General features: G+C 39.1%; 3 protein-coding genes and 1 pseudogene across 3 annotated transcripts; 2 read left to right on the top strand and 2 right to left on the bottom strand.

The window, feature by feature from the left end:
- Positions 1 to 17,712: 17,712 nt before the first annotated feature.
- Positions 17,713 to 19,406, bottom strand: LOC135466211 (tubulin alpha-1A chain-like; annotated as a pseudogene).
- Positions 19,407 to 21,290: 1,884 nt separating this feature from the next.
- Positions 21,291 to 34,053, top strand: LOC135467114 (galactocerebrosidase-like). Its single transcript, XM_064744875.1, is given in 20 exon segments — positions 21,291 to 21,422; positions 23,321 to 23,389; positions 23,881 to 23,944; positions 24,782 to 24,870; positions 25,186 to 25,350; positions 25,729 to 25,767; positions 26,146 to 26,276; positions 26,490 to 26,607; positions 26,947 to 26,984; positions 28,021 to 28,145; positions 28,918 to 29,084; positions 30,500 to 30,589; positions 31,079 to 31,109; positions 31,112 to 31,219; positions 31,412 to 31,553; positions 31,555 to 31,596; positions 32,245 to 32,341; positions 32,343 to 32,415; positions 33,089 to 33,162; positions 33,810 to 34,053. Coding segments are annotated over 20 exon segments (2,013 nt in total). The 3' UTR covers positions 34,029 to 34,053.
- A 1,659-nt stretch (positions 34,054 to 35,712) lies between these two features.
- Positions 35,713 to 51,487, top strand: LOC135467113 (galactocerebrosidase-like). The gene is made up of 18 exons (XM_064744874.1): positions 35,713 to 35,874; positions 38,075 to 38,143; positions 38,331 to 38,394; positions 38,815 to 38,903; positions 39,604 to 39,768; positions 40,722 to 40,760; positions 40,954 to 41,084; positions 41,520 to 41,622; positions 42,250 to 42,287; positions 42,833 to 42,957; positions 43,630 to 43,796; positions 45,279 to 45,368; positions 46,125 to 46,214; positions 46,764 to 46,905; positions 48,871 to 49,054; positions 49,373 to 49,542; positions 50,963 to 51,036; positions 51,254 to 51,487. Exons 1-18 carry the CDS (start codon positions 35,713 to 35,715, stop codon positions 51,485 to 51,487), a joined length of 2,136 nt encoding a protein of 711 aa, XP_064600944.1.
- Positions 51,488 to 53,083: 1,596 nt separating this feature from the next.
- Positions 53,084 to 71,035, bottom strand: LOC135467643 (ATP-dependent RNA helicase DHX58-like). Its single transcript, XM_064745433.1, has 13 exons — positions 70,684 to 71,035; positions 67,003 to 67,140; positions 66,221 to 66,565; positions 65,658 to 65,786; positions 65,275 to 65,511; positions 63,124 to 63,269; positions 61,369 to 61,746; positions 60,082 to 60,244; positions 59,139 to 59,383; positions 58,001 to 58,136; positions 56,903 to 57,139; positions 56,303 to 56,470; positions 53,084 to 55,278 (listed from the first exon to the last, which is right to left on the bottom strand). The coding sequence occupies exons 1-13, from the start codon at positions 70,826 to 70,828 to the stop codon at positions 54,605 to 54,607; spliced, it is 3,141 nt and encodes a 1,046-aa protein (XP_064601503.1). The 5' UTR covers positions 70,829 to 71,035; the 3' UTR covers positions 53,084 to 54,604.
- Positions 71,036 to 72,089: the final 1,054 nt, after the last annotated feature.

Here is a 72,089-nt window from a genome sequence, read left to right as displayed (position 1 = left end):
CATGAACCCCTCGTTTTCGCCTTTACTGGTGTACAAGTTAATTTTATAGTTCGCTTAAAATGTAGGCTTTTTGAACGACAACTGTAAACTGTTGTTTCCGAAAATGCTTCATATTGCATTAGGTTGTTTGGGGTTTACCGTTAACTTGCATAGATGTATCTCTTTGAAGAAGAGTAAATACATGATGGCTTTCGTGGCACAAACCTGGCACAAATCAGATTTTAATCGAATTCTGAAAAAGCTCGTTTGACATTTTTAAGATAAACTCCGAAGAGTTTACAAAGGTCACGACAATAAACTGATACCATCGTATTAGACAGCGATTCCAAATGTGAAAGTCGATGACAAAGGCGAATGTTTCTAGATAGGGTGATTTCGTAAGAGTAATTCCATTCATATATAAAAACGAATAAAGCGCAGACCTTTTGTGCAATTGCAGGGATAACTGTAACATACAAAAATAATAATGATGAAATTTCAAGTGAGCAAATTTAATTTGGTTGGAAACCACAAAACGGTTCACAGTAGTCGCTAGGTTGGTGTGGTAGGCGGTGGTTTCATTAATTGGAAAATATTTTATTTCAGGACATAAACTCAAAGTTTTGGGTAATGGAGGGGATGGGGGGATGGGGAGGGGACACAAATAAGCATAAAGTTTTAGAAGTTGTAATCTTATTCATACCGTGAAAGCAGGCTTTAACAAAAAGATCCTACATCCATGTGTGAATGTTGGATATATATGTAATTAATTAGACATGGTATGTCGTGAGGTTCGATGATGTGTCGACAGTAACTTTCCAAATGTCGATGAGCTTATAAGATACTTGCGCGCCAAACCTAAAAATCTGCCTAATGGTAGAATTCTACACATGATTAGCGGATCGTTATTGGGAGAACACTGTGATATAACATCAGACATGTTCTTAAATAAACCTTGCCCTGTACCAGAAAAATTAATCATTTCTAATTCAGTCTTTAATTAATGTAATACAGTCTCACAAAGGGTCAGGGCGTTGTACCTCCGAAACCAGATAGTTTTGCAAGCCATCACATCGATAGCACTAAATATGTAGTTCTGTACTTCTGTTACTTAACTTTACGTTTTTATCAGTACTCCACAAGACAACCACTGGCAATTTCTAAAACAAACCAGTTGATTCATCATCAGTATAGTGTTTTTTGGTATCTAATTCTCTAAACTTGGTGAAATAGCATACTGACATGGGTATCTGGGTATGTGCACCAACGTAAAGCTATTACATTTAACTAAGAGCTTGTTCTTTTAAACATAAAAGACGGAACAATCCAGGAATTAGCCTCAGCATATAATAGCCTTGTAAACAAATCATTTGTGGGTGAATATAGCGGTCACTGAACTTACGGTTTAGGCTAGATAACGGCTTGTGGAGGGGAATCTATGGAGGGGAACCTATATGGAATCTCAAATGGTGTTATTTGTATCATTTTTCTGAACATGATTACCTATTGGCTTGAATGTTTTTATGGGCCACCGAGCCTGCACAAATGATGTGATGAAAGGCTAAGGTATATATTTATAAGCAAAGAACTGTCCACGTTACTACACACAGAGTTGAGTTTGTGACAAATACGGAGTAATTAATGCATGTTCTTCAAAAATAAGAGAGATTAAAATCATGGAGACATTGTTGTTTCTTGAGATTGTGGATTTCAAGCGATAACCACTAAATCGATTGAAAATGATACATTTCTATATTATGTACACTAATTTATTTATTTATTTGTACATTTTTTTAATTATATGACTGGTGTTTTACGCCGCCACTCTGATAGGACTGGTATAAAAGCATTACTGGAAGAACTTCATGTCCACGGCTGGCTCGTGTTTTGGCCACTGACAGTCTGATTGTGCTCATGGCCTAGGCCTATACAACACCATAAAAGCAGTCGTCCATATATTAATATCGATGGGTAGTGTTCGATAGCACAATAAGGGAATTCTTCAATCAACGTGCCATGTGTTTTTCGACACTATTCCTGTTTTCTATAATCCATGTCCATTTTGACCCCAGCACTTTGTGTATTAACGATCGTCTTATCGTGTTAAGATAACCATGCACCATGACCCCTGAGGTGATTTTTCTTGATGTCGACTTGTGATGCTGTCTGTCTACCAGTGATAGTTAGTGAACTTTTCACCTTAGAAGCCATAAAAAGAGAGAAAACCTCGTTATAAGGGGCGAGCTCATTTGCACACACCCGTCCGCGGTGTCGGGAACTGTCTACTAACGACGGAAATTACAATGTTGTGATTTGTCTGTTACAGTTGTGTATCGTTCTAAATTTTTTACAGAGATCGCTAAATGACACTTGTGATCAGAGTTTAGATATCACAAACACCTACCAATGAATACATGACAAAGTATACGGTTTTAACACAACATATTCTTTATACATCTGTGATCATATTGACTTATAGAATTGGCTTGATCGTGTGCCAGAATGCAGACTCTTGTGGAAACTTGTTTTTCCGATGACATCTGTACCTACAAAAGACATACTCCCTACTGTATCACTAAAATAACTTCATCATTATATGCTAACTTGGAAGACCGTACACCCAAATACTTAACGCTTTCGTTTTTTTATTTATTGATTTATTGATTTATTGATTTATTTATTTATTGATTTATCTATTTTCTTTAGGACTGGTGACGTATTGAGGAAATTTACACATCTCAGATTTATTCCTGGTACTGGGTGGAGCCTTTAGGGAAATCTCTGCAGACCGGTTCAGTCGCTAAGAGCCTCGGGTTTTCGAGGGGCATCCCATCAAAAAGCAAAGAGTTAAAATGTCATTCCATTACAATCGATTACCATACATTACTCTTGATAACACTATAAGCGGCGTTAACGAATTCTTTCCACCTGACATTGAAAACATCACATTTTGAAACTGTATACACACCGGCCGTCGAGTACAGCTCCTCACTGAGGGGAATGTAAAGGCTGTGTTGAGGAACACCTTACCGAGAGTGTTCGATCTTTTCTTAATTTGATAAATATGAGAAATTGTCCGCCTAATTTAAGACGAAAGCGTTAACGGTTAGTTGCTATGGAAAGACCTGAAATCTGACTAGTTGCAATTCTCAACCAGTTATTCAATTTTATGACAACGCTTCAGAAAACGGCCCAGAAAAATGCTCATTTTCATTTTGCAGGCAAACACGGTATTCGCTATTATAGTAAAGAAAAAGAAACATTTCTAAACCAAAAGAGATATCTGGGATTGCAAGCCAAAAAAAATGAAATATTCCTATGAATATAAATTTGACCAATAACCTGCTGTTATATTCCGGTAAAAGTGATTAAATATTCTGCATAGTCCATTTTTTCCTTTCTTCAATCAAACCTAGAAACCGGCGTTTCCATGTACCTGGTAGTATAGTACTTCTGTTTCCTTATTGTCTCTATTGTTGGAATCATATTATTGTTATTAATGCCGTGACTTATTCTAGACTTTCTGACAATACATGTCGAATGTCCCCTTAAAGGAAACACGACACGTTTACTACCCACATATATATATATATATATATATATATATATATATATATATATATATATATATATACATTTATGTACTTTTCTTTCAGGCTGGTAAGCTTGACAAAAGGCTTGTAGGTGGGATCTTAGCCCGTACCAGTCATCTTGACATCAGCCTTCGTCTGAAACATTTATTAGTTAACAACAAAGCTTGTTATTTATTCACCACACTTGTTCTGATGGAATTTCGCGGCCAGGGAGATACAGCACGTGACCAAGGTAACATCAGTCTGGTATCTTGTCGGGAAGTGTACAGCCAGAACTTGGTCACCAAATGATAGCGGCGACGGCCACTATGAGAGCCCAGTAGCGTCGAAATTTGAGGCACGATATATACATGTATCAACAGTTATCAGATATCACATGATCACTGATCGTTAATACTGTCATTATTCTACCTTGATTGGTCTCGGGACCTTGATGATCCCGCTTGGTCGCAGGCTCGAATCCAGATGGTTTTGCGACATCCTCACACCCAACACTCTACTTTGGCCCTTACTTGGGGAGAGACGGGAGGTCGGATCGGCCCGGTTCGATCAATCGGCTTGGTCACGTTTTGCCTCTGCGTGGTCCCAAAATTTCTCAATACCAAGAGAATAAATGTGATTTCTCAAATTTCGTTTTGCGGGATTGCGTTTGAGGCGGTGGCTCATGGGTCAGTCGAGTAGTTCCTTTCTGGTGTGCTACCTTGTTCATTGGGTGAGAGGCGGAGGAGCTCGTGGTAGGGAATTGGGTGTGCAATTAAAGGCCATCTGCTGGAGTATACCTCAAGTGGAGTCCTTAGTGTGTTTCCTGATGGGTAACCCCAAGTGCAGGCATCGACCGTCTTGGCACTACGTGGTGGGTGGGGAGCACCTGGGGTGAAATTTTTACTTGTTTAGCATGACTTCTTTAAAACCTTCTCCAAATATTTCTAATGTATCTTCCTCTCAGCCGACTTCGTCGAAAGCTGGAAAAAGAGGAAGTTGAGAGTTTTGTCGGACTTTCATGATAATAGACAGGACAGTGGACGGGCTTTCGTAGTTCTCTAAATGAAGTGTGAACTCAAAACTGCACCCCTTTCTTTTAAAAAGGGGTCTTCAGGGCGCAGCCGGGACATTAAAAAACGTAAAAAAGACTTAGACCCGGAGACATTTCCATTGACTTTTTTCGGCAACAACAATCAAAGAATTTACTTACATTACACAAAGTATCTGATAAATAAAATATTCACATCCCTTCACAATTCACTGAACAGCTGTCAGGGAATAAGTCGTGATAGGGATGGCGATATAACAGACCTATCCGAAAAAGAAATCTACAAAGAACTAAATTCACAGGGTGTTACAAGAGTTAAACGCTTTACTACGAACAAATCTGGTAACATCCTTAAACTAAATACGTATCTTTTGACCTTCAACACTACCTCACTTCCGTCGTATATCTACATTGGCCAATACTGGGTAAATGAGGATTTATATATCCCTAACCGGACACGTTGTTTCAATTGCCAAAATTGTGATCGCGGAAAGAGGCATTGTAAAAATAAACTGGTTTGTTTCCGATACGGCAGTGAAGGTCATGACGGTTTTGACTGCAGCAAAACAGTTAAGTGTTGTAATTGGTGGTGACCACATGGCCTCCTCTCGGGACTGTCCGCATTTCCTTAGGGAAAAACAAATTATGAGCTTAAAAATAAAAACAATACGTCTGATCAGGACGCCCGGAAATTGGTCTCACTTTCTAATACTTCTCTACAGACTTCGTTTGCCAATGTGTTTCATTGGTTGCTTCTATTTCTGTGTAACTTTCGGCTCAACCTTCGCTTAATTTTTACTTAACCCAGACTACTTCAATACAACAAATAAAACCAGTAAATAATACCGAACAAACTGATAAAACCTGAAACCAATCCCTCTAAAAAATAATAATGACAAAAACAAACCTCAAAGTAATAAGACTAAAAAACCCAGTGGCCACCAGGGATACTGAACTAACTTTTAATAAGTCTCGATCGTTGGAGGACGTTGGTCCCTCAACATCAGATTTGGATGTGATGGATACATCACCCGCACCACGGAGATCTTCCAGTCGATCTCCAAGTAAGGGTCGTCCTCGGTTCAAACATAAAGATAAATCTTCTATACACCCTCTCCATAATGTCTATATATGACAAGATTATACGTACAATGGAGTTGTCGAGGTCTTAAGGTAAATTTTATTGAAATAGCACAGCTAGTGCAATCATAAAATCCTGTTGAACTTTGTTTTCAGGAAATTCACCTGAAGAAGGCTGACAAAGATAAAATAACTTTCAAAAACTAGTCACTTTATAGTACATTTTGTAATGAAGAATAGCGGCTCCTCTATCTTCATAAATAACAGTACTATCCACAGTCCTGTTGCTCGGGATACATAGCTCCAGGCGGCGGCCGTTCGTGTTTCATTGTCTGAAACAATCACTCTGTATTCGCTGTATATTCCTCCGAACACTTCTTTGTCAGCTTTCCAATTGCATAATTTAAAAGAACAATTACCTACACCGTTTATACTAATGGGTGATTTTAAATCTGATAACCCTTTATAGGGCAGTAATAACATAAATGATAAAGGCAAGACTGTAGAAGATTTTTAACCAAGGAGGAACTGTGTTATTTCAATGATTTTTCTAATACCCATTTACATCCGGGGGTAATGGCGTTTATTCTGCTATCGATTTCACTATCACCGATCCATCACTTCTTCCGAATTTTCTTGCAAAGGGCATGAGGATTTTTGTGGCAGTAACCATTTTCCTATTGTCCTAGAGCATCTCGCTTCTACATCTTCAGAACGTGTGGCTAGGTGGAAGTTTGATAAAGCAGATTGGATCGCCATTGAGATGTTCTGTAAGGCTGATATCACCTCTGGCGCTTGCAATGCAGCGCATGATCCTATATTAAAATTTAATGAACTTGTTTTACGAGCTGCCGATAGAACTATACCTAAGATCTAGAAAAATCCAAAAGTAAATACTTGAATGATAATGACTGTCGTAAAGTCATAAAGGACCGTGAAGAGGCTGAACGCAGTGTTAGTCATTGTCCCTTTGATAATTCTTTCAAACTCTATAGCAGAGTTTGTACCATATAAGCACAAATTAATACTCGGTAAATGAACTGGATTAAGTTGTCATATGGTGATATATGGTCCATACTGAAGACTAACCGTGCAAAAATACATGGATATTTTTCTCTTACATTTTAAGTTAATATATGGAATGTTTATAACAACATTCCCGAACGACAGCTTTGTCAACGATCGGCATATAGTTTGATGAATGTACGTATACTCTCACCATCTTACACTGCTACAAAAGCAAACGTTGATATAGGAAAGATAGATAATCCTGTGTATTGCAGCAAGGAATGGGGGATTGGGGTATTTAATGGGGAGCAAACTAGGCTAATCATTGCGCCATGTGTTTTTATGTCAGATTCCTTCTTTCAATAGTCCATGTCCGCTTTCACCCCGACACAACATTAGCGATTATATATCATGTTATATCGTTTTGGTGAAGCGCCATGATCCGCCCAGTTGCTTTCCAGATCCGCGATATCAGTTTGCTATGCCGTCTTTTCATCACTGATAATTTGCGATCTCTCCGCCTTGGAAGGCAAAGCATAAAAACGAAAGAAGGGAAACCTCGTTAAGTGGCGAGCTCATTCGCACAGCAGAGAGGTCCACGGTGTCGGGAACTGTCTGATACCTACGGAAATTACAGTGGTTTGATTTGTCTGTAAGCTGTGAATCGTTCTAAAGGTTTTACAGATATCTCTGAATGACTAGCCCAACCAGCTTACACATCATAGACATTGTCATTAAATAAACAACAAAGGGTACGATTTTATCAGGAATCCAATTTTTGATGTATAATGGCGACTTCAGAAACTCACTTGATGTGGTGCCAGATTGGAAATATTTGTGGAAACCTGTTTTTTGATGAGATTTTGGCCGATTTTGATCGTCAGACAAACTCCTTAGCTTAGCACCAAAAATTAAGTCATTAAGATGTAGCCCCGCAGACATTCGACCAGAGTATAAGAAGGCTTTTATATATAAATTTATATATTAATTCCTTTATTAATGTGGTACAGGCTCTCCAATATACTAGGTGAAGCCTGGGGGAAACCATGAACTCCTGCCAAAGTACCGAGCTGTTATATATCTCATTGTTCAAAGGGTAATGGACCTCCATTTTGTCAATAAACTACTTGGCCAGCGTTAGGCGCATATACAGAGAAGTACAGTGCATACTTAATATGGCGTTCTGCAGTACATACCTTCACCTATCTACACATGACACTGCGCGTTAGTTTTTCGGGATAAAACCTGACTGTTGACTTTGCAACAGAACAAATATACTTCTAACCGCAGAAAGTATCGACTGCGGGAAAAAAACACAGCTTAGTGTATCGATTTTCTCATTTGCCACATCATTTTAAAGATATTCTTTCAGTTTATTTTCGGAAAATTCACAACTGGTAAAATGATTTAGCGCTGACTTACTGAAACACGGCAAAGGTACCAGTTACGGTGCATCGTAAATATTTTTTTTATATTACAGTTCTCCTTGTGTAGGGTTCAGAGCAAAAAAACTGTTACAAACTGGGTCATCACAACATTGTTTTCGATAAATGAAAATGAACAGAGTTCAATTCTGGTTTGAGAAAAAAGAAAGAAAGAAAACTGACCAAGCATCTAACCAACCTTCTGGAGTAAGACCACAGTCGAATCAGTCTAAGCTGGTGCATACACTGAGGTACTCCAAGAAGTCTTGCTCGCTGGCAGACATAACGGAGATTGTATCAAAAGGGAAAGTGTTACAATACCATTCCATGACAATGCTTAAAATCAACTAAGATACATGTACATTACTACAGACGGTAGAGCATGCAGCCCAGCTCTACTCAGCCAGCCGTAGAAGAAAGGTTCCACGGGCGAAATGTAAAGTCCTTACTCTGCCACATCTGATGGAGGCGTTTTCATGTTGGCTTAATTTGATAAATATTATATATTGTCGGCTTAATTCAAGACGAAACATTAACGTTAGTTCCTATGGAAACACGAGAAAATCCCAAATGTCAACTTCCGACTGGTTACAATTCTCACCGCGAAAATTATTCAGTTTTCTAACGCTTTCAGAAAATAGCCAATAAAATGTCAATATTTATTTCCAGCAACAGGGGTATTATACTATCTAATGGCAAAGAAACAATTCCAAACCCCAAAAACCTGATGTGATATTTGATAAATTTCTGCATTTTTGTTTCCGACTAACGTTTGAAAAAGCAGGCCAAGCAAAAAGACTTCCATATGAATATCATTTTGTGCTGATGTTACATTGCAGTTAAAAATTATCACTTTTAGTACCGTAAATCGCATTATCTCATCAATGTTATCACCAAAACGATGATAGAAATCAAGCTTTTCATTTTAGTACGCTCACAGTAATAAGGGCTCGTGGTTTATTGCTTTCTTTTCGCTTGTATTAGAGCACCTCCCCCCCCCCCCCTCCACAAATTGTTTATTTGCGAAGCATTATCAACGTTTATCGGTTTATTTACTTATATATTTCTTCTTTTCTATATTATGTGACCTTTGTTTAATGCACACCACATTGTGGTCTTCGAACGAACGTTAGACAGAAGCTAAAAACAACACTAGTGCTTTGCTTGTCCCAGTCTCTTAACCGTTCAGGTGAGACCGGCTCCCCTATATCCTTACATCTGACGTGCATAATTGCCTAGGAATTGTGAGAAGAATCACTTTATTGAACGCCTTCCAATCTTAACTGAAATATCGGTATTAAGTGCCTAAATAGCACAATATTGCTGAAATATTGCCAATGTGGCGTTGTCATCATTATTCATCAATTAAATAGTAGTTTCTATAAGTCTGGGGGTTTCTAAACCGCCTTGTGAACGTCCTTGCCCAACACCAGACACTCCAGTATCCTCTGCACTTCAACTTGACCGTCCGCAAATAAATAAATATTATTACATTGAGTTTAATTAAACAAATAATAATCATAACCATAAGCAAGTATCTATTTTGAAATAAATGAGGAAATCTGAGGATGACATCTTTATCTTGAGCAATAAGATAATTTTATAGTGGAATTACGATATATAGAATTTTTCATTCTTCGACTGCTACCATTTTTCCACTACCACTTCACTGTTTATGAAGTTTTCCATTCACTTCTGTACTCCAGAAAACAAGAGTAACCACTTCACGGTCTTCTTGACACATCGCTGACACAAATCAGATTATTATCAAATTCTGCAAAAACTTGCTCTGCATTTCTGCGATAAATTCTGGGGAGCAGGCAGGAATTGACGAAAATAAACTGACACCATCGTATTTGAAGTCCATCTGCACATGAAAAAATCAATGACATATGTAAATACTTCTTTATGAAATGGTTCTGGTGGCAGAAATACTCTTTACATATAAAGAAATGATCTTTTGAGTGATTACAACGAGATTTCTAGGTCAAACATACGACAGTGAAATTCCAGTTAAGCAATTTAGATCGGCTGGAAACGAGAAAATCTCCACAATGTAGTCGCCAAGGTGATGAGGTGGACGATTGGTTCATCACTTAGAAAAACTCCTTTAACGATATCGTGAGACTAAAATCTGTTCGAAACCATAAACATAATTTTTTTCAAAACAAATGTAAGTAAAGCAAACATACCCCATACCCATTCACTTAAAACAGGCTAAAAAATAACTTTTCACTCGAGTGTGAATGTTACATACGTATGTAATACGTAAGACCAATAGTCTCATAGTTTGGTGGTTTACGTTCAGACAAACGCTATATTGGTGAATTTGATTGAATTTATTGGTGGTGGCAGGCTAGTCGTCTTTAACTGACAAAGACTGAGCATAAATCTCTACGGCCACTTACTACCGTTAATCATCACTAGGGCATAACTGACATTGACAGGGGAGCAATCTACAGAAATTGTCTGCCCATGGTTGGGATTCGACATACAGAGATCGTTCCAGGGTTATAATACCAGACATGTGCTTCAAAAAAAATGTCGGTATATAACAATTAATGCCTACTAATCTAGTCATTGGTAATTAATGTCATGTAGTTAGGTACTTGGTCCCTGCACATCTGGGTCCAGATATTCAGGACTGTTTTGCAGATAGTTATCTCAATGGCAGTAATTACTTCTATAATGTGTTGTCCTGAAAATTTGAGATCAATTTCCAAAACTATACGCGACTCAAGAACGAACGGTGATCTAAAATAAGTCATACAATTGGCTGATTTTCATTGCAGTTTATTGCATATTCAAGTTTGCAAACTTGATGGAATAACTGACTGAAAATGGCATCTGTGTGGATGGGAGCAAGCCCTAACACGGAACTGTTAGCTTTACTAAAGCGGTTGTGATTTTGAGCGAAATAGAGTCGCGCCTACGCAAACTTTAGCTGCTGGAATTGGAGCGAAAGAAATCCCAGGAACTGGCCTTCGCTAAACCTCCCAGCAAATAGATCGTTTATATGTAAATGTGATCAGTGTGATGACGTTTAGCGCTTGTCAAAGGTTTGTGAGGGGCGATATTGTGTTAACACAAAGTTTGTCATTACTATCACATTAATTTATAAAATGAACTTTCATACTATGGAGAAACGACGGTTAAAGCCGTTACTGGCCAACACAGCTTAACATTTTTGAAGGCTCACATATTATCACAAAACTAGAAAAGAAAACATCTATGTATTCTAGCTGTATGTATATTACGTAAAACGACTGTTCCGCATTGTTTCAGTATCCGCGAGGCCTGGTCACTTGGAATTGTTTTGATGTGATTGTATGTTAAATGCGACGACAAAACAGCATTGTGAGTAATTCTAGACCAGTGACGTCTAGTAAATTGCAATTAACATCACTGCAATTTTTACCTAATTTCGCTTAAGCCATACTGTTAGGGGGCTTGTAAATTGACATTATTTATGCATTTACATGAACAGTTAGAACAAAACACTGAATGAGGTAGTACACAAGAAGTCGTATTTCACCGGTTACGTGTGACCATTTGCCAGATATCACACCATCGTCGCTGTTCTGGTTTACTCTCTATACTATAAGTCTTCAATTATATTACTTTGTACATCTGGTACACAGCTAGTGCAATGTATTTTTACTCAAACGCCATTGTTCATTTGGGGTACCCAAATGCCTCATTGTTTTCTTGCGAATGTTTATTAAACTTGATAACAACACAGCATCCTGAGTAACGTTTAATAAATTGCAATTAGCATCACTGGACTTTTTTTCCCCAATTCTTTCTATCCTATGGTTTTAGGGGGCAGGTAAGTTGTCGTTTTTTTAGCACTTACACGTACATTTTAAAAAATCCTGACTAAGGTAAACTGTCAAGTGGCTGGATTTTATTGGTTACGTGTGAACATTTGCCATCTATCACACTGTCGTGGCTGTCCAGATTTTTACTCTCTGTGCTCTAGTCTTTTGTACCCTTTACAAAACCATCCAGAAGGCACGGCGCGCTTTGTACATCTGTCTTCCGCACTTACGTTTACTCTCCGTTAGGGTTGGTAAGCTTAACAAATGAGCTGGATGTGATCGTCTAAATAGTGCCAATTATCTGGAGACAATCAGAGGTCTGAAACATTTATTAGTTAACAAACAAAGCTTGTTATTTATTCACCACACTTGTTCTGATAGAATTTCAGGGCCAGGGAGATACAGCACGTGACCAAGGTAACATCAGTCTGGTATCTTGCCTTGGAGTGTATGGCCAGAACATGGTCGCCAAATTATAACGGGAAGAGCGGGACTTGAGGGAGTATATTAACAGTTAGATAACGGCTCACCGGGGGAATATCAAATCACCGCTGTTCAGGGTTGCTGCCTTTTGATCCCGCTCTATTCAGTTAGCAACAGAAATTGTCAAGTACTACTTCGGCTTATATTTATGGTGTTTTACCCCGTACTCAAGAATATTTCACTTACAGGACGCGGCCAATACACTCAAAAAATTAATGTGTTCATTTTAACAGAAAGTCTGCTGTCTGAGTGACTGTAGAACGTATTCTCTTATAACCGTGGATTGTTCTGCAAAATATAAGACACATATTCTATTAATTCAGTATAAAGATTCTTTAGAATAACAGGATATTATGTTGATATGACAGAATACTGTGTTATAATAACAGATACATTCTAGCATCACTCAGATTTTCTGCTAAAATTAACGCATTTAATTTCTGGAGTTATTATAGTGGGACGCAATAGGGCAGAACCCGAGGGAAACGAATGACCATGGGCTGGGAGGGAGGCAGCATGAGCTGGACTTTATCTCAGAGCGACCACATTAGTGAGAGTCTCTTGGGTCACCTCGACTTACAGGGGATGATCTCACCACAGCTAATCTGACCCAGACCAGTGAGATCGCAGACTCGAATTCAGCTGTTGCTGATATACGGCTATGGGTGAGTGAGTGCTTGGGGTTTAACGTCGTACATATACGGCTATGGATTTTACCCGAGAGATATATGCCGCCTTGTGGCGTCGGTGGACCAGATATTCCAATTTCTTCCATCCTTTAATTTAACCGCTTACGAATAAATAAACATTATTTTATTCAATCTAATTAAACAAATAATAATCATGCCCATGAACATATATCAATATTTTGAAATAGGTGAGGAAATTTGAGAACGACAGCTTTATCCTTTTCTTGAGATATAAGTTAATTTTATAGTTGAATTGTCATATACGCCTAAAATTTCAGTCTACGATTGCTATCATTTCCGAAAATGCCATATGTAAAATTGTTGTTTACGAAGTTTTCCATTAACTTTTGTACTCCAGCAAACAGGAGTGACGACTGCATGGCCTCGTGGACAATCCGCAAACACCAAATCAGATTATTATCAAATTCCGCAAAAAACTGGCTCGACATTTTGCGATAAATTCTGAGAAGTAGGCAAGAGTTCACGAAAATAGGCTGATACCATGGTATTGGGAGTGGATTCCACATATGAAAAAAACCCATGACATACATGTGAATGCATTTTATGGGATCGTTTGGTGGCAGAAATACCATTTATATATTTAAAAAATGATGCTTTGAGGAATTACACCGAGATTGTAGGTCAAACACACAACAGTGAAATTTCAGTTAAGCAATTTAAACTGATCGGAAAGGAGAAAGTCAGCAGAATGGGGTAGCCAGGGTCATGGGGTGGACGATCATCATCTGAAAACAGCTTCAAATGACACAGTTTGGTTAAAATACATGTACATTCGAGGCCATAAGGAAAATGTTTTCCGAACCAAAGCAAGGGAGTCATTACAATGCAAACGTGCCCATTCCGTAAAAGCAGCTTTGAAAAAACATCATAGCTATACCTCGGTCAGGTCGTTGTACTTCAGAGACCAGATATTCGGAACATTTTCTGAAGTCAATCAACCCAATCGCATTATTTCTATACTGCTCTTGCATGCCACATAGCACTGGGGTCGGTGAAAAATAACAAGCCAGCTGGTTCATTTTCAATGCATTATATTTGTTATTTAATTTCGCAAACCTGCTGGAATAATCGTCAGAAATTGGCCAGTGTGTGGGTGGTGTATGCGCTAACACGGAACTATTCGCTTAGCTAAGCGGCTGTGATTTGGAGCGTAATAGAATCGCGTCTACGCAACCTTCAGAATCATTATCTGCTGGGTTTGGAAAGAAAAAATCCCAGGATTTGACCTACGCGAAAAATCCGAAAATAAAAAAAAATCATTTGTCAACGAAATAATAGTTTACTGTGTGTAAAGAGCCTTCTACAGCCCCCCCCCCCCCATTAATTTTTTACATAGGCCTACCTATTCACCATTTTAAACAAATACAAATATTTATTTACATACTGAGATGGATTAAAATCATGTCACCATGAGAAAACTTCATGTTATTTTTTTCTTTAGTAGCTTGACTTAAAGTGATAGCGATCAGATGGGTAGGAGTGAGGGTATATTGGTCCACACATTACACTCTTTTAGTTTTTTTCTATAACTCGAGAACACACTCCGTTCTACAGAGCCCTAAAAGTGACGTGGTTAGACAAAAAAAAAAACGGAAACTTTCAAAGTTTCTGTCGTGCTCACAAGATAAATACACAAGAAAAAAAATCATGAGAAATACACAATTATGCCGTGCGTACGAGACCTTTATTAAGTCGTCCGGATGACAAACGACAATTATCTCATCCTCCCGAGGTCTTTATGAAGACCTGCGCATGAGGTCTTCAATAAATTTTACCTGTGGACAAAAAAAAGATAAAGCCAAAGGGAATCCACATTACTACATCTGAAGCCTGACAAACCTGCAGGTTTTTATCGTTTCTTCTTGATGTTGTAGATAATTCTTCTGCGATGGTGCGTGTACATATTTACTGCATTGTAACCAAACGAATGATCATGGCGAAAGACATTGACATATTATTGAAACGAGATCTCAATTCAAATTGAAAACAGCAGTAAGGGAAACAACTTTAGCATGGACATTTTTAAGGTCTGTCAATACATCATGAGTTACTTCCCTTGGGCCTAATGCACTTGGAACCAACAAGAAGGTCAAAATGACATACTACATAATGTGGTTCCCGAAGATAGTATAATCGCCTAAAAGTTATACGAGTGCATTGATTTTCCCTACCACTTATGTAGTAAATTTGTCAACTTCAACCTCAAAAATGTATATGCCCTAACTTCAGCGTGTTACAATGCCATACTACCATATGCAGCTTGCACTTTTCTCTACATCATATCAAAAAAGCAGTAACACTGAGGAAAAGTTTTCAGTTCTATCGAAAACAGACAAAATTCTGATATGCTTTAAAAGTGTGAAAACTAACAGTGCAGAAATTTATAGTGTATCAAGAACACTAAAATGTCTGTGAGGCGCTATGATCCAATCAGTGCTCCTTCACTCTTCAGCTCGGAGGCAAATCTTGGACCTAACTGCCATCTTGCAAGTCACGAAAACGGTATACCCGCCTCTGGTTCATCGGTGATTTTTCACCGAATTTTCCAAATTGAACACAGTACACGTGCTCGGCTCGAGAAATGTTGTTTTTTTTTTTACTTCGTGACCATCTTTAGCGTCAAACTCGCACGGGACAAGCGTTAATCAGTCGTGAACGAACTGAACCCTGGTCACACCAAATATGGTGAGCCTGAGGACATTTAAGCAGGTATGTATGCTTCATAGCCCAAACAGTTTTATGGTTATGAATAACGCCACATTTGACATGTTGTTTTAAAGACATCTGTATCAGCATGAACAGTATAATTCACACTTTGTTGAATCAGGGATAATTACTTTTCCTCTTAAATAATATGTATACTGTTGTGTATGGGATGTTATATTTCATTCTGCTGTTTTATCTACATATCAAAATCTTGACCTCGATATGGAAGAAAAATCTTACCTTCCTTTTCAGTTTTCAAACAAGTTTTACGACACAACTTCTTAAAATATTTATTCTAGAGGTAAGGAAGTTTGTTCATCAATCAATATTTACAGAATAGAAATTGTTTAGTTTATAAATTTTTTTGTGGCATTTTATTTATTTTATTTTATGTTTGGGGTTATTTTTATCATGAGTTGCAATGCAGCTTATAATTATTGACAGACAAACATTGCAATTCCAAAAAGAACACAAATAATAATAATAATAGTATTATTTTGTTAGGCCTTGTGATGTATTGTTTTTTCAACTAATATGATACAGATTGCAGCCAAACATATAGGATTGGTAATAGACGTACACAATTGAATGAAAATGTATCTCTTAAATTAAAAGACAGCACCTGACTAAGACATATATCACTTGAAAGCAGAATGCCCAAGCTTTCTAGAAAGTATCATACTTTATTTTTCCAAAGTCATATCACCGAAGAATAGGTAAAACAAAATGACATTACTGACATAATGAGTGGTTTGAATTACTGGGAATTTTGTCCAATCAAACTCATTGCAATTTGATTGCGCGGTCTAGTCTGTGCCTCTACACAATTACTTCATGAAGTGATAGCTAATAACACAGAACTACTCCTTAAGATATAATTTTACAATGATTTAGTTACATGTATATTCTCAATTTTACGAAGGTATTCTCACACGGTGTTGTGGTTCAGGTTTGTGCCATTTACCGACCAACCAGTACATTTTCGAGCTTTGTAATGGTCAACAACGCATCAAAAATTATATCGAACAGTATCATACTTATAGCTCATGCGCTGCTCTCTAGTCCGTTTTGTACAACTGCCACCACTGGCAAATTTTGTACACAAATCTTGAACAACTCCAAGGTCACTGGGGTCACAGTGATAAGGCAGGAAGTGATGTCAGAAAACACAACATTTGTGTTTAATAATACTTTATCTAAAGTATGCACAGCATGATCCTTACCAATACCTGCAACAAGTTTACTGCTGAATGCTGATTAAACAGTTACGACGCGAGAAAACCAGTGGTGAGGCTCGAAAGGTCCATCTTGCATAGTGTGGCAGTCATGTAGAAAGAGCGTAATGAGCGACGCATGTTCATACTCTATACAGCGCATGCGCCGTTCTCTAACACTCACTTTACATCACTGCCACCATAGCAATAGCATTCTCAGATGCGCTACACCAGACCGAACATGCGGCCTTAAAAATAAGACCTTGTTCTTGATCAATGATGTGAATTGGCATGTTCCTGGCTAAAGGTCAGATCAATTCCGCCTGAACTGACATCATCGAGCAACACTACATGTAGCTCACGTGGGATAAATAATTTCAATGTTATCAATTTTTGATCATTTTTTGACCAAGTGTCGATATTAAAAGTAATTATTATTAATAATAAGTAAGGAATAAGCGAAATGTGTGAATACATTCCATCGATGAACGGATTAATTAACATATCTGTTTACCAGTCTAATTACTCAAAAGACTAGCATGTAAGTATAAGGCAGTAATTGTAACTAGGGTTTTAACCAAAAAAAATAAAACCAGTTTTGTTCGGACTATAAATTTATTGAACTATAACTTCAAAGGATTGAAAGTTGACGAATGATGCAACTTTAATATTCCTCAGCCTCGCCTTCTCCCTCATCCTCCACGGAGTCGACTCCAACCTCCTCGTAGTCCTTCTCCAGAGCGGCCAAATCCTCCCGAGCCTCGGAGAACTCTCCCTCCTCCATACCCTCTCCTACGTACCAGTGGACGAAGGCACGTTTGGCGTACATCAGATCAAATTTGTGGTCAAGACGAGCCCAGGCTTCGGCAATGGCGGTTGTGTTGCTCAACATGCAGACAGCGCGCTGGACCTTGGCCAAGTCGCCACCAGGGACAACAGTTGGTGGCTGGTAGTTGATGCCGACCTTGAAACCAGTGGGACACCAGTCGACGAACTGGATGGTTCTCTTCGTCTTGATGGTTGCAATGGCAGCGTTGACGTCTTTGGGCACGACATCACCTCTGTACAACATACAGCAGGCCATGTATTTACCGTGACGTGGATCACATTTCACCATCTGGTTGGCTGGCTCGAAGGTGGCGTTGGTGATTTCAGCCACAGATAATTGCTCGTGATAAGCCTTCTCTGCGGAGATGACTGGTGCATAGGTAGCCAGGGGGAAATGGATACGTGGATAGGGCACCAGGTTGGTCTGGAACTCAGTCAAGTCGACATTGAGGGCGCCGTCAAATCGGAGAGAAGCCGTGATGGAGCTGACGATCTGACCAATCAGACGGTTCAGGTTGGTGTAGGTTGGACGCTCGATGTCGAGGTTACGGCGACAGATGTCGTAGATGGCCTCGTTGTCGACCATGAAAGCACAATCAGAGTGCTCTAGGGTGGTATGAGTGGTGAGGATGGAGTTGTAGGGCTCAACCACAGCCGTGGATACCTGGGGTGCTGGGTAGACGGCGAACTCCAGCTTGGACTTTTTGCCATAGTCAACGCTCAGACGTTCCATCAAAAGGGAGGTAAATCCGGACCCAGTGCCTCCTCCGAAACTGTGGAAGATTAGAAAGCCCTGAAGACCGGTACATTGGTCAGCCAGTTTTCGGGTGCGGTCTAGAACCAAGTCGATGAGCTCTTTGCCAACAGTGTAGTGACCACGGGCATAGTTGTTGGCGGCGTCCTCCTTACCGGTGATGAGTTGTTCGGGGTGGAACAACTGGCGGTATGTACCGGTACGAACCTCATCTGTAACATAAAGAATTTATTACCGATAACTGGATAAAATGCCCATTTGGAAATAGTTATTACTGTTGACTGGTTCATTAGTTTAAACTCTTCTTAATTTTTACCACGATTAACTACGATGACTGAAATAGGGACAAGGCGAAAAAAGACATCAGTGAACAAACTCGGTGTTAGTTATGCTGTTTTAATTTTCCAGATTTGTGGTGACATGATCGGCCATACGAAGCTTGGCAAAAGCTTTACTCAGATGCGCTAATTGAAATGTGTGCTAGATACACGTGTGCGGGATTTAATTCACATGCTACGGTCAAAAAAAAAGAAATTCGGATGACTTGAACGCACATACCAACGACAGTTGGCTCTAAGTCAACGAAGACAGCCCGAGGGACGTGTTTCCCAGCTCCAGTCTCACTGAAGAAGGTGTTGAAGGAATCGTCCCCACCACCGATGGTTTTGTCTGAGGGCATCTGACCGTCCGGCTGGATTCCGTGCTCCAGACAGTACAGTTCCCAGCAGGCATTTCCGATCTGGACTCCGGCTTGGCCGACATGGATGCTGATACATTCACGCTGGGCAGAGAGAGAAAAAAGGACCTGATATGAATGCTGTCTTAAGATTTTTGCAATCCAACCAGTTAAATTATACTTATGTGAGATTTTAAAAACAAACCCTCCAGATAACTTATGTGTGGATTTTTTAATCAGCATTGAGAACTTTCGCAAATACATGTATCAATATGCAAGTTAAAAGCTGTGCCCAAGGTACACGCCTGTTACATAGATTGCAGCAGGATGCCTAAAGCTTTTAGAGTCTTTCACAAGGAGTGTAAAATATAAATTTAGCAGATGTGCTTGGACAACATTGTACACAATATAGCATATAAGAACTCACCATGGTTGTAGGTAAAAGTCTGACTGCGCGACTGGGATATTATCCGAGTGGAGACTGGAAGTCAAGTGTGAAGGTAACAGACTAGACCCGGTTTTATATACAGGTTTTAGTTAACCACACGAAATGGATTAGCCCATGGTTACTAGACGACAGTAGTCAAGCAACAGTGGGCCTGTGCGAACCCGTCAGTGATCAATGCTGGCCAATAAGCACCAAATCGGATTATTATCGTAATCTGCCAGATTAGTAATATTTTCACCCTAATCATACTATTTCTTGTTGTCCCTTATAACGTTTTGGTTTGATAACTGCCTAAGTTTATACCGCTGAAAGTTGTTTTCATTTTGTAATAGCAAAATCCATTTTACTTGCCAGACTGGTTTGATTGAAGTTTTACGTTGCACTCCAGAATATCTCACTTACGCGACGGCAGTTACCATAGCGGGAGGAAATCGGAGAATTCCCGTATAAAGTGACGACTATATACCTTCCCACTTACGCTGAAATGTCACATTCGTCACATTTTCTATGAAATTTATTCCCTGTAAAATATAAATGTATAATTTATTTTTTCACAGAAATCTAACACAGAATCTCAGGAAGACATAGCATGTTGTTAATAATGTATCACATTTCGCCACCAGGATGCAGGTGCCAATAAAATGTCGTTAAATAATAATCACCCAATTAATAAATCATTCAGTCATCAAGTCAGTGGTGAATACGAAAATACAAAGGAATTAATCGTTTACAATTTATGCTATTAAAGCTTCGAACAATGGTGTGATGAAAATATAACACAAACAATGCAGATAGATAAATGCTTCCTCTCCTTACAGGTCAGGTTTTTATGATGCGAGTTTCATAACTTAGGTACCGGGAAAGCAATCTTCTGTTCATCTGCAGAGAATATTTTGTTATCCGAAACAGGTAACAAACCCCCAAAAAATAAATAAATAAAAATCGGCGTTTACCAACAATCGAATCATAAACCAAATAAGCCAAAAAATAGTGGAAAAGACCTTTTTGAAAATAATTCTCGAATGCTTCTTGCACCATTTTGAAATAATGCATATACATGTGGACTCACATAGTTTATTTTAATTTTTTTTTAATATCCGTTGCAAACACTGGTTTTCTCAAATAACCTCACCACCGTCATTGAAACAGCCACGAGTATACGGTTTGAAAGACTACTGTTCAAAAAAAGCTACTGTTCAAAAAGAAATAAAACAGTTTTATACGTTTCGGACGTTAAATTCTGGTGACAACAGGGTCTATATCCTGGTTGTATCAGCTAAATTCGAAAACAGCAAACCTTGGACAAATAGCCAGTGATTGGGATTGAACGTTTTCCCTGTATAGTTTATTCAAGTTTATTTTCTTCTTTGTTCACCGAGGCTGGCCTACAACACTATATACCGGCGATAAAACAAGTGGAGCAAACTGATAAAAACGAATGGTTCTGACTGATAATAGCGCGTCTATAACCAGTAGCCGACACAGACATTTGAGAAGGTCTGCACAGCTGATGTTACAGGAGGCGAATGTTCCGACATGGTACTATTTTGGACGGTTGTGTTTCTCGGTCTACTCACAGACCAATCCCTCTCACAGGTTTACGTCGTGGATGACTCCGGAGGGTGCGGTCGGAAATTTGATGGGATCGGGGCTATCAGCGGTGGAGGGGTGAGTTAGATGACATGATTGGGACATCGTGAAGCCAGCTTATAGAGTAATCCGGTATAGAAGGCAGATCTACGTCACCTCAAAAGTATATCTTGAACATACGAAATATAGTTTACATATAGCGAAACGAGAACTTTCTAGTTACTTGGTTTATCAGATATCCAAACAGGTATCCCAATATTCTTGAGTAGGGTGTAAAATAACAATAAAATAAATGAATAAATTAAGTCGACGAACATATTAACCAACCTACAGACATAGTGACTTGTTGCAATAAAAATTTAAAATATGTAGGAATGTAACGGAGTGGACAATTCATCAATGTATATAGCTGACCATCCTATATAGACATGATGACCTCTTCGCTCCATCACTAAACAGTTATTAGCTAAACTTATTGGCTACCAAAGAGATGGCTATAAGCTGAGACTGTTACAATGTTAATTACAGTTACAGTCTCCTCCATGTACACGGTGAGCTTTCCGCTATTGTTCTGAGTGAGCGACGCACTGAGATATAGGTGGTACATGTATACAAGGTCAGCTTTCTGCTGTTGGCTACTAAAGAGACTATGGCTATCAGCTGAGACTGTTACAATGTTAACTACATCTACAGTTTCCTACATGTACACGGTGAGCTTTCCGCTATTGTTCTGAGTGAGCGACGCACTGAGATATAGGTGGTACATGTATACAAGGTCAGCTTTCTGTTGTTGGCTACTAAAGAGACTATGGCTATAAGCTGAGACTGTTACAATGTTAACTACATCTACAGTCTCCTACATGTACACGGTGAGCTTTCCGCTATTGCCCTGAGTGAGCGACGCACTGAGATATAGGTGGTACATGTATACAAGGTCAGCTTTCTGTTGTTGTTCTGAATGAACGACGCACTGAGATATAGGTTCTGCATCTACACTATCAGCTTTCCGCCATTGTGCTGAGTGAGCTACGCACTGAGATATAGGTGCTACATCCATAATGTCAGCTTTCCGCCATTGTGCTGAGTGAGCTACGTACTGAGATATACATGTAGGTGCTACTTGGATACAAGGTCAGCTTTCCGCTATTGTTCTGAGTGAGTCACGCACTGAAATATAGGTTCTACATGTACATGGTGAACTTTTTTCTATTGTTCTGATTTAATTACGTACTGAGATATACGTGAAACATCTACACTGCCAGCTTTCCGCCATTGTGCTGAGTGAGCTACGTACTGAGATATACATGTAGGTGCTACAAGGTCAGCTTTCCGCTGTTGTTCTGAGTGAGTCACGCACTGAGATATAGCTTCTACATGTACACGGTCAACTTTTTTCTATTGTTCTGATTTAATTACGTACTGAGATATAGGTGAAACATCTACACTGCCAGCTTTCCGCCAGTGTGCTTAGTGAGTTACGTATTGCGATATAGGTGCTATATGTATACAAGGTCAGCTTTCCGCTATTGTTCTGATGGATCTACGTACTGAGATATGGGTGCTACATCTACAAACTGTGTAGGCATAGTTAGGTAACCAATTGAACGCAGTGGAGTATCCTTTGTTACTTATCCGTGGGGGAACATTAATATGGGGGAACCTGCTGTCAGTTGCTGTAGAATGAGACACAGTTATTCAACACAAAGTAAGCTACCAGATGATACAATGTGAATAATAAATAATTTTCAGCTAATACAACAATCCTTCCCAGCAGGACTTGGCGGCTTATTTCACCTATAAACCCAAGTACAGTCGTATAAATGGGACATTCTTGAGCGCCGTGTTAAACACCGACAGAACAAATGAATGCATGACGCCATATACTCATGATGCGTTCTATAACATGGATGTTAATTTCCATGATCTTGAAAACATATGTAAACGATGTGTTGTATTGTGGTTTATGACGTTTTCAGGCAACGTCCAAACTACTGGTGAACTATCCAGAGCAACAAAGAAACGAAGTACTGGATTTTCTGTTTAAGGTAACAACTCTATAGCTTCACCATTAAAATTGACATTGACGCTTATCGTAAGTTATAATCCAGTTTGTTCATATTACGAAAGAATTTCATCATAAATTTTTGGTTTCAAGACCTTAAAGCGCTTCTACTGACTACATTTCTGTCTTTGCAAAACTTATAGCCTTCATTCAGAGTGAGAGAGTGAGTGTTTTGGGTGTAACGTCGCACTTAACAATTTTTCAGTCATATGATGACGAAGGAATCATTAGAGTCCGTGTAATGTGTCTCCTTGTGGCAGGACGGATTTCCACCGATCTTTTATCCATTGCTGCTTCGCTGAGATGCCTTCCTTCATTCAGATATTTGCTTTATACATTTATTCGTTTTGTGTTGTTTTAAGCATTAGGGACATTGTTGTTGTCAACTGTCTAACGGCAAATGTATACGTCATCCATGCCGTCCAACTACCACAAATCAGTGACAGTTTATACGATTATGTTCGCACTTTCCAGCCAAATTACGGGGCCTCCTTACACATCCTAAAGGTGGAAATAGGCGGAGACGGACAAAGTACAGGCAAGTCTATTATGATTATATCAAATCATCAACAACGCACAAAACATTTAGTGAAAACGATTTCGGTTTGAATTTGCCTGAAATGCCATTGAAATGCTTTACAGTTTATGAATCAAAAATCGCTTACTTGGAAATTTGGAAAATGTCATGCGAAGGATATAGATTTTGAGAAAGCAATACGACTCTGCAATGCAAAGAGGTATGTATGATGCAGCATCAATGTCCTTTATACTGTGACTCGGCCCACGCAAATTAACACGAGAATCTTCAGTTAACATTAGGACCACCATCATACAAATGAAAAATTCCTCAACGTGGCAGTAAATAACAATCAATCAATAAATCATTCAAGTTGACATTGAATTAATTTATATTATACCAAACTCAAATTACATAGTTTAATTGACGTGGAAATATTGAGCTACTGCTCAAGATTGTAACTTATATCCTTATTTCTTTGTTAGTTTGGTTGTTGTTTAGCGCCATACTCCAGAATTTTTCACTTATGAGATGGGGTTCATTTACATAGACGGTGGAAACCGGATTGACTGAGGCAAACCACCGATCACCGTGCAAGGCACCACCAAGGCACCATGCACGACTAGTGACAGTGGGGTAGTCAAAGAATTACCTGCCGAGGGTCGGGATTGAACCTACACTTCGCGTGTCCTGGCAATTGAAAGGGATTGGCCCACTCGTTGAAACAATTAGTAGATCCATCGCGCACCTGCTGGTTACGTGACCAACCGCTCCAGCATCCTTGAAGATAAAGCAGTCAGGCAGCGTCATCAGTTGGTCAGATCAGAAAATGTTTACTAACATTTTTATTTTACCAAGATGGCGGAGAAGCGTCTCACATGCACGAGAGTTGGGAAGAGAATTACCAGAGAGGCTATGAATGGTGGCTAATGACAGAGGCAAAGAAGGTAACGAGAAACCGTCTAATCTGTCAGTGAGCTTGTAGCATTAATTACTTCTAGACAAAATACATATAGACTTTGCTTAAAATCTGTGAAACGTAAGAAAAAGTTAGACAAAATGTACCAGTGGAAAAATAATAATGCAAAATTAATAGTTTAAATAGAATAAACTATGTACATATATGCAAAAACTGTACATCCATATACAAGTCTCTCCCCCTTCTCTCCAAACCAAATTAATCTGAAATCCAGCAGCCGGATGTATCGTTCATTTTTTCCGTAGAAAATTTTCAACGGGTAATTATGCATATTTCTTTTCAGAGGAACCCTGACATCCTGCTTTACGGATTACCCTGGTCATTTCCTTACTGGATTGGTAACGGTACCTTTAACGCCTACGCCAATCCAGAAGTCACCGCGGACTATGTTTACCGGTGGATTAATGGCGCCAAGGTCCACTACAACCTGACCATAGACATTATCGGGGTAAGTCCGCTTCTAATTCTTCATTTCAGATTTCATCACCATAGAATCACAATTTCACATAAACAAATTTTTATCACCAAAAAGGTTTCCGACATCCCGCAATAGCCTATGTTGTCTTGCACTCTGGCCTCTCGCTAAGTGAATGGTTCATGTCAGAGGATAAGGTGTCAAACACGTTACCGATTAACTGACTGGTCAGAGGACAAAAGAAAAACTTGTACAGAAAAACAAGTGATTTGAGATACAAAAAACGACGAAATTGATAGCAGTATGTTATATCAGTCAAATAATATCTGTATTAATCTGTATAATTCTTTTGAAACTCCTCTCATTTAATCCGTATAATTCCACTGGCAACATCTTTCATGTTAATTGCAGATTTGGAACGAACGGAATTTCAGCACAACATACATCAAGGTAAGGGAGATAACTGTCTGAAAGACAAAAATTTCGCTGCATGTATTGCTACACTTCCCTTGGTTTACACATTATATGACTAAGACATTCTGTATTGTCTGGTACTTTTGTGCATTATTAAGCAAGTAATTAAGAGTACGTCGTTCACTCAGAATAACAACAGAGTCTGAAGTAGTAACCCGTGTAAGTGTCCTGTTGCAAGATAAATCTTTGAGTGACTTCGTCACCAAAACGAGTATAAATTCACAACGACGAATTAATGAGGCTGGACACTTTAAACGTGACTTTAATGTACTTTAACAGATAAATTAATTATTTATACGATGGTTTTTGTAGCTGTACACTTCTCACATTTTTCTGGTTTAACACTGAAAACAGGCTCTGAGAAACACTCTGGACGAACGAGGGATGCAACACGTAAGAATCTGTGCCGCGGACGATCTCAGCTGGCAGTTCGCAGATGCCATGTTAGCAGACCCTGATCTGGCCAATGCCGTGGACTTTGTTGGGTAGGTCACTCTGATAACAACTTTCTCCCAGCTTCTCCTTTTCTCTGAAGTCATCCAGTATTAACCAGTATAATTCTGCAGGTTAAATTGACACCCACACCAGTGAAAAAAAATTGTTGAGTGTATAAAATTCGTGGAATAAATGCATTGTTTTTACTGACCTGTGTACATTTATCACTATTTATTAGTTGACGGGCTTTTCGTCGATTACAGCTCTCATTATCCTAACACAATCTCCTCACCCGAAGCCCTATCTACGGGAAAGCCTCTGTGGGCCTCAGAAGACCACGGTGGTTATAATGACATCAGGGGCGGGGCATGCCGAGGCTGGGTAAGCATGACCATAATGATCCATAACTCAGATCAGTCGTTGTGCGGTGAACTATAATAACTCAACTGGATATTTATTTATTCGATTGGCGCTTACCGATTTTGAACTTGAATAGACGAAGGTAATATTTTGTGAAAGGTAATTATTTGGGATACTCTAAAATAGTAAAGAAATTGCAAAAATTAGCAATGACATATTTTCTGCCAACAATCTCCGGTTTAACTCAGTAAATGGCAAACAGATTGTCTTTTTTAGGAATAAAAAAGGGTCATTAATTCAACATTGTAATAAAAATTAATAACCCTTTTCTTTGACTAAAATTTAAAGTTTTTTTTTCAGCTTCTCAATCAGAATTACGTCAATGGATTAATGACCTCGTGAGTATACTGCAGTTGTGAAACATTACTTAAATCTATAGGTATAAAAACAGACAATCGTAGAACAGCCGTCAACCAAAGTAGAGGTTCTGGGCCAATGAAAAAGCCAGATAGCTGTTTCAAATGGTCCATCAATGCGCATGAGCAAAATAGGTCAAACGTGGGATAACCAAAAGCAAATGTATATTCATTCTATACTATAACAAACATTACAGGCTTGGACACAAACATTACAGGCTTGGACAACAAACAAATACTAGTGTTCCGCCCAGGCCTAATTTGTATGCGCATTTTTGTCTGATTTGGACGTGATAATATGTTTCAGCTAATTTAAAGTTTTAGCTGTCAAAAAAAGACTCGCATTTAAATGCACAAAACTTTCTGAAATGTGTCTGACTGCCGAAGGTTACAGTGCTTGACCCCAGCCAGATGGACTTGGTCGGTTCCACAGAAAAGAAATCTCAGTCATGCGCACTGAAAATAGCTGTCTAGCTTAATGCAAAACCTACACAACGTCCAACATAAACCACCAAAGAACGTAGAAAGTATATGAAGTAAGACAATAGGACCGAGTCATGCAAAGAAAAGAAGTCGACAGTTTTCAACGATGATGAAAAGACGCAAGGAATGTTTCAGACTAATGAATTAAAACATTGTCTGAATCGTGTACCGTGCTAGTCATGATTATGTAATTACAAAAAAAACTATAATAATCCTGTTTAAAGCATGTCATTATGAAAAGCACTTATACACTGACAGACATTGTGGTTGATCCATTCATGAATGTAAGATGTTAGCCTGTACAATTGTCTAAAATTGTACAGAAAACGTTATATCAATTAAAAAATAACCTCTGAAATACTGTTACAGTGGTGATAACACATCTGATGCCAAGAAACCATCGTAGAACCATTTGTTGTGTGATTTTTTTTTATAATAAGAAGGAAAATCTGCAATATTATAGAAAAAAACAGCCAAGAATCCTATCCTGCATTAATTATTAACAATGATATTCATAACTGTGTCAATGCTTCAGAACAATATCCTGGAATCTACTGGCGTCATTTTACCTCGGGTTGCCATATTTTCGAACCGGTATAATGACAGCTGTGGAGCCTTGGAGTGGAAATTACGCAGTGGAGCCGCCGATATGGTCAACTGGTAAGAATATAACCAGGCAGAAAGAATAGACACCAGTCCTGTTTGCGGTTGCCTGTAGTCCAGTGCACGATCTGCTAAAGAAAAGTCCGTTAGATACATTTCAAAGGTTTACTCGTTTTATTACCTCTCTGTACTCATATACACTGGAGGATACACTCAAAAGAATTAATCTGTTAACAGAAAGTCTGTTGTCTGAGTGATGCTAGAATGCATTCTGTTATGATAACACAATATTGTGTTATAATAACATCCATTATAACATTATTCAACATAATATCCTGTTATTGCCATAGAGTCGTTATGTTGAATGAATAGAATATGTGTGATACATGTAGCATAATTATCTGCTTCGATAACAGAATGCATTTTAGCATCACTGAGATAACAGACTTTCTGTTAAATTTAACAGATTATTTTTTTTTTTGAAGTACTAGTAAAACAGGCCTAAGGAGGTATATGTGTAAGATGATTACAAGATTCACATCAACATAGATCGCCCCATTCTAAATGCTGCTTCGATTTACTGGAATTACCGTAACTTCGATAATTCGCTACCTCACTTTGTGTGAATTTTTGTGAAAATTGTGTGAATGACATTTTGACAACGTTGAGCGATGTGTCATTAGATGATTAAAAGTTCATTCAGACGGTATAAGGTACCGGTATGTTCTTTATTTAGTCACTTGTCCACTTGTTAACAGTTTTATACACCATTCGCTAAATATTTAATAAAGGTAAATATCAGTTATAGGAATTTGAAATTTTATAACAGCTCATACTACTCAGTTCACAAAGCCCGGATGGACGTATATGGCACATGGTTACGGGGTGGGCAACCTCACGTACGGCGGAAGTTACGTCAGTCTGACTGACCGGAACACGGGGGAGCTGACCATCATTATAGAAACTGTCATTTGTTCAGGCCCTCAAATGTCTTCTGTAAGTCATTAGTGAAAACCTTTCCCGCCTGTTGTAATTCACATAACCTATTCACATAGATCATATCTGTGCAATCTACTTCTAATTCCGATCATTGCGATATCGCTTTTAAAGGCAAACTGGTAAAGTTTTCTCCATGACATGGAAGAGAATATTGCTAATTCCAGCTTGGACCCGAGGTGCCACGTTGCACTTAAAGGTAGCAAGTTTTAACACGAAATAGTGTCAAATGAGATAGGGCGTCATTCATTCCATTTTAATGATAAAATCAGTCGGGGCCCCAGTGGCTCAGTTGGTTAGCGCGCTAGCGCAGCGTGATGACCCAGCAGCCTCTCACCAATGCAGTCGCTGTGAGTTCAAGTCCAGCTCATGCTGGCTTCCTCTCCGGCCATACGTGGGAAGGTCTGTCAGCAACATGCGGATGGTTGTGGGTTTCCCCCGGGTTCTGCCCGGTTTCTTCCCACCATAATGCTGGCCGCCGTCTTACGGCGTAAAACACCAATCAAATAAATAAATAAATAAATAAAATCAGTCAGATCAGTAAAAAGCTGACAACTTCTTGTCTGTGTTTGGGAAATTAGTTTTCTTGTTCAGCATATTCTATCTAAGGAAAGTGAAAAATATGTAAAATATATTGATAACATTATGTTTTAATTATCTACATTTTATAGGTCAAAGGTCGTGCAGGTTTTAAGGGACGGCAACGCAAAGTAGTCCCACAAACAGCCACTTTCAATCTGACTGGCAGTTTTGTAAGTAGGCCTACGGGTATACACGCAAAATAAAGTTTTACTGTAAATCCAGTTGAATAGAATATTCACTCATTGTAAGCGCGTAAATCCAGTTGAATAGAATATCATTAGCTTGTTATTCACTTGTTGTAAGCCAGTGATTGCTTAGTCTTTCTTAATCATTATGATGTCCTCTTTCTAGAAGCACATTCCACGTATTGTAAAATTGACAGCTGCATGGCTTATTGAAACTCCTGTCAGTGTCTTTTAATACCGATATAGCTCTAAACACATACAGCTTTTTAAAATTCCAGTCAGTGCCTTTTAATACCTATACGTAGCTCTAAATAAAAAACTCACTGTTTTGTAGCTTGTGATCATGCAACGCTTAATGTCTTTTTCTCCAAAGCATGATTTATATCACGTCTATAAAATAAAATGTAGTCTTGCAGTCTTGAATGACGTCAGGTTTAGATATATCTTCGCTCGTGCTAATTACAATATCCTAAATGTTTCTTTGAATAAGTTTGAGATCGTCCAATGCAACACCAATGCAACAGTCAGTTATTATCAAATAGCAACAATCAAATGAATCAAATACATGCTAAAGCTGCTTTTAGTATCAGATTGTTTACTATATTTACCTTATTGGACGTGCCTAATTAATTCAGTTTATTTTAACAGGCTAACGTGAACACCCTGAATGTGTGGTACAGCAAGTTTGGATCTGACGACGAAAGTAGTACGTTATTTGTTCAGAAATCGCCGTTACAGGTACTTGATACAAACAGATTGAGAAATTATCCTTTCTGCACCCTTTGGTGATCAAACTGTAAGTCAAAAACAACATTTTCTACTATTACGAAACGCATAATTTGTCGCTCGCTGACTTTCAGCAAGCAGAGAAAGGACATGGAATACACAAATAAAAAGCATTAGAAGTTGTGTTATAACATGAGAAGGAAAAAATGTTGTTGTTTTGTTTTTTATTATTATTATTTATCGTCTTTTTGACGTTTTTTTCAATTCTAGTAACCAACAGTATAGTTTCCACCAAACCCTATATTGTTGCGAGAAAGCTGATCTTCCTCGTTGCTTTGAATGATATTTTTCCTCTGACCTTATTAACTGCACTGGTACGTTTCTTGCTCCTTTATTTTACATTTACATGCACTGGACGTATCTTGCTGCTTTATTATACAATTACATGCACAGGTAAATTTCTTGGGCCTTCATTTTACATTTATATGTACATGTTTATAGGTAGTTGACGGTATAGTGAAGATATCTCTAGGGTAGATGAAATGTACACTCTGACAACTCTGACTACCGCACAGAAGGGCACCGCCCCCGAGCCTCCACCCTCTCAACCATTCCCCCTGCCCTATAAAGACGACTTCGAGGGTAAGTGTTAAGTTGATTTACAGTTTTCTGGATAGCCTGCAAAACAATTTACAAACTGATGACAATCTGAGAAAAACTGCATTATTCCTATCGTTTTTTTTTTCATGAGCTTTCAAGGTAAGAAATATCCTAATAGGTTATATTTCTACTTTTCGGAGCCTAAACTTTTTACCCACTTGTGTTTTCCATCAGATTATTCCCCCTCGGTGGAGCCTTACAACCTGGCACAGCAAGTAGGTGTATGGGAGGTGACTAAAGTGGACTCATCCCAGGGTCAGGTAGCAAGGCAGGTGGTGTTACAACCACCTGTCTACTGGTGCTGGGGCAGGGGGACACCCAGCTAACACAACCATCAATGTCATTGGCAGCTACAATTGGTGAGTTAAACTTACAACAAACTTGGAAGAAAACCTGTCTCTAAAAGTTTTGTCCAAAAATCGTCATAAACTATATCGATGAATATAAAATTTGTCACATTTTAAAGCAAGAAAGTGCAGCTCAGGTTGACTTCCCATACGGTCGTACGTAGAAAGCTCTGTCAGCAACCTGCGGAAGGTCGTGGGTTTCACCTGGATGATTTGGTCGGGTTTTTTCCTACCATAATGGTGGTCGTATAAGTGAAATATTCTTGAGCACTGCGTAAAACACCAATCAGAAGAATTAAAAGCAAGAAACTGCAGGGTAGTACAATGTATCTCCCTAGCCAAAGTAAGTGTTGTTAAATTTTAATAACATTAAAACAGTATTGGTAAAGGTAAAGTGCGTTCGCGGGAGGGATGGGGGGATGGGGGGGATGGGGGTGCAGGATGTGAGCTCACGTTAATGGAGTGATCCTAAAAAATAATATTTTCTAAACCTACGGACATATTTCGAAACGATGGATATGTGATGGATAACGGACAGAACCCCTGGTGGGTATATAGTCTAAATGACCATGGCGTCGTGTTTGTGTGGCACCGCGATTATTTGTGTTAGATTGCCCTGCCAATCGGGTACATACAACATTTCTCTATCGTGTCTTCCAGGACAGATATTTATGTCCAGGTGGATGTCAGGGTGGGAAGTGTCAACGGCACTAACGGGGTACACGTGGGAGCCCGAATCGACCGTGGAGGTTGTCTAGTCAGCAAACGCGTTGGGGATCTTCTTCTTCGTATATCCTAAGACCCGGACAATTCAGTTAACAAATGACCTTGGTGAGTTCTTTATACGACTGTAACCAAAACCTCCTACCTTTGTTAGCACACAGGGGGGCCCTGGCTGGATTATCTGTTAAGATGTTGTTGTTGCCCAGCCCGCATCTTGCCATTGAAGTCACAAGGTCGAAGCCATCTCTAGCTTCTTTGGATGCGGCTTGAGCTGGGCTTAGTTTGACAGATACTTTATCAATGGCGGTGGTTTATGCCGCTGATGAACAATACCGCCGTGGTGTCGTATAATTGGAATAGTGTTGAGTAGGACAGTAAACAACAATCAAATTAAGAAGGAGATTGTAAGGAAGTTGCCATAACAATTGTATTATTATAGATGTTGCGCCTAAATTATACAAAATATAAGGCATACAGTATGATGTATATATTGACGGGTGGCTGTTACATGTACCTTCAAAAGACGTAAACCAATTTTATGTTGGCTGGATTTAACCTACATGCATGTTCTGAATTTAGACACGAGTCAGGGAATCAGTATGCATATCACCTCTCATAATAAATAAATGTGGTTAATTAGGCTTTGCAACATTACCAGCGGCCCAGTTTAAAAACGGGGATTTTCCCAATTTACATTTCGCGTCTGACTTGACTTTACTCTAACACAGCTTTATAATATGCTATCGCAGTTTCATGTCATAGCCTTTGTTGTTTTTCGCAGCTCGACAGAAGGTTTTGAAACAAGGCTCAGTACAGATTACAGATGATTGGATGACACTGGGATTGCTAGTCAAGGTAAAATCTCCTATAAACCATCTTTTATTCATATCACGGGCAGGTAGGTTGTCAAGTATACCGAACAAGTACGATAAATACATTTCTATTTAAAAGCATATTCTAATTCATTGACTTAGTACCTGGTAAATAATTTAATCTATATTCTGAAGAAATATAGAGCTTTGTGAGAGTTGATATATTTAACCCCTATAAAACCAGTTTGCAAAAAATAGGAAACAATAGTTAAGTTGACGCAAATCAGACATGTTATCATATTAAAGATGCTTTCCATCCGAAAGATAACACAATTCTATAGAATGGAATGCATTGTTTTAATGCTATACACTATTGTTTAACTGATTTTCCGGATTGTCCCGATTTCTTCTTTATATTAGCCTATAGGGCCTACATTTGTAATAATGCAGAATATTAATTATGATGTATGTATGAATACTTATTTCATTTATTTATTTCATTGGTGTTACTCATGAGTATTTCACTTATACGACGGCGGTCAGCGTTATGGTGGGAAGAAACCGGGGGGAAATTACGACCATGTAGGAATACAATATGTTTTTCTTCTTCTGTAAGGGTGACGAATGGCGATCCTGTCGATTGACTATAGCCACCAAATGCATCCTGGTCTTCCTTTCTGTTTCTTTCAGGGAAACATGGCTTACGCATTCTTCAATGGCCACTCTGTCATCAACTCCACCATTCCTAGTTCTCCAGCAAATGGGTTTGCTGGCCTCGGTACCGATCCTTATGGACTGGCAGACTTTGATAACCTGGAGCTCCGGACTGCTGAGGATGCCTGGGATAAGATGCAGAAGCAATCTGGGCGATCCGATACACTTTTCTTTTCACCACGTCCACATCTGTAAATATATTTTCACAATAAATGTCACATTACACATATATCTGTGTCATTTTGCCACACCTTTATTTCCTACAAGAATGGCATTTTTAGGAGTTTCACTCTGGACTTTGTTTTACCGATTGACGGTCTGAACATTGATTTGGATACTTATTGTAATAAATCCGAAAACGGAGCATAAATGCTTGAAGTTAACGCCCCATTGCATAAAGGGTAAGACGTACACTGAGATGAGTTCACTACATTAATATACTGCGCATTTGCCAATGTTTGCCGATAAGGCATGTTAACCAAGCTCCATGCCTATGTGTAGATAGTTCGATAATCGGTCCATTTGTGACAATACCGGTAGATTCAGATGACAGAACAAGCGAACCTTTCTCTTCTGCTTCAAGTGTATATACTAACACGCAGTGAAATCTGATGAGGTCATTCCGTTTATTAATTTATTTGATGCGTGTTTTATGCCGTACTCAGGAATATTTCACTAACTTACGACGCCGGCCAAATTTATGGTGAGAGGAAACCGAGCAGAGCCCGTGGGACACCCACGCCCATCCTCAGGTTGCTGGAAGACCTTCCAATGTTCGGTCGGTAGGAAGCCAGCATGAATTAGACTTGAACTCACAGCAATCGCATTGGTTAGAGGCTCCTGGGTCATCGCGCCGTGCTGATACATATGACCTCGGTCACGGAGACGTGAAGGGTCAATTCATGGTTTGCTTCCTATATTACGCATGTGTAATATAAGAAATCTATTTGTACTTTGTTAACCCTTACAAAGTGTGCGAGGGAGTGTGCCTGCGTGTGTAATAGGTGTAAAAATGGTGGGTGTCGCAGAGGGAGGAAGAGTACGTGTGTTAGAGATTCTTCAGAAACGCATCAGTTAGTTGTTAGTCTGCCTATGCAACAACAACAAAGATCGTTCTTTTAATGGAGAACCATCCTTGGATACATATTTTTCTCTGACGGTAGACATGTGGAAACTAAATGTCATTCAAATGAAGACCACAAGAAAGATACAACACGTGTTGAGAAAGAAAATGCAAAATAACATACATGAGTATGAATGCCAACATACGGCGCGACAGACCGATGGCTGCAACGGGCTTCCATACATGGGTTGATGGCTCAATATCACTTCTATCAGAGGGATATCCCCCAGCCAACCTCTGTGTTTTTTGATGTGATATGGGGGAGAACAGCATCTAACATGGAGGCTTACACACAAAATAGTCAGCAAACAAGTTCAGTAGCTCACTTTACCTTATTTGTATTACACTATTTACACATGACAAGCAATATTTGGAATAATTTTCCCCCCTTTGTACAAGCCGAGAGATTTGAATAAATGGAAGCACGCAGTGCTACCACACTTAACGGTAAATAATCATGCACACTGGGGTCACCTGTAGCTATAATCTGTAAACTCCGAATTTACATATAAATTTCTCATGGGGTTCGGACTATCAACAGTGAAATTCAAACCACTTATGTTGGTGTCTAAGTATAGATCAGCCTTGTAACTCTTATTGTGATATAGAAGTATTATTAATCTTTCTCTGATATTCGATACTATATGTAGGACTTGATAATATAATACAGAGGTCAAGTGTTGTATATACTGAAAATTAAACACTAGGTATAATACAAAGGTTGTAAGCAACGTATTGAAGGAATAATACTGAAGTATGCCAAAACACACGCGAGTGCTGAGAATCTCAGCTAGTTGCTTTACATTATTTGTGTTGCTGGCAATAGATTCGTCTATCAGTGAGATTTACAATGTGGACGATACTAACGGTTACGGCCGTCGCTTCGATGGGATTGGGGCCCTAAGTGCAGGGGTAAGCGTTTCAGTTTTCCCTCATGTCATCAGATCAGACTGTGAGAAATATTTATTTATTGTCGTTTAACACCACACTAAAGGATTTTGTACTTATACGATATCTGTCAGTGTCATGTGTGGATATAACCAGTGTGCCGGGGGAAAGACGAACAAACTTTTCGACACGTGACACACAGATTTGCACACGATATTAGTTGAATTCATGAAAGAGGTCTACAAATAACGTTATATGGTGCAAACAGCAATGCGAACGTCATGACTAGGGTCATCAAGGTCGCACAGCAGGGGAAGTGAGGAATATGATTGGTTGATTTAGTGGCTGATTGATCAGAATGCCCGGATGAAACCAACGGACTTTGTAAAGTAAAGGACATATTTTCAACCTGAAAAGCGAGCTCAATATGTATATCGAATTGATTTGTAACAAACTTCATGTAAAACAACACAAAGGGGTCCACGAGCGAGGGATGAACTTTGCCCTGTACGTGAGATAGGAGACATCGTGACAAAATTATTTACGTAAATCAGTAAATCATCAAACATGAACTCGAATATGCTACTAGATTAGCAATACGGATTGTACGAATGAATGAGTGAATGAATGCTCGGGGTTTAACGTCGTACTTAACAATTTTTCAATCGTATCATGAAGACGAGGAGTGATTATGTTCGTGTACATATACTGTGTCTTCTTGTGGCAGGGCGAGTCCATGCCGCCTAAGTGCTGACGCCACTAAAGTACCGGGCCAGCCAGTTCTGTTTCCTTATTCTAACTTCTTAGCGCTGAGCGCCAAGCTAGGCAGCGATAAGTGCCCTTTTTTCAAGTTTTTGGTATGACCCAATACCTACAGACTATTTGGGACCAATAAATAGATTGATTCGTGTGCCCGTGCTTGGTGCAAGTGCTAAATTTAGTATCACCCTATATTTTTGTCCTCGCTATAATATGTCACGCAAGCACGTGAGAAAACTAATTGTTCTCCTCTGCCTTACATGTCAGGCAAACATGTGATCCATTGTACTACTTAGATAACGCGTGACCTACTGATTTATTGCTCTATCGATAATTTGTTGTTTATTTAACCAGTTGTGAGCTCACTAAATAAATGGCGAATCCTGTAAAGAGAAGATCAAAACAGATCTTTTAGAAGCCGTTGATAACGCCGCCTGGAGGTCATGTAAAAGACGCCAAAACTGGGACATTCAGTGAAACAAAACTTAGAAACAAAAATGAAGACACAGTTTATGCAATTCGAATTCCCACTCAACCTCAAAGTCCATTCTATGTGACAACCTGCAAATCTCGATTTTAAAGCTGATTTCAGTCAAATATGGCAGCCAACGGGTGTGAGTCTTGATTATAGAAAAGTTTTTGGTCAACATACTTCAGTTTCGCCATATTTTCAGCGAAAAAAATTTGTACAGGAGAGAATTATATCTATCTTTTCCCCCTACGGCATCATCGGTGTAAAATAACGCTCAGGAGAGTGGATACATTTCATGTAATGATTGATTAAATGGTTCAAGAACTTTTCACTGGTTTGACGCTCGACGGGTTGAGGAAACCGTAGTTCCCAATTTAACTACCAAACATCCTCACTTATGTCTTGACCCTTGACGAGTTGAGGAAACCGTAGTTCCCAATGTAAGCTACCAAACATCCTCACTTATGTCTTGACGCTTGACGGGTTGAGGAAACCGTAGTTCCCAATGTAAGCTACCAAACATCCTCACCTATGTCTTGACGCTTGAGGGATTGAGGAAACCGTAGTTCCCAATGTAAGCTACCAAACATCCTCACCTATGTCTTGACGCTTGAAGAGTTGAGGAAACCGTAGTTCCCAATGTAAGCTACCAAACATCCTCACTTATGCCTTGCTTCATTTCATGTTATTCGAAATTCCACCTTTGAACTTTTTGAGTTCTCTTGGAAATACGCTCTAAAGCTGCAATGACATAACCTATTCTGGAAAGGTCTTGCAGCAACTTGCGGATGGTTGTGAGTTTCCGTCCAGCATAATGCTGGTGAAATATTCTTGAGTACGGCGTAAAATAAAAATCAGAAATATAAATAAATAAATAAACAAATTGACAGCCTATTCTAGAATCACTCAAAAAACGTAGTATTGCGTAAAATTTAATAGATTCTTTTCCCCCATAACATATTATTGCATAAAATTTATCTTTTTCGCTCATCATTTTAGGCAAGCTCCAAACTGTTGGTAAACTACCCGGATCAACAAAGAAATGAAATCCTAGATTTTCTCTTCAAGGTAATCAACTTTTATCATCATAAATGTTGAATAATTAGTTGGATCTCTTGTTTGCTTACAATCAGTTCGGAAACAGTCTTTCGATGATACCTATATAAATATAAATGAATTTGGCTAATAAACTGAACTTAAGTTACTGAATCTACATGAAAATGCCTTTTATTATTTTTGACGTTGTACCTTGCAGCCAAATTACGGAGCATCTTTACACATCCTGAAGGTGGAAATAGGCGGAGACGGGCAAAGTACAGGTTCGATGTATTATATACTGTCAGATACCTATTATGAACCTGACGTGACGGCTTAATTCATCGGTATTTGGGGGGATGACGACTACTTTTGTATTTTTTCACCTGTTCTAATCCAATCGGCACTGTTTTGCTGCGGCTTTAGGTCAGTAAGTCTGCCAGGCACTTGCCGAAGGTCGGTGGTTTACCCTGGACATCGCGGATTTCTTCACAGATAATCCTGACCGCCGTCCCTTAAGTCGAAACCACTTGATCACGGAGCTGAAACCACCCAATCAAACCAACAAATAAGTAAATATCGTGTTTTGTATTGCCAATTACTTAAGCAGCTGTTGGACAGCGATGGCATTTTTATTTTACGTAGCAGCTAGAATATAAAATGTAAACGTCAAGTAGCGTACATTCAGTTCTCTCTTCGCCTAGATGGCACCGAGGCGTCTCACATGCACGAGAGTTGGGAGGAGAATTACCAGAGAGGCTACGAGTGGTGGCTAATGACGGAGGCCAAGAAGGTGATGAAAGTTACCAAGCACATTAACTCCGAGAATGTTAAGAAAACGGGATACCATGTGCGCTTGATTTTAACTTAACGGGTGTCTGCGGAAACTAGTTATGTAATTACGTACACGGGCAGTCTATTCACTTGTTGATAATTGCAATAAATGGCCGTGAACATACGCACTAAAGTTTAGTATAACTTGTACAGGTGGCCATTTTGGACCGTGGGTACATTCTGATAATCGAATTCTAAGGTCTCTGCTGAAGTATCACTTTCACAGTGTACATGCACAATGGACGACGGATTTGTTTTGTCACAGATCCAAACGTACTCATAAACCATAGTGCCAACAGAGATAGAGAAAAGTGAGAAACGCTTGAATAGAAGGAATTGATCCTTGAGATACTAGAGAGACTTTCCTTAATGATCACTATAAAGACGGAAATTGTCAGAAGCTGTGACGCATGCGCATTTTATATATGTACCCCATGATCGTGAAAAACATCACCGGTAAAGATAAGAACGAGGAGCAGTTACATTAGGCCGTTGAATGCAGCTAAAAAAAAGAATACATGGTTTGAAGTCATGTATTTTGAAACAGGTGAACAAACACCCATTCTTTCTGTTATTACCTATGTATCTTATTTGGCTCTCTCAACACAGTTTCTTTAGCGTTTGAGGCTAACGTATAATTTTGATGAATCGCTTTTCAGAGGAACCCCGACATCCTACTGTACGGATTACCCTGGTCATTTCCTTACTGGATTGGTAACGGTACCTTTAACGCCTACGCCAACCCAGAAGTCACCGCGGACTATGTTTATCGGTGGATTAATGGCGCTAAGGTTCACTACAACCTGACCATAGACATTATCGGTGTAAGTCCGGGTCGTTGTTTTCCCATTAAAATCTCAAGGACATAACGTACAACGTATAAACGTTTAAATACTGATCAGTCTGACAAACTGTTATGTGGTAAGCTGGCACATTGAATAAAAGCATTTGAGGAAACAGGTTTGATTCCAGCTTACGTTGATTCAGCGGGCTAGCGGGCATGTTAGGTATCTAACAAAAGGGTAACCCGACTTCCGTCACCAATAGCATGTTACAAAGACGTTTCTTTGTTGAAACGAACACATGTATGATTGTATGTAAGCTTCAGTTTTTACGTCGTTCTTAACAATTATTCAATCATATGACGACGAGAAATCATTAAGTGTGTGTATATATACTGTGTCTTCTTGTGGCAGGGCGAGTCCATACCGCCAAAGTGCTGCCACCACTGAAGTATCATGCCGAAGACACCAGATATGGAACCCCATCCAGTCACATTATACTGACATCGGGCCAACCAGTCCTATTTCCTTGCTCTAACCTCTCAGCGCTGAGCGGCAAGCGATGTAGCAGCAAGTTCCATTTTAAAGTCTTTGGCATGACCCGACCAGGGTTTGACCCAAGGTCTCCTGACTTCTAAGCGAACACTCTAACCATTAAGCAACCGAAGGGGTCACAAGTCACAAAAGAATGGAAACTTCAGTTTAATTTTTTTGTTTGCGAGATGAATTGTGAAGTAGTATTAAACATGCCTGTAAAAATCGGGATTTTTATGTTATTCTGTTTCTTCTATTTTGGATTGTAATTTCAACGTATACTTCTTTTGTCTGGGACTGTTATTTCAGAGTGCTTCTTTTGTCTGGATTGTAATTTCGATGTACATCTTTTATCTCTGATCGATTGTAAATGCAGTTCTTTTACCTGACACTGTATCTTCTATATGCTTCGTCATTCATCAAAAAGTCTTCATTTACAACCGCCTTTGTCTAAATTCCAGATTTGGAACGAAAGAAACTACAGCACAACCTATATCAAGGTAACACACCTATGTGCACATAGTAAAAAGAAAGGCTTTATCATATGCTAACAACAAAAAATCTCTTTCTTATTTTCCCTTCAAACTATGAGAAATTCGCTCACTAGCCTGACAGAAACGTTGCATCGAACTGTATATGGTATTATATGGTATATGGTATTGAATAATAAATTCTGGTTAAATCCTACCACAGACGTTGAGGCAAACCCTTGATCAGCACGGCCTGCAGGACGTAAAAATCTGTGCGGCAGATGACTTTAGCTGGCAGTTCGCGGACGCCGTCTTGGCGGATCCTGAGTTGGCCGAAGTCGTGGACTTTCTTGGGTAGGTCAATTCAAGTTTGCAGGAGTTGTAGAACAGCAATTCGTCTCAGTTGTATTGGATTTCTATACTCATTTATTTCATCGATGTTTCAGACCGTATTCAAGAATTTAATCTCCATTTTGATGTATATGACTTGAGGGAATCGGATAGGCCCCGGTGCAATCCACCTCACCTTGTCACAAACCCGGCAAATACTTTAACTTAAATTCATGACCAAGTCTGCAGACGCTGTATTTGAGCAGTTATGTTTCTTCTGTGCTGGTAAGGATGTTAATAGGTGTACATTGAAGGCTTTCTCTAATACATGCACATTCCTTTTGAACTTTCTACGCGACAAATGACTAAATAATAAGGTGCAAAAATCCAGACAACTCCTTTTTTACTCTACACATTCTATGACATGGATATATTTGTGGGAACATGTTGCTTTTGTAGAACTCATTATCCGAATACAATCTCCACACTCGAAGCTCTTTCCACGGGGAAACCACTCTGGGCATCTGAAGACCACGTTGGTAGTGTGGCATGCCGATGTGCGGTAAGTTTATTATTATTTACTTGTTTTTTATTAGGACCCACGTATAGGCGAATCTCTTCAGTGATGTGAGCTTTGTTTTCACAACCGAACAAAGGGAGATAACCCAGTGAGCAAACGCATATGACATCGCCGACAGGACACGGGAATATACACGTCCCAGTTGAAATGAAAAACCGAATATTTTGACTTGTGCGAGATAATCGTACACGTCGTGGATTATACAGTCAATAGCTATACACTTTTATCGGGAATGTTACTTTTTAGGTTTTTTTAAATGTAACCTTAATGTTTAGTCACTGAACATCATAATCGTCGTGGATATCCACCATGAAATTGCATGTCTCATGGTCAAACCTACTGAACTCTCTTCTGAAAATAATACTGATAACACTTCCACTGTAGATAAATATACATTTAGAGTTATTAACCAAAGAATTTAAGTGTTTATATATATATATATATATATATATATATATATATATATATATATATATATATATATATATATATATATATATATATTCTTTGGTTAATAACTCTAAATATCCACTGTAAGCGAAAGTGTTTATGGGATCAGGTTTTAGTGTACCAATCACTCTTTTTTAATGTCTCTTTTAAATTTTTCAGATGTTAAACCGGAATTATGTCACCGGCTTAATGACGTCGTAAGTACTGTGGGTTTATATTACGATACATGTACTTCAGAACGTTGTTGGATAGATAGTAGGCGTTCGCGAGATGGCTGACTGGGTTGTGAAACATGTACGTATAGGTAAGAGTATCATCGACCTTTTCTATACCACTAACCTGAGTATTAGTGGTTTGCTTCAACGTGATTCTTAGCGCAGAATTACAGCCTGAAAAACTTGAACACAGTACCAAAACAGTTCCACAGCGCATGCTCGAGATTTCTTCAGTCATATCGAGAGGCGTTTGCAAATACTCATGTTTTTTTCTTGAGGCACCACGTCACCTTGTCTCATCGGTGTTATTAAACCAAAAACACATGGTTTTTTCTCCTGCAAGGCTCCTCAAATATTGTATGGTGGATATAGAAACTACATTTACGTGCATGAACCGTGGCCATAAAGAAAAAATAGTTTCTTGGGAAATACGAATATATTAACCAAAAAAAAACACAATAATTTTTAAAATAATATGGATATCGACCTTACTAAAACGCTTTGCGTAATTTCTCTGAATGTTCCAGAACTATATCTTGGAGTCCGATAGCTTCATTTTACTACGGCCTGCCCGACTTCCCCGCCGGTATCATGGAAGCTGCTGAGCCTTGGAGTGGAAACTACGACGTAAACGAGCAGATTTGGGTCACTGGTAAAACAAGCCTGGAAATGACCCCCTGTTCTTAAACTAAAAAACTTAACCAAATTAACATCATTCAGAATCACGACAGTGTCGCTGATCCACCTGTGTGCCAGGTTGCTGCAGTTTTGTCACATAACAGTTGTTATGGTCCTATTATGATTACATTAACATTAATCGCCACATGAAAACATGGTTGAAGTTTAATATTAAGTGGCAGCACTACGCTCCTGTACACAATTTACTTGTCACCAGATGCCAGTTATTACATTGCCCTTTTGATCATTGTTGGTTTAACTCCCCTTGCACTCTTTATTTTATGTTTTGTAAGGGTTGTCACTTGAACGCTACAAAATGAACCGTTGACCGACTGAGCAGGTTTCAAGATCGTACTGATGTGTTAATACCAATCCTGAATATGGCGTAAAATTTCAAATAAATAAATAATACCGATCCTGAAATGTTTGACACCGAATTAACCTAGTCCCAAATCAACAGTCCAATGAATTAACTGACCATGTATTTTGAAATGAGACACGTCAGTCACACGAAAGTTGTCTTGAATCTGACTGATTTTAATGCGTATATTTTGTTCTATAGGTTCTTTGAGATATGCCTACTCCAGTCATTAGTTAAAATCTCATAATAATTATTTACGAAAAAAATTATACGATTCGTTAACAGCTCACACGACTCAGTTCACAAAGCCCGGATGGACCTACCTGGCACATGGTTTCGGGGTCGGCAACCTCGCGCACGGCGGAAGTTACGTCAGCCTTTTTGACCGGAACACGGGAGCGTTGACCATCGTCATAGAAACTGCCGTCTGCACCGGCCCAATAATATCTCAAGTATGTGAACAATGTTACGGTATTGAAAACAGCAACAGAATATTTAGCCACTGAATCATTCACCGTTAAAATTAAACAATCGCTTCTCACATATGTTTAGCTTCAAATATCCGGTGCAAAACAAAAGGGAAACAATCAGTTCCCGGACAAGCCCCCAATTTCTGTTACGGTATTGAAAACAGCAACAGAAAACAGACTCAGTGACTCAATATTACAATGTAAACAATGCTTTATATATAAAATGAGACGTACAGTTTTACAGACCGTTCAACAACAACAACATAAAAAAACATACACATCAGTATTACCGGTCTTTTAAAGTTTCCAGTTCACCTTTATATCCCAAGGAACGTATTTCAGGAGATCCAACGTAAAGACCATGGGATAAACACACAATTCACACAAGTCACAAATTGTCCCAGTCAGGTACTTCGCTAGGTTAGCGAACGCGAACACAGTACACAGGTTACACAGAACTGGAACAGTCAAGCCTTTGAATGACGTCACACTCGCAGAGCACAACATAGGGTAAATCCAGGCATGGAGGTATAATCCACTTTAGAACAGTCGCAGCTCCCGCAGAAACTCACAAACGAGCCGTTCAGAGACGTAGAGTAATGTCACCTTGTGGCAGAACGAACGTCCTTTGCAAAACTAGCCACTGTGTTAACTAGCGTGTTAACTGTATAATCATAATAAAGATCCGAACACCAATAAACGTGACTTCCGCAGAAATTCACTTAAACCAGACATCAGTACAACTGTGGTACACAAACGGTGCCGGCATAGAAATCTGTCCTCCCAAACGAAACTGGCATCGCCAGCTCATATCAATATAATGGACTCGATACGAGAGCGTCGCACACTCTCCTGGCTCCCAGTGGATGCAGCAAAAATACCCCCTCTCTGCACAGAAAACACGGCTTATATACGTTCCAGGTGGATTCAACTATTCTTAAACACAGAATTAACAGCCAATGAAATAAACGAAGCATTGAACAAGGTGCTTTCGACCCGGTCCGCGCTGTACACATATAACAGGGTCTGTTATGCTTTCACAAAGGTCCGCAGACTAACAGTACATGAAAACGTTAAATAGTCATACATGACAACAATCTGTCGAATTTGAAGAAAATATCAGCTAACGAAACTTTATACATGACAGATGAAGTAAATAGGCTTGAGGGAAAATGGGTCGAGTCTAGATGGAACTAGGTAAACAAGGATTGCTTGTTTATCGCCAAAAATATATCGGGAAGTTTGAAATGTTCTTGATGATGTGCGAAATCTAATGGGAGTATTGTTACCCTTAAAGTTATTGCATATGATAACATACCCAAAAAGAAAAGATGACGTAAGTCACGACAAGGATCTACAGCTTTAGTCACAAGTATCTTAAAAACCTTTGAATGTCCATTACAAATAAAACAAAAGACAAAAACTGTAATGCTGTGACTGTATTCTGTGTTCTATATTCTCCAGGTGAAAGGTCATAACTGGTACACACAAAGCTTGCCATCGCAACGGAACGTCTTTCCCCAAACAGCCACCTTTAAACTGACTGGCAGTTTCGTGAGTATCGATATATGACTTTTGAAAATGAGTATCACTGTTATTTGCCGCTCTATAATGTCGGTCAGGAATTGTCGGGCCTGGGCTAGATGCGCGTTCTAAACTCCATTCATAAAATTGAACGCCATCGTACAGAGAAAAACTCTTTCGTAAAACGACAGTCAAATAAATAAAGAAATCCCTGGCACCGATTTCGTGAAGCTCACTTAGCTAAGTTTGCCCTTAACTACCATGACGACGTATGTTGTAGAGATATAAAGTGCACTTTGCTAAGGGCTACTTAACACTAAGTATGCTTCATAAAACCGACAACTGTACGCTCCACAAATACGTGGGTATATAACTTGGCACAGTATTTTAAAACCCATTTAAGATGTTAGCATTCTGGTCTAAGCCAGTTGACTCTGTGGTAAAGTTGAAAGTATTGTACTGTCGATATAAAGATACAAAATAAGTTGTGTCGTACCATTCCTTTCTGCTGACAATCTTGCATTTCAGCTGTCCGTGAAAATGTTCTAATACAATTCTCGTTGGATTTCTTTAATTCCTTAATTTGCGCGTTTCTGTATTAATGAAGAATTTGGAAAAAAAATAATCCATGAACAACCGTCAAAGTAGTATACCAAATGATACATTCACCATAACGTCTACAATTCGTGGTGTTAACTGAAAGCATATGCGTCGGAATTATTTTTGTAGGAATCGTTATCATAGCATTGTACTGAAACTATAAACTTGTCTTTCTTTTCTTAACAGGCAGACATTAGTGTGCTGAATGTGTGGCGCACGAAGTTCGCATCCGGTCAGAATAGCAGTACATCCTTCACCGCAAAAGCCCCGGTGCAGGTATGTGTGACTGGCAGATTCAGAAAATAACATCAGCATGAACGTGTTTTACCTCCTGTTTCCGCGATCATGATGTGCTCTCAAGAAATCATGGCATTCGTCAGGTATATTGCAAACTTCCTAAAGTACATCCAAAGCAGAGTAAGCAGCAGGCGTGGTTGCTGTTTTCTTGCACATTGTCTGATGTCGGGTGTTCGTGTAACTACGTGGTGATCCTGATATAATTTATAACGACGATCGTCTCTGATTCAAAACTTCGGGTCCTTGATCAATGAAGTCAAGTGTTCGAATATAGCACACGCTGCTTCGACTGCAGCTTTTTTAACTGGTAAAATCACTGGCTTATTCGAATACATCGACCGATCAGTGCAACACCAACAACGTCACTGTTCGAATGCATCTCCATATGTGAAGAATTTTTTAGTATAACGTTGCATCAGCGAGGTTCTATGTCACAATAAAAGGTCAGACTACCATAATCTTCACTGAAATTAGTTATTAGAGATTTCCCGTCGACCCTCATAATTTTTGATTTTCTCACTTGATCAGGTGGTCAATATGATGGTGACAATAACCTTAGGGGTAAATGAGATGTACACTCTTACCACGCTCACTACCGGACAGAAGGGCACTGCCCCCGAACCCCCACACTCCAAGCCATTTCCTCTGCCATATAAAGATGACTTTGAAGGTAATTTTCTGTTTAAAATACTGGTACAACCGTCCCAAAATTGCAATCCATGGAATGTGATAATTCGTTTATTTTTTGTATGCTTAGCCTAACATCGATGGACAACAAGTATTTATGATTCAGGTTTCGTTACGGTACGACTGAAGTACTGCCAATATGTCGTTAATCCTAGGTCATTCATTCATCTTGGAGTTTAATGAAATCTGCATTACAACAAACAATTTCAGCTAGCTCTGGCTTGTTTCCTCCCACTATTATGCTGACGGCCGTCGTACTAGTGAAATATTCTTGAGTACGGCATAAAACACCAATCAAATCAATAAATACATCAAACAGCAAGCTTTATCGACAGAATGACAACACATCAATTTAAACAATTGGCCTTAGTGCTTGGGCATGCCGTATACCTGTAGAGAGCAGGTAATTTCTGTAACCCGCCGCACGGCCACAAGACGCCGGTGCATACGACTTAAGATCATCAACTTCAAAATGCGTTGAACTGAAGCGAGTTTGTCCCTGGTATATGTTGATATGGAGATTGTTTTAATTGTAAGTCCAGACACAACTAACAGGATTTCTGTCCGAATGAGCAATGAGGTAGTCGTGATCTTTACATATTTAATTGTCTACATCATAGCATGGTACACGATTTGAGTACTGATTTCAGTCACCTTGCGCCTTTCCAACATCATTAAAATCATTAAAATGATTGTATTAAACGCCGTTTTGGGAATTTGCCTTGTGATCATTGACCTGGAAGGTACATTTTGAATGACGGCTGGTATACGCATAGATTCTAGTATACGACATATGACATGAATACGCTTTAACGTGCGATAATTCCTGTGTACAAAGCAAATCACGTAATGCATGTACTTCCAGCCGTCGTTGTCGATCCGCTGTTCGAAATTGGGAATTAGGAAAAAAGGATCATCTAACAATTGATTTTGCTCTTTGGTTCCGTCAGGAACCCTTTCGCACTCGCACACAACTGTAAGACACATGGAGTGCGAGTTCAAACGCATACTTCTTACAGCGCATGCGTCGCTCTTTCACTTTACATCACTGCCACCAATAGGCAACTTTGTACAGAAATTTTGAACAACGCCGATGTCACTGGGGTCAAGGTGATGAGGCAGGAAGTGGTGTCACAAAACACCAACAATCCGTCTCAACATTTGTCTGCAATAATACTTTATACACACGCATTCTCAGTATGTGCAACACAGTTCTAACCAACACCTAAAACAAGTTTACTGATGAATCCTGATTAATTAGTTCCTTGGGAGGACACAAGTGATGAGACTAAGACTAAATGTGCGCCTCCCAGGCTCCAACGGTAAAACTTGTTCACTGGTGGCAGTGATGTAGAACAAAAGGTAGTGAGCGACGCATGAGCTGTATGGATTATGGTTCAAACGTGGCTTTGGACTGATTCACTCATGCTCAGTTGTTACGGGACGTTAGTGGCAGTAAACAGCTGACGGCACACTGTCCACACCATGGTGTGCATATGTGTATCTGTACATCACACGTACGAATGTTCGACCGTAACTTACAAGAGGCACATTGGTTTCTTCCAACAGCATGTATAAAACTGATCACCATCATATTGGTTAAAACATCATAAGCATGGCGTTATATAACAATCATATTAATAAATTAATCAATTGTTTTGATGTTGGGAACTTCACTATACATTCCTACTTTACGTCATTTGATCAACTATACCTTCACTCACCTATATGAGGTCTTTTGATCTATTACACTTTCACCCACCTACTTTATGTCATTTGATAACCATACCTTTACCCACCTACCTCATGCAATTTGATCAGCTATAGGCCTACCTTCACCCACCTACTTTATGCAATTTGATTAACTATACCCTCACCCACTTTCTTTATGTCATTTGATCAACTATACCTTCACCAACCTACTTTATGCCATTTTGTCTTCAAACAGATTATGCTCCCTCAGCGAAGCCCTACAACATGGCTCAACAAGTAGGTGCTTGGGAGGTGGCGGAGGTAGGCCCACCCCACGGCCAGGTAGCCAGACAGATGGTGCTACATCACCCTGTGTACTGGTGCTGGGGAAGGGCGTACCCGGCAAACACCACGATCAACGTCATTGGCAACTACCTTTGGTGTGTAAGGGGTGACAAAATAGTAGTCAAACATAGGTGTCTATCTTAATCCCAGGTGAAAATTAACGTTTTTCACAACAATCTGAAGTGTTAGAGAAACTATTGGAAAATGTTATAATTTTTATTTTAAAAAAAATGGAAAGCTCAAATACCCGAGGCAGGAAACTGGTACCTCAATACACGGTGCTAAAGCTAAACTAATGGTAAATAAATAGCAAAAGTTGCCAAAGTATACGAGGATGTTATACATTTTAGGCCCTTTTAAATCCTTTATATCAAATAGCTAGAGTAAGTACATACATGTTTTTTTTCCTTCAGGAGGGATATTTACGTTCATGTGGATGCCAGGGTGGGGAGTGTTAATGGCACTAACGCAGTGTATGTGGGCGCCCGAATTGACCGGGGTGGTTGTCTAGTGAACCCTGCGTTGGGAGTCTTCTTCTTCATATACCCAAAAACTAGCAGATACGAATTAACGAATGATTTGGGTAAGTTTGTCAAAAGTTTGTCATTAAACTTAAATTTAAGCAGATATCGTAATGGTTTACATGACAGATAATAGGTACAAAGTCTTCTTGATCCACCAATAAGCTTACCACAGGGCAATAGCGTGGATTCTCCAAAAATAATCGAAAGGTCCCATAATTAACATTTTAGTATTTCGACAAAATGCTACTTGTCATATTCAGAATACGATGATAACCCAAATAAACCAAATACAACCCTGTTGAAATATTCACACGTCAAATACGCAACTTCTATTTTTCGGAGTATCTATGCTTTTTTATGCAATACAATAAAAAAAACTGATATTCTGGAATATTACCAAAGTGTTGTCATGAACAGAAGATTATGGTATTATCTCGAGCAGGGGCAAACTAGCAAACAAGAGTTTCCATAAAAAATGGCTTAACCATGATTGCAACGAATCTAATGTTTACTGGGCTTCTTTAACATCATTCCTACAGCATGGCAAGACCTTCAGGTTACATGTGACCTTCCACAATGGGGCAATGATACAGGATACACTAAAAAAAATGAATGTGTTAATTTTAACAGAACGACCGTTGTATGAGTTGATACTAGAATGTATTCTTCTATAGCATTAGATTGTTCTGTTAAATATAACCCATACATTCTATTAATTTAACATTAAGATTATATTCCACAGACAGGATTGTATGTTGAATATGACAGAATATTATGTTATAAGAGAAGACATTTTAGCATCACTCGGACAACAGACTTTCCGTTAAAATTAAGAGATTGGTTTCTTTAGTGTAGCTTATATGAGACATTACCTATCATATTTGAATTAAATATCCTTCCAGTGTTACATAAAATTTAATGAGTATTTTATGTGACAAGTTTTTTGGACATAACCAGACAAATTACCTTTTTAAGTGTTCACCGCTGATGTCCTTTATTAACAAGCCTAAATGAAAAGCGGGACTGGCTATGCATCTGGCAAATGGAAGTGGTTCCCTCTTACATCTGTAACCTAACCGCTATAATTTCGAGTAAAAATGTTTTCAAAGAATTAATTAGACGAAAAATAATGACACTGTATTCCTTTATATGGCTGTCACTCGTATTTTGGATAACCTTAATAAATTAATAGAGTTACTCTTGGAATTGTCACTATACCTTTAAGTACGAATGATGATTAGCTCAAACTTATTATTCCCACTTCCGATTTTTCAACTTTGGAATTGGTTGTCATGATCATTAATTCATTACTGTTCATTAATAAGAAATGAACATGCAACATCTACTTATGATCTATTTTCTTACACAGTCTATCTTTACCTGCTGGCAAAATCCAGAATAATTGATTGCAGAAAGGAACAGAATTCCATAGTATACAGTTTTTTTTCTTTCTTTTTTTGCTTGTTGGTATCTTTTTAGCTCGTCAGAAGATTTTGTCGCAAGGTTCCGTAGAAATTACTGGAGATTGGATGACATTAGGGTTGCTGCTTGAGGTAAATTGCATTATAAATGAGTTTCTTTCCATTTGCCTTAATATTACGGTTATAAGTTAGACATGGCATTTTAAGGGTTTTTTTTATAATATGATATGGACAATCTAAACAGTTAGAAAAACTATCAGTTTCCAGAATGCCAAAATTCAAGTAAAGCAGTTTTTCTAAGGTTTACAAGGATAGCAAATCAATCAACAAAACGGAATTATGTTTTCAGGGAAATATGGCTTACGCGTTCTTCAACGGCCATTCTCTCATCAACTGCACCATTCCTCGTTCTCCAACAAATGGGTTTGCTGGCCTCGGTACCGATCCTTATGGCCTGGCAGACTTTGATAACCTGGAGCTCCAGACTGCTGAGGATACCTGGGATAGAATGCGGATTCAGTCTGGAAAATCGGATACCTTACTCTTTAAACGTCTATCAAAATCTGTAGATATATCCCCATGAAAATGTATCATTATCTGCAAGTATTTGTGGTTTACAAATCAGTTCTTTGTTTCAGGAAAACATATTAAAATGATGTTCCAACGGATCCATTTTCGTGGAATAATACTGTTTCCTATACGTATAAGGAGGGAGTGTTTAGCCTACAATTACAACACAATGACCAAGGAGCCTCTCACCTCTCACGCTGTGAGTTCAAGTCCAGCTCTTGCTGGCTTCCTCTCCAATTGTGCGTCGGAAGGTCTGCCAGCAACCTGCAGATAGCTTGGGTTTCCTCCCACCATAATGCTAGCCACCGTCATAAATGTTCTTGAGTAGGTCGTAAAATATCAATGAAATAAATCAATCAATCAATCAATATATGTATATACACCCCAACTAGTTGATTGAGTTCTGCTCTCTTTGCCGCAAGTGTATGGTTTAACTGTTATTTCGTCGCACCAGTTGCAGAGTAGTTTAAAATGATCGGACAAGGAAAACGGTACAGAAAGCGAAATACATGTATATCTGACAAGTGGCCAGCTGCTGAAAACGAGGCGCCATTACTATTGGTTGCATGCCCTGTCACTTGGCAACATGATTCAAGCGCGTTGTCAGGTAAATCAAACTATAAATGCTCACGATTTCACATCAAGGATGCATGTATATTTTGTATGAGGGAACAAAAAGCCACAGTATTTTGGTCCTTTCTTACCCACGGTTGTAACTGTCCAACATCAGATTATAGAGTCTGACCAAAATACTCGCATTAAATATGGCAAGCCTTTCATGTTGAGCTGACTTGATTACGTCCTTCTTAAGATCTAAAAGCGTAAAACCTCATACATGTGGTACTTCTGCAGAGATAGAATTTGCAAACAAACTAACAAACAAACGAAGGCCATGACTGGTTCTGCATTCTAAGATTTTTTTCTATGGAGTCTATAATCGTTGTAGAAAGAAGTTGTTAATTCGAATATTGTTTGGCTCCGTTGCGGTTTTACAACGTAAGTGTCCCTCGTATATAGGCACATGCACATGTAAATTGTTCAGTAAGCGGGTCGTGGGCGAGTAGTTAAGGTGCCAGCCTTTCTAAGAGTTGTTGGTTCAAACCCGGCCTTAGTCAGGGATTCCTCAACTCTCACTGTGTATGGATCTAGTAATATAACGGTCGACTAGGCTTGTGTGATGGTTTGCGCATTCTAACGTTCTAACTTTCGCAAAGACCACTTATTTTCGGACTGTTATGGTGTACGTAAAAATGAGGAAATCTTCTTCAGAAACTTGCCAAAGATATAGGGATTACTCCGGGCACATGATTTCCTTCACCCATAAAGTTAACCTCAATCATATGTGAAACATTTTTGAGGCCTCCTTAAAACAACAAATGAGTAAATAAATAATGACAAATGTAATTAATAAAAAGACTTTGTACAATTAAATGTTTATCAAAAGAAGTCAAAATTCAGAGTCTTTGTGAAATGACTCCGTGTCACAATCGTTGCTTGAATATCTGTACAGAAAAAAGACAACATGGGTGCATATTCTGGCATGCCTTATTACCCATAGGGTGAATTGCGTTATCAAACATGGAACAAAGACAAGTTGCACAGCAATTAGTGAAATTTATTCCTCTGTTAACCTTGAAGTATCCTACCCTGTGTATACCTTTCTTTCAAGCGAGTAACAAAAACGCAAAGTGCTCATTATATTATGCATCTAAAAATTTCAATTCAAATCATTTCATTTCAAACTTGTTAAACTTCATGGACGTTATGTAATTATCACCGTTACAAACCTATGTCGATTAAAGGGATAAAACCTCAAAACTAAAAGCATTCATACAATAATACATAAAATTGCAATATATTTCCTTCAACTATAAGCAAATACATTTAGGATAAAATCGAAGGGGTGAACCATTCATATTCACATACTGTCAATAATTTAACACTTTTATTTGTATTGAAATATTTATAGACTTATCTTTAACCAATTCAAGATCAAGGCATGGTGAAAGTCAAGTGAAAATAGTTATGGAAATTATTATCCATATGAAAGAATAACTCTCACAATATCCATAAAACAATATATAATATTGCAATTTTCTGTATTACCTTATTTGTAACTAAATGTCAGCTAATATATGGTAGATTCGAAGGTTGAAATACTTTTAAAAAGTCATTCCTATATAAACATTGTTTACACCATGGCAATATATTATATTTGAACTTTTCACACATCATCTGTAATCACACCATCGGTGAGGTAGCCACAAGTAGCTTATTATTTATTTGAAATAATAAATAATATACACGGCAAAAAAATATGTTCACTCTGACAAACTATCATGTGTGGTACCGTATATAGCATTCTGTTGATATTCATACACTATTCTGTTGATATTTACAGGATTCTCAATTTACGTATCGATAACAATCAACAGGAGGTTTCATTAACTGCATACTCTCACTGATGTCGATATTTATAATGTTACAGAACTGATGATTATCACAGGATTATCACATGATACATGATATTCTCGCGTAAATTAATTGATATCAGAAATGATAACAAGGTTGAGATTTAACATTTAGAACAAAATGTATTCAAACTTAGGAAATTATTTATATTAGGAACTACAGATTAGGGATAAAAGAAGCAATAATAATAGATAGATATTAAGCATAGCAGGACTAATATTCAAGTGGACTTTATAAAGCGATTATTAGCACAAGGGTTTTTTTTAGTACATTTATTACCTTTCATTAAGCGTTATTTGTAAATATGGTCTTAACTTTTTCGAATTTTTCTTTACAGAGAAAAAGTCTTTTGAAAACAACTGTTTTACGGTGGGTGTTTTGGGCCATCACATGCGTTAAATCTGAATTATGATAATAATTAGGGATATATTAAAAATATAAATATTTTAACGCATTTTAAAAGACAAAATTCAAACCATATATATCCACAATACAAAAATGACTGTTTCATCTTGAAAGAAAATCGAGAAATCAAAATTTGCAAACCATACTATCAAATAACCTTTTAAATTCTTCATCTGAAGTTTATATCATTTTTACGTTTTCCCCACCAGTAATGCAGCTTCAGACTGGGAGACCGCTCTCTAAATAACCCAAGTCACCTAAACACCTCACCCCCTTGTATGACAAGAAGCCAGCTTCTGACCAATGGCCAGGCTAGTTCGGCTGACCCTTTCATTATCGGACGGTTTAAGTTCTTCCACTTGGAACCAGACCTTTCCCACTTCTTACAAACATCTCTATTCTTGTGGAAGTCTTCGATGACAAAACTACTGATCTTGATTACGCATAACCGCTTATCATGGTAAATGGCGACAATTCCCCAGTCGCGACGGCAATTATGGCAGGAGATCTTCCCGGTCATTGAAAGGTTCTGGCTAAAAACAGTGGGTTTCGGATGAGGGGACACATTGCAATGGGCTGGGAAATCTTCAGAAATCACCGCGTGATGTGTAGATTCAAATCTACGGAGATCATAATTGAAACAGGCGAACTGGTCACACGTAAGGCACCTTAGCTGAAAATCCCCTTCGACAAAACTCGCTCCACCAAACTCTTTGCCAGCTAGATCTCTCTCTATTTTGCTTTCCTCCTGCAGTGCCTGAATACACTGCAGAAATGGCCGAGGGTTTGTTGCGATGTCTGTCTGAAGTTCCCGGATGGCTTTGTTCATCATTACCTCTCGCATCATGTTCAGTTGTTCCTTTTCAGCAATCCCTCTACCTTCCGTTACCACGGATATGTACCTGCTGTTTTCCGCCCGAGCACGACCTACATGGGAAACACAAAACAAAAAGATCAAAATAAACTCCAAATGCAGACTAAACAATAGAGTAAAACTAGAAGCTTGGAGTAAGCAAAGTTTTTTCTAAAAGGAAACCGGGCTAAGCTAAAATGTAAACTACAGCAGCCCACAAACTCTCGTCAGAGTGAGTCAGATTCAATGGTTTAAGATATAGATCCTAACACACCCCAAACATGCGTTCAACAATGAACACACTAAACATGTCAGATGACCTTACTTGAGCGGTTGTGTGACGCGGGGCGTGCTCTACAAGTGACGCGTTGCCATAACAGTTGCGCCTGTCATATAGTTACGTACGCTTTGTACAACGGTCCAAAGTACCTAAGGTCACCACGCTATCGCTCGAGGGCCATTTTCGGCTTACTTATTATTTTTTGTGTACTTGAAAAATTAAATATTTCCTTTACATGAAGGAGGATAAAAACTGAGAAGCGCAGTCAAAGCAGTAGGGAGAGAAGCCTGTTGACATATTAGCCGAATTCTTGTAATCTGCTCAAAGAAGCCATTAAACCTCTAAGCTAACGAGGGCATAGGTAAGTCTGTCATTTTTTTTTTTTTTTTTTTTAGCATTTACGGGAAAGGTTTTTATTATCAAAAATGAGTTCCTCCTCTCTCACTGTTGGTGAGGTACACCGTGGTGTGGTTTACTGTGGTGCCGTTCACCGTGGTGCCGTTTACCATGGTGTCGTTTACTGTTGCGCCGTTTACAAAGTCTTACGTTTGTCGAAGTACACTTGTCTTATATGGCGTTGCAAGTTTTTACGTGTCACGTAAATATAACTAGTTATAAAGCTCATCGCCATCGTATGAGTGAAAAATTATCGAGTAGGTCGTTAAACACCCATCAATGAAGCAACCAAAAGCCAAGATGGGCATCTCTAGTTTCTACTCTGTCAGCCTTTATTTCTTATGCCACAAATGGTGAAAAAGAACTTAATTTTCGATATTTTGATGGTTTCTTTCAGAGAAACTGTGAAAATGGAACTGTACCTCTTGCCTGGACCATGGCGATCTCGTTAGTGGTGTAGTCATAGCGAATCACCAGGTTGCACTTCTGGATGTCTAAGCCTTCCTCTGCAACCGATGTAGCTATAAGTATCTTGTGGTGGCCATCTTTAAAGTATGTTAGTACATCCCGCTGCTGATTTTGTGTCATACCTGTAAGGTAATAAAAAAAGCTAGAATACACAACTTGTTTGCATTCGTTGAAGTATAGTTTGGAATAGGTTATCTATGCTTGGTTTTGTGTACTGAAACAAAATACACTGATTCATAGATCAATGCCAGTCCAATCACAGGGAAGTCCATAAAAAGATAAGATCCTCTTGTGTAATAATACCACTTTTCGTCCCTACATGTGTCTTCTTCAAAATACAGTTGTGCGGACTGCTCCATGCCCAGTCGAAAGCCTGTGCATGTAAAAGTATTATATCATAATATATTAACTGTATTTACACGCAATCATAGACATAAACTAGTACATAATGACGTTTTTTCCTGCTAAATACGATTTTAGTCCATAACATTTTTGTTTTTGTTTTTTAATTCGACACATGATGCATATTATTTTATATCACAAAGTCCTTCTACCTCCTTCTTCTTGGGTGGCTTGGCCAACCAGCTTATGGGGATTAAGCCACTCTAGGTCTGGCGTCTCCATCATCCAGCGGTGCAGAGCTTGGACAAGGTCTCGCGTTTTCACGAAGATTATTCCGCGAGAATCATCTTTCTCCTTGTAGGCCAGCAAAATCATCTTCTTCAGCTCCTGTAGCTTAGGATTGACAGCGAGTGGAGAGGAACTAACTGTATCCAGATAAGCCAGATTATCTGTGAAAATTTCATTGGAACATAATTATCTCATGACATTATTTTTATTTATTACGAATGTTTGCATGTCATGTTTGTATGCCAACACTCAATTCATCAGAATAACTGATTTATTAAGCAACTGAAGACTTAAGTCCTAAATTGCAAGTGCTTAAAAATCGAAAGTTAGAATAACAAATTTCTCAAACTGTAGTTAGTACATTGTTCTCCAGCAAAGAATTAACGAGCAAATTTTACACTTTTTAAATCAAAGCAATTTAATCGTAGCTGTGTGTGAATTTTTGGCTTACTTGTAAGTCTTAAGACGTTTAATAAATATGGCCACAGGGCTAATGTCATCAGAAATAACCTAAAACTGTTCGACGCATTTACAGACAGAGAGTGACGGACACATAAATGAACACTGTACATTAAAAATTTCCTTTTAGTAAAGTTTGCGTGTATGTATGTACATATGTGCTTAGGGCTTGACATCATGCTCAACAATGTTTCAGTCTTATAACGACGTAGAGTCATTTAGGTGTGTACATATACTGTGTCTTCTTGTGGCAGGGGAGTCGATATCGCCGAATTGTAGCCGCCACTGAAGTATCATGTGGAAGACACCAGACGTTGACACCCCACCCAGTTACATTATACTGACACGGGGCAAAGCAGTCCTGTTTCCTTGCCTCGAACTCATAGTGCTAAGCGCCAAACGAGGCAGCAGGAAGTACCACGTTATTGTCTCTGGGTTTGACCCGACCCTGATTTGAACCAGGTCTCTCAAGGAGGCCACAGAAGCGGTCTCTTTCGTCGTTTGTTAAATTTGTAATTCGGTCAAGATTAACCCGAAATAGTGGGCAATAAAAAAACACCAACCTCTGAAGTGCTTAATCAGTTCCTTTTCCACAGCATGGACCCTGCTGGAATCCACTTCGCTAACCTTATTCTTCAAATATTCCAAGGCATCTCGGGTGCGTACGTCCTGGTTTATCATCAAGGCATCATTGCACATCTGTGGACGACAGACATATTAACTCATTATCACATACAGGGTTTGTCAAACAAACCGACTGATTTACCTATTTCACCAACACAAATCTAATATACTGTACAATACCTTTCATTTTTACAGTTTCGTAAACATACAATGGTGAACCTTCCCCATTTAAAGTAGATCGGGCCTATGCGTTGTGTAGTCTTTTTGTTCATCCCTGCCTTTGCAATGACGTTCTCCGGGCAAACTGCTAGTCCATGGGAATCGACTACATATTCAATGCAAGAAAATGGTGGTGAGTTCAGCTTAAACCCGAGTCGCTATTTCTCTCTACAGGTCTGCTATTATAATGCCATAATCCCATCATAGGCAAACTGAACCAAAAATTCAGCTCAAACTGTAAACTATACATATTTTATTTATTTCATTTGATCGTTGTACAACGCGATACTCAATTACTTTTGGCTTATGCAAGGGTGACCAGTTTTATATGTGAGGGAAACAAGAGAACAAGGAATAAACCAGCGATCACTGGCGAGTTACTGTCGGAATGTCTTACGTAAGACATGTCAGATTGGTGGAAGGAAAGTTGTCACCTGCAATACCAAACAAGAGAACCCTATACACCACTAATTGCCACCATATCCTTCAGAACAATGACGGCAGGGGAATCTAGAAAATCCTCAGTCCGAGTCTGGGAATGAACCCACGTCCCATGGCATCTGAAAGGCTTAACCCTTGAGGGTGGACTGGATCCCACAATGGAGTTATAGGAATGTTATCAAAAAGCATCATCAGGGCAAAGAAAGAAAGAACAAGAACCTGTTTGAGTTTGATCATCTAACCGTAGCAACCACTTAACATATTCTTAAACTGACACGTTGTTTGGGTATAATTTAAAAGGCCCGTTGCATATTTGGGGGAAATTCACGTCTAATTTTACATCTTTTTACATTTTTATATTAAATTGTAAACAAATATCCTAAATACAACCCGTCCATTCTAGAATACCGCATTTACCTGAGCAAAATTGATACAGCTCATACAATAGTAGCGCATGTCCGAATCATACACCACAGCCACGTCTCTCCGGATTTTACTGATCCATTGTTTATACTCCTGGCGATCTCGCTTTCCACGCGGGGGGTCTTCCAGTGTTGCGCAGCTGGAACCTTTGGCTTTGATTTTCTTCTCGATGGAATCCATCCAACTTTGGATAAAATCGGCAAACTTGTCCTCTCTTCGGCCTTCCACTGACTTGATATCTACCGATATAAACATACATATCTTATGTCACCTTTAAGCGTTAAACTTCAGCGAAATTCATGATTTACACATGTACCACATTTTTTGTTAAATTCCGTTGTTACTTTAATGTACATCGTACCTAAATGATGTTTTGTACGATCATTGCTAGCATTGCTGGAAGGAAACATTTAAGTACAGGTTTATAAGCATCTATGAACGATTACTAATTTTCTTTACTCATTTATATACTAAATTGGAGTTTTACATTGAAGTTGATTCCCTTTGACCGCATCAGACGGGTTTATGGATGGAACAAACCAAGCCAACCCAATCTCAGAAAAATGTCAGTGCGTTGCCACATCGATAACAAACCTCGTGACGTAAAGTGGCTTCCAAATCAGTACGAGCTGGATTCAAATACACTCATTCTGTTAATTGGGGGGTAGTCTATATCGTTCGGACTATGAATTCCCCTCTATGTGTTCTAGCTTTTCGGGACATCAAGATACCCTCGTAGGTACCCATTTTCAATAGGCTTTTGGGCCAGTGATGAGCAACTCGTGGTTCACTTCTGCCGGTATATGGTGTTAACGGCGTAAGCCAATACATAACGAAGAATGGCAAAACTATTTTCATGAGCCATCTGTGCCAAAAGACCATATCGTTTGTATTTTATTTAGAATACTTATTCTGTGGCTGGTATCGCACGACTTACCTTCATCGGGTACGGGCACAAAGTCCGCAAGTTCACCCACCGCCTTCTGGACGGTACAGATCTGACTGGCATCCAGATTCGCACAAAGTTTCTGAATATGCATTTTGGCTTGCTCTATATTTTTGGCCTTACCCACTCCCATTGATGCAGTCAAACCAATAACCTGTAAAATAACAAAAATCTTTCTAATGGTCGGAGCAAGACAACCCACCACAGATGACTAGCTACATGTACATGCGCATTTCTAATTTATTTATTTATTTATTTATTTGACTGGTGTTTCACGTCGTGCTCAAGAATATTTCACTTATACGACGGCGGCCAGCATTATGATGGGACGAATCCTGGCACAGCCCAGGAAAACACACGACCCTCGTTAATTTACAGACAGAGCTTCCCACGTACGGACGGAAATGAAGTCAACAGGAGCTGGACTTCAACTCACAGCAATCCAATTGTTGAGACACTCCAGGGTCGTTGTGCCGGGCTGACAAGCTGACCACCTCAGCTACGAAGGCCCACGATACATTTCTAACGCACTTTTGTTAGCACCAATTTGGGTAAACAAACCTTTGACCTGTACCTGATTAAATCCTATGCAAACAAAACTGGCGGATATAATTAATAACTAATATCCCGTACTCAATATGTAATATCGTCCGTCCACTACAACGTCTATCCAACATGCAATATCCCATGTCCACTATGCAATACCCTACACACTATGCAATATTCTCTATCCGCTATGCAATATACTCCGTCCACTATGCAATATTCTCTATCCGCTATGCAATACCCTCTGTCCACTAAGCAATGCCCTACACACTATGCAATATTCTCTATCCGCTATGCAATACCCTCTGTTCAATATGCAATATCCTCTCTCCTCCATGCCATATCCTCTGTCCACAGTACAATATCCTCTGTCCACAGTACAATATCCTTTGCCCATTCTCCAATATTCTCTAGCCACCTAAAAGTCCATGTTGATAATACGTACGTTAACACGTTAATTACGTACAAATCTCGCACTGTTATCAAAAAGTTTTTAAAAAATTGTCTCCATTCACTTCACACTGCACACAAGACAAGAATTCTAAATTTTGTCACATCCTCGCTGGCTCAGATGTTAAAGCGTTGGCTTGCTGCAAGTCTCAGGCCCTTGACCAGTGAAGTTTCGCCGTGGCAATAAGGCAAGAGCTTTATCATGCCCCTGAAGAAGGGCAGCCGATTTATTCAGGCTCTCATTCAATCAAGCAATCAATTTACGCTCCACTGTATTCATACCTGTGGCAGAGGGCTTGTTTGCCCACCCTCCTGGAGTTTCTGGTCCATGTAAGAAAACATAATGCCGTTGAACGGGTGTTTCTTGAAGGTGTGATGACATTCGTCGAACACGATCAACGTGAACTGCGACAGAGAAATATTTTCCTGGTTTCTGTTTCTCAGAGCGTCCAGTAGAATCTGAGCCGTCATAAAGAAAACGTCGACCATTGGTAACAACATACTCAGACTCAGTTGCTCCTCGTTGCCACCACACATGAGTTTGGTTCTCAGACTCGGAAGGATCTTTTTGCAAGCTGCCGCCTGTTGACTGGCCAGTCCCACATTGTTCACCAAGAACGCAACCTTTCGGATTCCTGAGTCTTGTCTCGAGAAATGTTTCTGCAAAGGAATTGTAACTGTTTTGCCAATGTTCTCAACAATTTGGTTGTCAGAGTATACATGCATTTACATAAACAAGGAATGATATTTTTCAAAAATTGATGTCAATGCATCAACACATCAGAAATACAGTACTTTGTATTAAGTATGGCCACAACTTATAATTCTGGGACAATATCTTCTTAGGGGAGTAGAAAGTCCATCAGATCATGATGCACGTACTTGCAGTATCTAGTTAGGAGTAGAAAGTTCACCACCTATAGTTCAAAGTACTTGAGGGACAATATTTACTCATCACAAAAATAATGCAAGACCTACTGATACAAGCACTTGTCGAACAACATCTGCGTATAAGCGGTATGCATTTATCTTAAAGGACCTGGTACGTTAAAACAGAGAATCGGCCCCAGAGAGGTAAGATAAAAAAGTGCAAATTTCAAAATCCCATCAAAGAGATGCTTAGTAATAACCTCCAAAAATGCACTCTCGATCAAATACGTCAATGTTTCGTTCAAATTAATTCGTGGCATAATTTTTTCTTTGGAAACATACTTTTGTGTGAGTAAAAAAAAAGGCCGTCTTGCATTAAATAAGCGTTATTATTATTTAAAATGGATAAGCTATGGTATTACGTACATCATACGTGTAACCTGATTGAGAGCACACGTGGCCCACTAGCTATCGTTAACACTAACATGTTATAGGTAGAGAAAGTATAAGGCTGAAAGTTACATTTGTCATATATTTATTTAATTGATTGGTGCATAACTGCGTGCCCTAGAATTTTTCAGAACGTTACATTTGTAGTGCATTGAGTTTCAAAACTCTACATTGTCTAATGCAAAAAAAGATATTTCAGTGGGACAGGAATGACAGGCTACATATTTTCTATTTTTATGACCTATACATCGCTTTAGTGCGTGTTTGGAGCGTTATAAGCTGTATGCTTGCCATATAACAGGAAAATACGAGAATAACAGAACTGAAAAAAGACGTAGCCTTCCGAGTGTCTCAACAGCTGTCACTCACAACTATAGTCAATTTCGCTACTTGAGGTGTACAGTTTCCTACATTGGGGCTGATTCCCCGCCTTACCTTACCAGGTTCTTTATCTGACCTACTTCCTACTCACTGGAACCAAGGATAGTTGCCTATATACACGTACATGTTCAACTTAAATCTCTAGCTACACTGTAATTCAGAGAGTTGACCTGTTAAACAGGTCGCTAGAAAGAGATTCAAAGAGATTCTGCGTTACGTCATACACTTCTTTGTCTGTATTTACGGGTAACAAGGCCATACATAACGTTCATGCTACCGAATCTGACCATGTGTCCACTGTGCGTGTATTGTTCACCACCAAAAGCCATAAAGTACCTGAATTATTTTCAGTGCGACCATTGTCTTCCCACTTCCGGTTGGTGCAACAATGACGCAGTTTTTCCCTTCCAGTCCTGCCCGAGCAAGTTCCTTCTGATAATCCCGTAACTGCAGCTCAGCTTCCTGTTCTGCATCTTCTTCTCCTAAAATGCAAGAATGTTCATTTAAAATGTAGTCCACTTTTATTAGGTACAATGCTGACACAAACCACGCTATGTCATGTAACTATGAAAACCACTGACTAAATCCCTTCCCAAGAATACTTCTCCTTTACTAACGCGGTCACTTAAATGTGTGGGGGTGGGTTGTTGGGGTGTGGGCGTGTGGGGCGGGGTCGGGGGGGGGGGGGGTGTTGTTGGTGGTGGGAGAACCGGAGTAAAACATCGGTATTTGGCTGTACCATACTCCTTACAGCGCATGTGCTGCCCTCTACGCTCACTTTATATCACTACCACCACAATACAAGGTTGTTAAGGCTAAGCCTCATCGCTGCTGTCCTCGCGCGGAAGTACCTAAACTATTAACAGTGCGGAACTACTACATTCATCAATATAATCCTGTCAGGTTTTCATTGCAATCATATTGTGCCTACCTTAGATAAAGGGAATGCGTGTGTACAACGTATTACAACAAAGGCTGGGACAGTGTTTCTGACATCACTTCCTGTCCCATCAAAATCACCACAATGACCTCGGCGTACTTCAAGATTTCTGTATAAATTTTGTCAGTGATGGCAGTGATGTCAAACGAACGTACACGAAACATCGAAATGTTGGTCAAATCCAATGTGGTTAGATCAAGTAAATCGCGTCCAATTTACATTTGTGATCTGTCTATCCACTGTCGTGATAGACTTACCAATACTCCAAAGTGAAGTTCTTACTGATGTTATTTTGGTGTTGAAGTCGATTGACCATAGTACTGAAGTTCTATTACGGCTTACTTACTTGATGATACTAAACGATAATTCGTAGGGAAGCGAGCCGGCGTCGTTAAAAAACTGGCTTTTACATCTAAACACAAAGCCACCGCCAACTCGACGACGGCTGAATTCGACAATACTGATCAAGCCACCCTTCATTACATAATGGTCACAACAAAGACGTTAGACTTTGAATATGAGTTAAGGCACATTATGCATTTTAGTAATATGCAAAGAAACAAACAGTCCATAGTTCTGCAACACAATAGAATTTTTGCGTGATGTATACAGAGTTGAACAAGGTGATTTGTCGGCTCCAGGTAGTTGAGGTACAACGAAGCACATGCACAAGTTGCTTTATTACATCGAATGACACGTAACGAACTTTTAAACCAGACTACCTGTGAAAAGGAATATAAAGTGTATTGAGGGGAGGGGGGACAACTCGTGTCGCGACAAAAAATAAATACGATGTATTACTGTTAAGCATGCTCCACTGCATTTGTCACGCATAAAATGTCAGTGGGTGCAACGTCACGAACTAATCAACCCCACGTGTTCCTATCCGACTGGAAGGGAGGGAGGGAGGGAAACATACATGAGGTATTAATTAATACCTTATCATATTCTTAAAAGAATGTGATGCTAATTTTCTTAATAAATCTGGCCTTTGGAAATTCGACTGTGGATATTGTTTTGTTTTTGTTTTTTTGTTTTGTTTTTTTTCACAAGGCCTGAACTGTGGTTTGGATACTTTTTTTCGATTTTAGTTTTAGCAGATTTGTCTTTAAAGGAAATGACGACAAATACTATAACATAAGTTATTCAGGAAGAGGAGTCGGAACAGATCAAAATAGCCACAGCCATCTTTTTCTGATTTGCCTGGGAACTCCATAAATCAGTTTTAATCTGGAATTCTTACTAAGTCATGGAATGCGCCATGTCAGGTAACCGGAAACACGATGTCGCCCCTACACATAGCACATATTTTTAAAAGGTAAACATGTGTTTTGACGTAAGCGGACACAGCTGCCCTCTCAGCTAGTTGATAGCATGGCGGCCCTTTTGATTTTCTCAATGCATGCGATTTTGTTTATTTTGAACTGCGATATCTCAGTTATGCATCATCACAAAGACATACAACTTTTTTTGCGTCTTTTCGTCTTTTTTTTAAATAATAGTTTAAGATATTATAGCCTGATTAGTGATCAGTGTCAATACAGTACCATCTGACGTTAAATCCCTCGTGTTGGAATCGTCGACACTTTGTTTGGAAGTTGTGTTGTCAGAATTAGCATCGGGTGTCCACTCGCCAGATACCGAACACTTTTGCTTGTCTCGTGTCTCAAGACCCACGTTAAGGAGCAACTCACTGGAGGTCTTGGTGTGACCTGTTACATCCTTCGACAAGGGTTTTGCTGACTGCAATTCGTCTCTGTTAAGGTTATTCTCTTGGTAGTCATCTATATAAATGTAAAAGATATTTTTGCATGACTGACCGTCCATAATAATCCTTAATAAACAGGACAATTTTGTTTCACAAGGCGCATCAATTGTCGTCTTTTTCCAAAGCAAATGAAGTATACAGCTGCTATGTTGTTGTACTCACAACTGATTTCCATCTCTTGTTCCTCGTCGTTTTGGTAAATTCTTTTAACACTGGTCTGCGATGACACAGATTCCAAACTTTCATCTCCCGTTGATGTGCAACTACTGCCTTCAGACCTCAACTTCTTCCCTACATCAAACAGTCAAGAATTACCTTCATCAAAACGTGTTTGTTGAGAATTTAAAACATCAGACGTTGGGCAGTGTACCTTCTTTAATCGCTTCTTGAAATACCTTAAGCCTAATCTTCAAACTTCCAACAAGCGATAAATATGTGAAAAATATCCAAAATAACATGATTACTATTGTACAGATTACGAACATGGACTTTTTTAGCTTGACATAATTAAGTGAATGCAACCACAACATTTTAGAGTGGGAGCTAGGTACTCGAAACATGTTTAAGTGAGCATAAACGATGTGACAACATCAGTGCCATTCCAATCTCCCAACAAAACTGTCACCACAACTATTTCCACTTATATATTCATTCAGAACTTTCTTCTGTGCCATTTATATATATATATAAATGCATAATACATAAATACGTGCATAAGTACTCACATTCTTGGTAATAATCAGGGTCAATCTCATCAGCAACATTGTGCTGTTGACTTTCAATCAAAGCAGACATGAAATCGCCAAACCAGTTTCGTGTCTTGGACTTCAGCAGCAAGTCAAACAACAGCACAGTTGCAGAAATGTCTCCCTTATTCGTCGCCTCCGCGCGAACATTCTGACCATCCCATTCTGACAAAGTGTCCCGTAACAACTGAGGCAACAATACCACCGGGTCGATCTTATGTTTGACGATAGGTCCCATGACTTTGAGGAGATGTTTATTATTTTCCTCATTTTCCTCGTTTTCCATCGGCTCTTCGCGCAATATTAAGGAGATCCTCGTGTATCCTATAAAAAAACAATATTACAAAAACATTTGAAATCACGCTGGTCAAACTGAAAGCCAATGTATGCAACAGTCTGTGCAAATCCGAAAAAAATGTTTGATTCAATTATTTGCTTGTTGTTTAACGCCATATTCATTAATTATTCACCTATATGATGGCAGTAACGTTTTATGGGCGGAAGAAACTGCAGTGGCCCGAGTACACCACCGACCTTCGGTATCTAACATGACGAACTTCCTGAGAAAAGAGCGGAGGCAAACCAACAAGTTGTGGGTACAGAGTACATAACCTCACTGGTCAAGGGTCTGATAGTTTCTAGTGGGCCAACGCTTTAATCATCTAAAATATGCAGCAAAATTTAATATAATTAAACATAATATTCTGTATCTACAGCATAGCGAAACCTGCATTCGTCTCTGATAAAGTAATGTTACCTACCGGCATTTTGTACAAGATCATCAAAAGCTGTCCACACTCCACATTCTTCACACTTCTCCATTGTGTCGAACATTAGGCGCGCGGCCGATAGATCCCCTTCATTAGTTTGGCGACTTTTTATAAGTTGAACACTGGCATCTATGGACAAAGTATTTAGCACCAATGTCATTAGATTTATCGAAAAATTTATCGATATCCAGAAAAAAATCACAAACTGCATATTTAACTATAAGGAACTCAAAGCGGTTCAAATCCAAGCCAAAACACGTCGTTTTTCCTGTGATACTGCAGTGCTTCTTGTCTACCTCATTTTCTTTAGTACATGTACAACGAGACCTATAACGTACTAAAAGGAGACTCACGAGTTCCCCGTTGAGAACAACATCAGCTTGGAGATTATCTCCGATCTTCTTTTACGAAGTCATTGACAATGGTCACTAAGCGCAATAAACTCTTATATTGCTCCACAATAAGTGTAACCTCTGATAAACAATATACGTGTCGTTTTGTGCTGTGACTTGTGTCTGACGCAATGCATACGTGTATGCGGAAGGCGACCACCATACAGGAGTCGAAGCCAGGACAATGTCCCATAAGCATCAATAATCATGCTTGCAGATGTACCTTTTCACCACAATAAACTCAATCAGTACACAAAGCTTCTGACCCTTCATTTCCCCACCTGATAATCCAGCTGCCACATACCTCAACACCGTTGTATCTTATTTCCTTTCCAACAATTACTGATATCAATATCAGCTAGAACTGTATGCGGTTATAGGCCTACGGTTCTGAATCGGTCTCTACTCACAGCTTTTTGAAGTTCACTTTTTAAAACTTTAAACTTTCTCCACCACAGACCGTTCAAATTTATCAGTCATATGCTCTTCTGCAAAGACCCCACTTTTTTTTCTAATGCGAACAAAAAAAAGTAATATTACATAATGACCTCTCCGCACGAGTGAATTGCATGTACGTTGGCGAAATCAGATCTCGTATTTTCAACGAAAGTAAAACAGCAATATCCAGCGTGACGATCTCCCACAAATGAACCATCGTGTCCATACTTAAATCCGAAATGAACTTGGTAGAATATGACGTGTGGTCACCACCCCACCTCGTTCAGTCACAGTAAGATTACAACATCAACATGACCCTGCTTTCCATATCACGGTAAGGTCCATATCATTTGTCATTCTGGATTACGTTAAGTAGCAACTGTATTTGATTTGTGAGTTATTTCAGCATTGGGTGAAGGCTTTGAACATGAGAGTGCTAAATATTATGGGCCATTAAAAGTAAGAATGGTAACGAGTAGACTGGATTTGAACCCCAGGCTGATATGACTGGTAATCTGGTGTGTATAAGTTTATGGTAATGGAAAAAGAGAACAAAGATCTTACAAATGCGAGCAGTACTAGACAGTGTGTTAATTTAATCCTTTTGAGCAGTTTTTACACTTCACCTACTTTAAAGCTAATTTCATCGGCCAGTTACAGCACAACTTGCATACCAAACAAAAAGTTTTTCCACAATATAGGTACGGCGATCCCCCTAAAGCTTGAAAGTGAAATTTCATCCTAAGATCTGTAGCCAATTTACGGAAAAAAATGGCTTAAGCTTATCAATAAAATTCCAAATCACGTGACTAGCCAAACAGCACAACACGTCAAAAGCTGCTTCATATTATTAAAAATGCCCAGTTTGTTCTTTTCTACCTTTAGCAGTTTTGGAGATATTGCAATTTTACGAGATGCCTGTCAATAAAAACAACAAGTTTTTAAACGCATTTTAATGGCAAAATTATCAGTCGTAACTCTGTGGCCCTACAGTCAAAAAATAAAGATCTGGGGTTGATCTATCTACTGACCAATTTTCAGCTTCATAGCCATTACGGTGTCCGGTCACGTGCATTCAAAAAATGACGCTGAAATGAGCTGTGATTGCAATTTGAAGAAAAACTAGAAGGAAACTAAAACCGCGGTTATATTCACCAGGTCAAACTGCATGTTATGGATATCTTGTTTTTTGAAAATTTTTGAATCCTGATGCCCCCTGTAGTCTTGTACATGCATATCAGTTTTCAATGCAATCGGATAAGGCGGTTCTGGAGAGGAAGTTTTTTTATAGATTTCCATACTGCTCCAGTATGGCCGAAATGTGGGCCACAGGTGAGTAAAGTTTTATACTCCAGCAGATAGCCCGAGCGATTTGGCAATGAACATATGTGGACAGCTGTGACGCGCAGTTTTCTCGCAAAACGAAAAGAAAAACCTTGGTCAGAAAAGAAGAAAAACAATTTGAGCGAGACAGTGTAGATTAAGAGGAGAATAAACGTAACCGTTTGCGTTCGCACACCAAGATTTTTTCGTCGTCAGTCGGACATTTTCCTCAGTTTTACTAACCAAACCAGCAGCAAAGTCTTGAGATTTCTTTTCTTACAATTTATGGTAGCCGAAATTTAATACTAACAGTATTTCACATAATATCGTCGTATCTATACTGAAGCTTATTGTAGCTGATAATGTGTTGTTGTCCCCCCCCCCCCCCCCCACCCCCGATCTTACACACACACAGGTGAAATAGCATGCACTACATCAATAAGAAGCTTTGTACACCTATTTCTCTGAATACACGCACAACCAGCCAGGCAGATTCACATTTTTACCAACAGAAAACATATTAGTTTCTGAATATTCATTCATCACGAGATAGTGCATAAACACGTCTTTGCTCTTTATAAATTCAATCTTATTCTCGCTGTTTACAAGACATTCTACTAAATTCCAGTGGTTAGAGTATAAAGGCGCCTCGTGTTAAAACCGGGTCACACGTACGTACAATACTCTATACTGGCTCTGTACACACAGCAATAATTCTGATAATGTGGTGTATACAAAAACTAGTTACATGCGCACAGATAAGATTTTAATGCTGCGTCATTTCTATTGCTGTCACAATGTGTACACAAAATGTACAGTTTGGTACACAGAATTAAGTAGATGTGAATTCTGCTACAATATTAAGTACCACTCGTATCATACTCCTGACAGCCCATGCCTCGCTCTCACAGACAAGACACTAGATAAGTTTGACCTTTGGAGCAGGTAGGCTTGTTTAGGCTTAGCCTTATCACTTGTATCCTCTCGCGGAACTATTTAATCAGAATTCATCATCAGGTTCTGGTTAGAATCATGATTAAGATACTCCAAGTACATGTAAGTGAGAATGCATGTGTATAAAGTATTGGTAAAGACAAAGGCTAACACTGCTTTGGTTGTTGCATGCTGTTTTACATGCGAAATGTTTTATTTCAACTTGCTGACCTCTTGTTCCTTAATTTTAGGGAAAACGTCGCTTAATTTAACCATTTGCATTGTTACATTTGCCTGGTTAATTCTTTCCGAATCGTATTTCTTTCAAACATGTCATTGTCAGTAAGAGCCGACGTCTCTTTCAACATTATTAAAACAAGGCATGTACCCTACCTGACTCTACCTGACCCGAAGTTAATATGGTGCCGTTCTAGGTAGAATGTAGAAAAAAGGCAGAGTTTTTTCTAGCCCCATGGCTTAACAAGATTTGGGTAAAATAAAATGCGGTGATGTTGTAATTTATTAGACGTCCCTGGTCTAACATTAGTAGACGCAGGCCCAGGTCTGTTTTATAGGCCATACTCACCTCCAAGGCAATGTTTGAGAGTGACAGCTTCTGCGGAGGACAACATCTGTGTAGGGTTAATGATGCCCTCTATCAGCGGCCGATACACCTTCACTTTATCGCGAATATTCTTGTCCTGTTGCGTTAACCCGCTGGCACTAGCCATACTTCAGCCTTCACCACAAGAGAAATTCAGTCAACGATCAATCAGCAGTTTTAAACAGATCAGAATACAGTGGATGTATCCAGTTATCTTACACAGTTAATAACTCCTCTAAATCGCGAAATTAGCCACGAGCTCAGAAGTAATATCACTGCCAGTCTTGAAAGAGCGTCGAACGAAAGAATTGCACAATATTAATGGGGAAACTCTATTTTCACTTTCGGGTATTATCAAGTACGTCACGGTTTTTCCCTGCGCACATTCACGTGAGTTTGAGTCACACAACAAAGTTGTTTCCCTTGGCCTGCAGCTGTCACTATTCCATGGTTTCTGTACATAAACATTCGTAGTCTTGACAATTCACTTCAAAATGAAAGAAAGGTTTAAAGATGATAAAATGTGTCGTGTGCGACTGAAAACGGCTCCTTAAACAACATTTATATTGTAAACAATGCTTACAATACTTGTTTTTATTTTTCAAGCCCTTTATATGAACACATATTCTGGTTCGGCGTTAAAATGCATGCACCCATACATATCGTTATGAAAACAAATCAATTTTAACCTAAGTTTCAGCTTCATATATTTTTCTTCATGGGAACTTGATAACACTATGCGCTATGTTAGTATACTAAGACAAATCATCTTTCCATCTCCCTAAGGTGATAACACATTTTGTATTGGGGTTAAACCCGTTTCTAAAATGGGACACAATCTGAATGCCCGATACTCAGATAACCTACACATGTGCAGCCTCCTTCAGCACATTTGTGGTGGCACTTATACCACTAATTATGGGGTTTTTAAATGTCCGTGGTCCTAGTTTTATCTACTCCGGATTTATATATGTATAGTGATGTGTTGTTTACTTAACTATATTTCACTTCACACATCTAGATGGTGAATGGTTATGTTTAATTTTATGGTGGTCCCTTACTTCGGTGCACATATACCCATGGCATCTGTACATATATCGCAAAAGGCGGGTGGATTACTCCGCGCACTTCGGTTTTCTCCACCCATAAACCTGATCACCGTCAGATGAGTGAAATATCCTTGAGCACGACGTTAAACATCAAATAATAATATATATATATGTATACACTTGACATGTTTCTGAGTCACTGCGTTTACTGCGTTACTTAATTGTGTATTTATGGAAACCCAGTTTTTGCATCGTCAGATCTGGGACTAATATAACGTAGTCCCAGGTCTTATGTAAGATTCAAATACATCCGATTGATAAATAATACTTGTGCTATTT

Source organism: Liolophura sinensis, chromosome 6 (genome assembly GCF_032854445.1).
Source record: "Liolophura sinensis isolate JHLJ2023 chromosome 6, CUHK_Ljap_v2, whole genome shotgun sequence".
NCBI lineage: Eukaryota > Metazoa > Mollusca > Polyplacophora > Chitonida > Chitonidae > Liolophura > Liolophura sinensis.
This window is presented reverse-complemented; position numbering and strand designations above follow the sequence as displayed.

Bases quoted from the DNA above. Each gene is read 5' to 3' on its own strand.
- LOC135467113 (XM_064744874.1), top strand. From the start codon at position 35,713: ATGCCAAAACACACGCGAGTGCTGAGAATCTCAGCTAGTTGCTTTACA. The intron at 38,904-39,603 runs GTGATGAAAGTT...ATCGCTTTTCAG, and splicing joins TAATGACGGAGGCCAAGAAG to AGGAACCCCGACATCCTACT. The intron at 41,085-41,519 runs GTAGGTCAATTC...TTGCTTTTGTAG, and splicing joins GAAGTCGTGGACTTTCTTGG to AACTCATTATCCGAATACAA.
- LOC135467643 (XM_064745433.1), bottom strand. From the start codon at position 70,828: ATGGCTAGTGCCAGCGGGTTAACGCAACAGGACAAGAATATTCGCGAT. The intron at 67,141-70,683 runs GTGAGTATGGCC...CTTTGTCCATAG, and splicing joins TCTCAAACATTGCCTTGGAG to ATGCCAGTGTTCAACTTATA. The intron at 58,137-59,138 runs GTAAATGCGGTA...TGTCGTCCACAG, and splicing joins GCTGTATCAATTTTGCTCAG to ATGTGCAATGATGCCTTGAT.